This window comes from Babylonia areolata, chromosome 29 (genome assembly GCF_041734735.1).
Source record: "Babylonia areolata isolate BAREFJ2019XMU chromosome 29, ASM4173473v1, whole genome shotgun sequence".
NCBI classification, from domain to species: domain Eukaryota; kingdom Metazoa; phylum Mollusca; class Gastropoda; order Neogastropoda; family Buccinidae; genus Babylonia; species Babylonia areolata.
Genome location: NC_134904.1, coordinates 37,887,495 through 37,959,583, shown reverse-complemented (window position 1 = coordinate 37,959,583; position 72,089 = coordinate 37,887,495). Strand labels below are relative to the sequence as shown.

Sequence of the window (72,089 nt, the reverse complement as noted above, 5' to 3'; positions counted from 1 at the left end):
AGGGGTCGTCGATGGCCTATGCTCCACCAGGAGCGATGGGCAAAATGAATGAAATGAATGCATTGCAGGAGGGAGGTGGCAGAATGGATAAGACGCTCAGCTGCCAATACAGAGTGTCCGTGAGGGTGTGGGTTCGAATCCCGCTCTCACCCTTTCTCCCAAGTGTGACTAGAAAATCAAACTGAGCATTCAGTCTTCAGGATGAGACGATAACCGAGGTCCCGTGTGCAGCACGCGCTTGGCGCACTGAAAAGAAACCATGGCAACGAGAGTGTTGTCCTCTGGCTAAAGTCTGTAGAAGAAATCCACTCTAATAGCTACATAAAATTATATAAGCATGCACTCAAGGCCTGACTAAGCGCGTTGGGTTATGCTGCTGGTCAGGCATTTGCCTAGCAGATGTGATTAGCGTATATGGATTTGTTCAAATGCAGTGACGTCTCCTTGAGAAACTGTGTTGTGTAGGGGTTGTTGTGTTGTATGGTATTGTATTCTTTTGTATGGTATTACTGTTTATTCACAAACAGATTTCTCTGCATGAAATTTGAGCTGCTCTTCCCAAGGAGAAAATGTCGTCACAGTGCAGTGCTCCTCCCTTTTTTCGTTTTTTTTTTTATTCATTTATTTATTTATTTATTTATTTAGATGGCTGCAAGTGTATTTGTTTTTTTTGTCAAGGTAGATTTTTTTTTTTCAAAATTTTGCCAGGAACAAAAATTTTGCCAGGAACAATCTGGTTTGTTGCTATGGGTTCTTTTACATGTGCTAAGTACATGCTGCACATGGGTTAATCGTGTCATCTGAAATACTAGCACCCAGACTACCACTCAAGGTCTACTAATGGGGATGGGGGGGAAGGGGAGGGGGAGAGCAAAAACTCTGGACCGTTTGGGAATCGAACCTGTGGATTACTTCCTTGAACACTGCCTCCTAGTTGAGCACATTACCACAAGGCCACCACTCCACATTGTGTCAGAAAAAAAGTCTTGTTCAAAAACACATTACTCACTGTGACCTAACAGTGCAGGCTTCATTCAGCACGGGGCCAATTCCTGTCTTGTGCAAAATACCAGTCCATCAGAGCGGACAAAAGCGAAAGTAGCTGCAGATTGGGACCTCCTTTAGGTATATTACCTTCCTTCTACTTATGCGTGAAGCACCCCTCCCCCCACCCCACCCCCTTTTCAAGGTAAAGGTGCGTTAAAAGAGGAGAAGGGAGAAGAGGGAGATAGATTCTGAGCTTGAGAAATAGATATGCGCTCTTAGAAAAAAACAACAACATGCAAAACATAAACTCACAGGTTCAGATGCACCAACAGAAACACACACACACACACACACACACACACACACACACACACACACACACACACACACGCACACACACACATATACATGCATACACTCAAGCATATTTGACATAACCAAATACTTAAAAATCAGCTAGAACTGTATAAAGGCAATGTTTCATAATGATAATAATATTGATGATGATGATGATGATAATGATGTTATTGATGAATGATTTTAGCTTCTCCCAGAGGACAGAGCATTTCTGAACACCACCTGCACTGATGCCGTCCTCACATGCGTTGGCCTCCTGTTTCCTCCTGTGAGTGGACACATGCACGCACATGCACACGCATGCACATGTACGCACAGAATGACAGCAATCACACACACATGCACACACTAATATAAATGAATACTCCCATTCTTTGTTTTGAAATTTGTTCTTATCTGTGGGAGAAACAGGAGATTGGAAATATATTATATATATATATATATCTTTGTATATATGTGTGTGGGGTTGGGGGTGGGAGATATGGGCGTGTGTGTGTCTGCTTGTACAAGTAAGCGTTCATCTGTGTGTGTGTGTGTGTGTGTGTGATTGTGTGCGTGTTTGTGTGTGTGTGTGCTGTGGAAGCTGCGATACATAGACTAGAAATGAGTGTGTGGAGGAGGGGGGTGGAGGAGGTGCAGGGTAATGTGGTGGTGGTGTGTGTGTGTGTGTGTGTGTGTGTGTGTTGGAGCTCATGTACGTTTATATGTATTTGACTGTGCTTTCATATCTGTGAAACTGCGTGTTTGGTGCATATCTGTTATGCATGTGTGGGTGTATGTGTGCATGTGTGTCTTCATGTTTTACATTTATTTGCTTATTTATCATCATTGTTATCTTATTTATTTATTTATTTATTATTGGGGTTTTTTTTGTGTGTTTTTTTATAGTTATTATTTACTTATTTATTTATTTATTTACTTATGTAAGCTTATATATATATATATATATATATATATTTTTTTTTTTTTTTCTCAAGGCCTGACTAAGCGCGTTGGGTTATGCTGCTGGTCAGGCATCTGCTTGGCAGATGTGGTGTAGCCTATATGGATATGTCCGAACGCAGTGACGCCTCCTTGAGCTACTGAAACTGAAACTGAAATCTTATCTTAGATCATGTACAGCTGATTGAAGGACACTCACGTAGTGCAGAAAAAAACTACAAGCCTGGATGAATGTCGTTCACTTCCCCTGATCTTGCCTCTTACCTTTGAGCTGGGGCTACCAACTGTAATGTATGAGTATAAATTAATCACAAGCAGGGTATATTTGCATGGCATTACATCAGAACATTAAAGAGACTGGGTCACGTGATTTCTAACTGAAATTTGGCACTGGGACACAAGGGGCAAGGGGGGTAATTGATCGCAGTGAACGGTTGCATTGCTGATTGACGGAGTTAACTCCCATACAGAAAAATTCGTTAATGTTTAATTTTGCCAAATAAAAAAAAAAGATCCAAACAAACTTTAACAATTTTATCTCGAAAATGTTACAATTCATATTTGCATTTGATTTATATAAAATTTTTATCTTTTTATTAACGGTCTCAGCCAAGGTTATTTACAATGTAATAAGAATTTAAAAACACTTGGAGATTATGTTTTGTATCTTTCCAATCCTTCTCTGAAATTTTGCAGTGACTGTACTCTGGTTTCTCTTCAACAAACGAGAAAATCTTTCGCCTTTTACTAAAGATTTCCGTGGAGAGGAACAAATTAATGAGTCTAAGACTAATTTTTCCAACCCTTCTCTGAAGGGTAATATACAAATTTGGAGTATTGCACACACATTTAGCTAATTTTGTTTTGCTCGGCATATACATTTTATTGATATTTCCTGAGATTACTATATAAATCTTGAAGCTCTTTTTAATGAGTGGGTATGGCTGCAAGGCAGCGGAGGTTTGAAATCAGTTTTCCTTATCTTAGATGAGCTGTCTTCCCAGACTGATGAGCTCCATCTACCCAAAACACTGGTCTTAAGGTGCCAGTGTACCTGCCTCCACGGTCCCCGAGGCTGAAAACAGCAACATTTTGGCAACTCCTGCAATGGCACTGGAACCATGTGTATTGGTGCTTGCCTTTCTAATGGACCTTTCCAGTGACGTGGAGAGGGGGAGTCTGTTGCATGGGTATCAGCTTGCCCTCCATACTTACATTCCCAGGCTTTGCGTTCAGGAGAGGTCACTCCAGCTTCGCTTTGCAGTGTTGACAAAACATGGGAAGTAGCAGTCTACCGGTTTTAAGTCTGCATACTCAATTGGTGTAGAGTCAGACAACAGGGGCTGCTTCTGTTGGTGGGAGAGGTCATCGCATCTCACTGGGCAGTCCCCAGCCAGTAAGGTGCTGCCCCGCCACGGTCCGTTAGCCTCACTGGGTGCGTGGGGTTTAGGGTGAAAACCGACAAGCGGATCGACAACTGTGCACCAGGCAACAGAAAAATGAAAACTCCCGCCCTGAAATTGGGCACGCGGAACATAAGGACAATGACACCAGGCTTTTCTGACGACCTGCAGGAAGTAAATGATGCTCGCAAGACAGCCGTCATCGACAGAGAACTGAGCAGACTGCAGATGGACATCGTCGCCCTTCAAGAAACCAGGCTCCCAGAAACAGGATCTGTGAGGGAGAGAGACTTCACCCTGTTCTGGCAGGGCAAACCATCAGACAAGGTCAGAGGACATGGCGTGGGATTCGCAGTTATAAACAGATTATTGGGGTCCATAATCCCACCAACAGAAGGAACAGAGCGAATCCTGTCTCTCTGACTCCAAACATCCTCAGGACCAGTCAGTCTAATCAGTGCCTACGCACCAACTTTGGCATCCACAGCAGAAGCAAAAGACAAGTTTTTTGATGACCTCAGTGCTGCTGTAAGGAGAATTCCTGACAGAGGACTATTGTTCATCGCCGGCAATTTCAGTGCCAGAGTAGGTGTCGATCACAACTCCTGGCCCACCTGCTTGGGTCAGTTCGGCACTGGGAAAATGAACGAGAATGGCCAGCGCCTGCTAGAGCTCTGCTGTCATCATGGGTTGTGCATCAGTAACACCTTCTTCAACACGAAGCCTCAGCATCGAGTCTCCTGGAGACACCCGTGATCCAAACACTGGCATCAGCTCGACCTGATCCTCACCAGATGTGTCAACCTTTCCAGCATCAAGATCACTCGCAGCTACCAGAGCGCCGACTGTGACACTGACCACTCTTTGGTGTGCAGCAGTGTGAAGCTCCGCGCGAAGAGACTGCACCATACGAGAAAGGAGGGCCGACCTCGCATCGACACCAGCAAAACATGCGATCAAAGAAAAGTGGAGGAGTTTGCGCGTGTGTTGGAGTATTCTCTCCCTGGCCCACCCACTGCAAATGCCCAAGACCGATGGGAACACTTCAGAGATGCTGTCTACAACACTGCCATGTCCACCTTTGGCAAAAAGACCAGCAAGTCAGCTGATTGGTTCAAAGCCCACTTAGAAGAAATGACACCAGTCATCGAGGCCAAGAGAAACGCCTTGACGGCCTTGACGCTGTACCAGAATAAACACCTAGAGCGCAACTCCATAGTCTTCCGAGACTGAAGGATGCCTACTACTGTATAAATATTGTGATTTTTGAAATGTTATATTTTTTAAGTGTATTGTGAGAGATAAACCTGCATCATGTGTCTTTCCACCCCCTGTCTCTTTCTCTAGCTCTGCACTTTTAGTTTAAAAACTTATGTAGATGGCAAAAGTGCGTTGGAAAGTTTGTAGCTTGTAAACTAAAATATTTAGCTAATCTGCATAGTTAAAACTACTTTTTAAGAGTATACCTATGTAAGATGTAGTTTTACTCTTAAGCAATTTAAGTTTTTTGTTGAGCTGTATATACACTTCCATTCATCTCTTCTCTTCTTCTTCTTTGTCATTTTTTGTATTCTAATTGTTATCTAATGTCACTTACAGTGAAGAAAAGATATCAAGCTGAAAAAGGAATAAGCGCTCACATAGGTTTGATTGATTGATTGATATGGATACTTATACAGCGCCTATCCTCAGTCAGAGACAAGCTCTAAGCGCTTTATATACACGGGGGACATTTGCACCACAGGCTGCCTACCTGGGTAGAGCTGACTGACGGCTGCCACTGGGCGCTCATCATTCGTTTCCTGTATCGTTCAATCAGATTTCAGACGCACACGCATACACACTCAGACAGATATGTAACATTTTACGTGTATGACCGTTTTTATTTATTTACCCCGCCATGTAGGCAGCCATACTCTGTTTTTGGGGGTGTGCATGCTGGGTATATTCTTGTTTCCATAACCCACCGAACGCTGACATGGATTACAGGATCTTTAACGTGCATATTTGATCTTCTGCGTGCGCATACACACGAAGGGGGTTCAGGCACCAGCAGGTCTGCACATATGTTGACCTGGGAGACCGGAAAAATCTCTACCCTTTACCCACCAGGTGCACCGAGATTCGAACCCAGGACCCTCAGATTGAAAGTCCAGCGCTTTAACCATTCAGCTATTGCACCTGTCAGTGTCAGGTACACAAAGACCACCACACCTGAAGAATGTAGTTCATTTTGAGAGGTGGCAAGCTGAAGAACAAATCAACATTCATGTAGTGCACACACACACACACCAAAAAAAACAAGAGAGGCAAGGCCTTCAAGACTCACTTGTGATACACTTTAAAAAAAAAAATCTAAGTGTTAAAATGTGTTCTTTATTTGTTATTATAAAGCTTCGGGTTAAAAGAAAAAGAAAAAAAAAGTCCTAATGGCAGATTCGAACCACGCGTGTTCGGGTGAGAAGAAACTGTCTTACCCATTGCTTTTTTAAAGGGTGATAAATCTATTGCGGTATTCGCAGTGAGAACGCTGTTTAAATCATATTATTCTGGTGTATCTTGGGCATTCAAAAAAATCTTTAAGGGCAATTAAAAATTCTTTTTAAATCAGCGGTAAAGGAGACGTGGCTATCTCCGCAATCACACTGCAACATTTAGGCGTTTCCTCTGGATCGAGATAGATGTACAAGTTAAGTTACACCTGGCTGACACAGTCGATTCATTTTCTCTTTTATGTTCATTCTAGTTTTATAGTTTTAAAGTTGATATGAAAATTGAGTATTTTGTTAAACTAATAACATGTAGAGCCAAGTACAAGTACTTCTAAACATCGTATGAATGACTTCATTTTGAGAAAAGTCAAGACTGGAAATTTTTACGTTTCATCAATTCAAGGGTATTAACTCTCATGGTTTATTATTTTTAACTGTGAATTCTGACTGATTCTGTGGATATATTTATGGCAGTTTGGGGCATAATCCAGTAAGTGATAAGGTGTTCACAAATCTTTCTCTGAATAAATATTTAATGGTCTCCTTCTCCAACTTTCCATCACATGTTACCGTGTATTGTCGATTGAATATAGGATTGAACGGGCAGGTCAACCACTTCAAACAAAATGGCGTCGTTCGCGTTCACGAAGACTCTGAGCACGTGCTTTGAATATGTATAAATATGTGTATGCACTTGATTTTTGCCCATGACCTTCAGGGCTCAGCCAATAGATCTATAAAGTCCACTCGTCGTATTGATTTTAGTATTTTCTGAAAAAGACCACTTGGGCGAATGAACATAGTGAAAGCCCTGTACACTGAGAGTAAAACACACAAGCTTTTTATGCATTGAGTATAGTTTCAAAATGTAATGTTTAAGATCAGAAGGATCAGTTTAAAGCAAATTAAGCCCCCTAGCATTAATTACAGATTAATTTCCCTTCTTTACTATCTGCACCAAAGATATGCAAAATAAATACAACTTTTATGCATAGCAAAAGAAGTTCCTGTTTGAACAAAAAATGGTAAAAATGACTGCTCTTGTTGTTGTGTCAGAATATCAGATCAAAGTGCCAAGTTTAGAGAAATAAAAAATAAAAACACAGTAAATTCAATTTGCATATAATTTGGCTTCTTTTTTTAATTTTTTTGTGCCCATCCCAGAGGTGCAATATTGTTTTAAAAAAGATGACAGGAAAGAACTGAATTTTTCCTATTTTTATGCCTAATTCGGTGTCAACTGACAAAGTATTTGCAGAGAAAATGTCAATGTTAAAGTTTACCCGGGACACACAGACACACACACACACACACACACACAGACAACCGAACACCGGATTAAAACAGAGACTCACTTTGTTTACACAAGTGAGTCAATAAAACACCCCCCAAAAAACACCCACCATACCTGACTGTAGTTCTCACTGTGCAGGTGGCGGAGAAGTACCCTGGCCTGACGATCACCTTGCACATGAACTCGACCACAGTGCCCCAGGTCAACATGTCTCCTGACGTGCTGCAGGCTCAGATGGAGGGAGACATCGCACTGTATGTCAACACGCCTGTGGGGCCCTCCCCGTACCTCCTGACCATGGGCGTGGTGAGTTGTTGTTGTGTCCGACGGGCGCAATAGCCGAGTGGTTAAAGCATTGGACTGTCAATCTCAGGGTCCCGGGTTCGAATCACGGTGACGGCGCCTGGTGGGTAAAGGGTGGAGATTTTTACGATCTCCCAGGTCAACATATGTGCAGACCTGCTAGTGCCTGAACCCCCTTCGTGTGTATATGCAAGCAGAAGATCAAATACGCACGTTAAAGATCCCATAATCCATGACAGTGTTCGGTGGGTTATGGAACCAAGAACATACCCATCATGCACACCCCCGAAAACGGAGTATGGCTGCCTACATGGCGGGGTAAAAACGGTCATACACATAAAAGCCCACTCGTGTGCATACGACTGAACGCAGAAGAAGAAGAAGTTGTGTCCATGGCAACAGACAACGCTTCCATACAACAAAATGTCATTCGTTGTAAACACCATGGGCGTGGTGAGTTGTTGTTGTGTCCATGGCAACAGACAACGCATCCATACAACAAGATGTCATTCATTGTATTACTCTCTCTTTTGTCACAACAGATTTCTCTGTGTGAAATTCGGGCTGCTCTCCCCAGGGAGAGCGCGTCGCTACACTGAGAGCCACCCCCCCCACACCCCATTTTTCTGGAGTCAGTTAGCAAGGCCGTCAACAGATTGTACTGTTGCTTGTTTTAATGTATTACTAAACACAACTGGCTGTGTTCAGTGACCGTTATTTTTGTGGTATGTATCAGTACAGTTGAAGATTCGCTGTGAGTGTCATTGGGTCAGCAGTCCTTAAAAAAGTTGAAAGGTCCGATAGCCTTTAACAGCCATCTGGGCAGTGAATTCATATCCACTGTTTCTAAAAAGCTCACTCGTGTAAACGAGTGAACGTATTTGTATTTGTATTTCTTTTTATCACAGCAGATTTCTCTGTGTGAAATTCGGGCTGCTCTCCCCAGGGAGAGTGCGTCGCTACACTACAGCGCCACCCATTTTTTTGGTATTTTTTCCTGTGTGCAGTTTTGTTTGTTTTTCCTATAAAAGTGGATTTTTCTACAGAATTTTGCCAGGAACAACCCTTTTGTTGCCGTGGGTTCTTTTACATGCACTAAGTGCATGCTGCACACGGGACCTCGGTTTATCGTCTCATCCGAATGACTAGCGTCCAGACCACCACTCAAGGTCTAGTGGAGGGGGAGAAAATATCGGCGGCTGAGCCGTGATTCGAACCAGCGTGCTCAGATTCTCTCGCTTCCTAGGCGGACGCGTTACCTCTAGGCCATCACTCATAGCCCTCGAATGAAGAAGAAGATTCTAGAATCTGTTTAGGACGTTCCTTGTACCACACATTCATGCGCATGCAGTGTGTCCATTCAGTTTTCAAAGTGTCAGGGATGCATGTTTATGCGTGACGAGAAGTTTTGATGATTGTCTCCTGTCGTTTTTCAGAAAGCTCTGTTCAACATGACAGCCAAGGTCAATGATCAGCTGATCAGAGGGAACATCACTGGATATAGGTGACGTTTCACATTTCATCCGCTTTTTTGGAAATATCAGTGTGGTTGTGTGTGTGTGGTTCTTTTTTTTCTCTTTGTGTGTGTGTGTGTGTGTGTGTGTATGTGTGTGTGTGTGTATGGATATATTTGTGTGCATGTGCGTGTGTCTGTGTCTGTGTGTTTGCATGTGCACGCATCTGCATGGTGCATGATACACATGAACAAATTAGCTAAATAAGGTCAGATATACATGTATAGAGAGCAATTCAACTACAAATTTTGCTTGTGTGTTTTATTCAAAAGGAGAATAATTTATATTCAGATTTTTTGTTGGTTTTTCTTACAGAGAGTAATTCGCAATTAAATTATTTTTTGGTGTGTTTTTTCATATTGAGAATATTTCACAAACAGATTGTGTTTGGCTGTTTTTGTCAAATAGAGAGTAATTCACATTCAGATTTGTTTATTTGGGTTTTCCTTTAAAGAGTAAATCACAATCAAATTTAAGAGAGTAAATCGCAATCAGATTTTTTTTGTTCAGTGTTTTGTACATAAGTAATTCATCACATTCAGATTTTGTTTGGTTGTTGTTGTTTTTGTTTTTTTGTGTGGAGAGTATTTCACATTCAAATTTTGTTTATTTATTGTTGTTTTTTTCAGTTTCAAAGCGAAAGTGGTGGACTCCATTGTTGGCCCAGTTAAGGTCAGTCTGAATCCAGAGAGAAGTGTAACCAACTGTCAGTTGCTTGCTATTTCGATGAAATGAAGTTCACCATTTCTGTTCCGCCTGCCCTGCAGTTTGCAGACCTGTTATTTTAGACATAGCTTTCAAACTGACTGACTGAGATGACTAACCTGTTTAGTAGCTTCAGCGGCATTCTGTTTTGTCACAAATGTGTTTAGATTTACTACTTTTGATATTCCGTTTGATATCAGTGTTTTTTGTTGTTGTTTATTTATTTATTTATTTTTTTTTTTAAATCAAAGAGTAATTGCTTTATATTGTATGTTCTCATGGAACTGGTCAACTGTAATGGCACATGTGGGAGATGATATTCCTCTGTCTCTTTGCTTTTGATTGAATGTAATGTTGATATCATAGCAGACTGCTGTTTTTGCAGCTTTGAGTTCCAATAAATGGTAAAACGATTTCGAGTTCAGTGCAGCAATATCGTCCTGCTGATTGAAGCATACAACAAGCACAAGCTTGTAACATGTACTCTGATGTAAACATATCTATCTGATATTTTGCAGTCACACTAAATGACTATGAAAATGGAATGGAAAAAGATGAACATCGGAAAGAAATAATCAAGGAGCAAAATACAACATGTAACAAAAAGGTAAAGCATCATTTAATAAATAGAGTGAGAAAACCAAATTTTAATTTGTAATATTAGGTCAGTACATGCATATGTTTTTGTGTTTTGTGCGTGTACCGTTTATGTTGGTGCTGTGAGCCATATGTATAGGTGAAAGTGTGTGTGTGTGTGTGTGTGTGTGTGTGTGTGTATGTTGTGCATGCATGCATTTATGCCATGTCATATGTTACAAAAGCATGATGCGTGTGTGCACTTAAAATTTCCAAGAAGCCTGTGTATTTTGAATGTGTGGGATTGAGTTTTGTTACTGGCATGCATAAGCTTTCCAGCTGTGTGGATTACATGATGTGATTGTTGGGTGTTTGGTGATTACAGAGCAAGGTGGTGGAAATCATGGTGAGGTTTGCCATGAGAACGTTCATCATCCCCAAAATAAATGGTAAGTTCTGCATTGGAGAGAGAGGGGGGGGGGGAAATGTTTGCTTTAACCTTCCTCTCTCCTTATCTGGACATTCTGGTGGAAGGCTGTAAAATTAAGTTTGATTTTAACCCTTTAGCTGCCAGGGAAGTATAACTTCTGCCACAGGGTCGGGTCTATCCCTGGGAATATTGTCAATGTAAATATGTATAGATTAACCCTTTGACTGCCGAGCCTTAACGAAATCAGATCAGTGTGGTGCGAGTGTGAAGTGCAGTTACTACTTTTGTGTGCTCAAGGTTTGTGTCATTGACTGAGGTTGCTGTTCAAAAGTAATGCCATCCCAAGAGGAAAAGTCCCAATAAAGACAGGGGATTAACGATCTGACATTAGCTCTGTCTTATATCAGTGAGGTGGCAAGTATATACATGTCTGCAGCAGTCTAGGAGTTAATACAAAACTCTACTATTTTTGTGTGTGTGTTAAAAGTAAGCAAACCATGTGTGTTTTTTTCTGTAAGGAATTTGACTGAGCTTACTATTGAAATCGCTTTTGACATTATGGGGTTACAGATTATGATTGTGAGCTGGTTGAGCAGTAAAGCGTGTTTTAGCTATGTGATTTTTGTGTTTCTTGATTACACAAAACTTTGTGGTTGTGTCATTGTGAATTTTTCAACGAAAGACAAAACAACAAAAAATTCTATCATGTAATTAATGGACATCGTCTCAGTGTTCACAGTATGTGATGGAATATCAGGGTTTCAGAATTCATTTGGTGTGCTTGTGAACAGTACCAAGTTGTATTGTGTCATTAAACAACAATGGTTGTTTTGCATACAGGAGAGTTGTATTGTGTCATTATGCAGCGAGTATTGTTATTGTAGATGGGATTTGCATTATGTTGTTATGTAGCAAGTGTTGCTGTTCATAACATAAGCTTACAGTTTGGACAACAGCAGTGTGAGAGCTGTCTTCTTTTTCTTCTTCTGCGTTCATGGGCTTCAACCCCCACGTTCACTCGTATATACGCGAGTGGGCTTTTTACGTGTATGACCGTTTTTACTCCGCCATGTAGGCAGCCATACTCCGCTTTCGGGGTGTGCATGCTGGGTATGTTCTTGTTTCCATAACCCACCGAACACTGACATGGATTACAGGATCTTTAACGTGCGTATTTGATCTTCTGCTTGCGTATACACATGAAAGGGGTTCAGGCACTGGCAGGTCTGCACATACTTTGACCTGGGAGATCGTAAAAATCTCCACCCTTTACCCACCAGGTGCTGTCACCGTGATTCGAACCCGGGACCCTCAGATCGAAAGTCCAACGCTTTAACCATTCGGCTATCGCGCCCGTCTGTGAGAGCTGTAGAATCAATAGTTTCTCCATTTCAGTGGGAATTCATGACTGCATCTTATGTCTTTTGTGAATGACTATGATTCTGAAACTAGGAGACATGATTGCACTGGCTGCAGCCTTCATTGGGGGCTAGTTGGCATTTGTGGCCCATCCCAAAGCTGGCATTCTCAAACCCTCTTGGCCAAGAGAGAGGACATGTGCCTTGGGCAGGACACTCTGCACAACAATCTTCTTCTTCTTCTGCGTTCGCTCGTATGCACACGAGTGGGCTTTTACGTGTATGACCGTTTTTACCCCGCCATGTAGGCAGCCATACTCCGTTTTCGGGGGTGTGCATGCTGGGTATGTTCTTGTTTCCATAACCCACCGAACGCTGACATGGATTACAGGATCTTTAACGTGCGTATTTGATCTTATGCTTGCGTATACACATGAAGGGGGTTCAGGCACTAGCAGGTCTGCACATATGTTGACCTGGGAGATTGTAAAAATCTCCACCCTTTACCCACCAGGCGCTGTCACCGTGATTCGAACCCGGGACCCTCAGATTGACAGTCCAACGCTTTAACCACTCGGCTGTTGCGCCCGTCTTCACAACAATCAAAATGATAGCCCAGGCAGTTGGAACAGCAGTTGACTCCTCTGCTGTTCTGATGGTCATAGTCGGACATGACTGACTATCATACATGTAGTAATAATAATAATAATAATAGGAATGTACATTTATATAGCGCCCTTTCTCTCTTAGAGCTCAGGGCGCTTTACATGAAAGAAACATTTTACACAACTTCATGACCACTCTTTCTCAAAACCCCTCCTTCCCATACCCCCACCACACTCCCTTTCCCACTCTACACACATCCTACATGAGCTGACATGGGTGGTCTTGGACAAGGAAGCTGAGAGTGCTTATAGATAGGTTTTAAAAAGATGAATTTTTAGTGTGATGAGCGAAAAGCAGAGATAGAATCTGATGCACGGATATGATGAGGAAGGTTGTTCCAGATGTGAGGAGCAGCAAAGAAGAGAGAATGTTCACCAAAGAATTCTTGTATTGACACAAAAGGTAACAATCAGAGGAAGAGCTGGGATTTCTTGAGGGAGTGTAAACACTGATAAGGTCAGAAAGATATGTAGGTCCAGCGGATTGGAAAGCAGAATCGCGCAACTTTGTATTTGATTCTCGCTTCAGTGGGGAGCCAATGTAGACGACTGACGATCATATATGTTGTTGTGCAGAACAAGGGATGCATGGCTACCCTCTGCCCATCACTGATAGCGTCAAGTTCCAAAACACTCAGCTGCAGATTCAGCAGGTAAGGTTTTGTTTCGTTTATTTGCGCTGAGCTTTTTTTTTCCCCAGGACTTAATGAAATCTAAAAAAAAAAAAAAAAAGAAGAAAAAAAAGGGGAGGGGAGAGAAAGGAGAAGGAGAGAAGAAAAGAGCTGTTGGAGGTAGTAAAATGATTCTGACTGCTCTGCATTCTTTACCTGCGAGTATGTATGTGTGTGTCTGTGTGTGTGTGTGTGTCTGTGTAAGTGTACATGCACACCTGTGTCCATATCCATCATTGTTACACGTTGAATACCCATCCCTCTCTGCCTGTTGAAAGTAATATGTGACATGAGTGATAAAAAAAAAGGTGGATTTTGAATTCTTCAACTTTTCAAATTTGCTTTGCTCAGTATCGAATGGACCAAAAAAACCTTCTTCATTTGTTGAGGTTGCATTTGACTGAAAAAATTAACAGATGAATGAATATTTTAAAATAATAAAAATGGACAGTTTTGTAATAAGAAAAAAGTCTAGCTCATGCATATGTATGCATTATCTTGACATAATGTGCTTATGATTGTGTGCATATGTTGACATAATGTGCTGATGATTTTGTCTATGTTGACATTATGCATTTATGATTATGTGAATATGTTGATATGATACATTGATGAATGTGCACATATGTTCATATGATATGCTGACGATTGTGTGCATTATGTTGACATAATGTGATTAGGTGTAAATGTTGACTTGATGCCCTGATGGTTGTGTGTGCATAAGTTGACCGGATGCACTAATGATGATTCTGTACATTATGTTGACATGATGCACTAATGATGATTGTCTGCATTATGTTGACAGGATGCACTGATGATGATTGTGTACATTATGTTGACAGGATGTACTGATGATGATTGTGTGCATTATGTTAACAGGATGCACTAATGATGATTGTGTGCATTATGTTGACATGATGCACTGATGATGATTCTGTACATTATGTTGACAGGATGTACTGATGATGATTCTGTACATTATGTTGACATGATGCACTGATGATGATTCTGTACATTATGTTGACAGGATGTACTGATGATGATTGTGTACATTATGTTGACAGGATGCTCTGATGATGATTCTGTACATTATGTTGACAGGATGCACTGATGATGATTGTGTGCATTATGTTGACATGATGCACTGATGATGATTGTGTGCATTATGTTGACAGGATGTACTGATGATGATTGTGTACATTATGTTGACAGGATGTACTGATGATGATTGTGTGCATTATGTTAACAGGATGCACTAATGATGATTGTGTGCATTATGTTGACAGGATGTACTGATGATGATTGTGTGCATTATGTTGACAGGATGTACTGATGATGATTGTGTGCATTATGTTGACATGATGTACTGATGATGATTCTGTGCATTATGTTGACAGGATGTACTGATGATGATTGTGTGCATTATGTTGACAGGATGCGCTGACGATGATAGTGTGCATAACTTGACGGGGTGTGTGCATAAGTTGACAGGATATTCTGTGCGCATAACTTGACAGGTCAGGATGCACTGATGATGACTGTGTGCATTCTGTTGACAGAATGCCCTGATGATCGGAACGGATCTGCTCTACAACTTCCATCTCTGAGAACAGCAGATGCAGCTGATAGCGCTCCCTCGGATCCAAGGCGTGCGCTTCCTCCTCGCATGTCAACAAAGTTCTGACGACAGAGCCGTGTGACTTTTTTTTCCCCTCTGCTTTGTTTTGTTCTCTTCTCTCTCCATCACTCTTTGGAGCTGACGCTCGTGACTGGCAGTGTCGCTGGTTGTAGGGTCTGTGAATGGTGTATTGATTTTGGCACTGATTTGTGGGTTTGCGAAGTGTTGACCTGACCAGCAAATTGTTAAAGATAATGAGTTTGTTGTTGTTTGTCATTGATTCGGCTGTTCCTTGAAGATTTAGCCAGCATTTTCAGCTGAAATATGTCAGCACACACAAGCACACATGCCCACATGCACACACACATGCACGCATGCACACACGTATGCACACACACACACACACACAAACTTGTGCACACACACGCAAACACACACACACACACACACACGTACACACACATATACACACATACACACACAAACACTCACACATATATACCTGCACACATGATCAGACAATTTTTAGACTTCATTAACTTGCAGTTGAAGTTTGGTCATCTTCGGAATTGTCTGATCTGCAGTATTCTTCTGGTATGTCCAGTGACGTTTTCAGGACCAAATACTAAATGAACATTTATGAATACATACTGTACATTTGCAAACAAATAAAAAAGAAAAGAAAAAAAAGAAAAAAGGTTTACTGGGATGACACTCCACTTGTGCTTTTGCATGCAACTTTTTGTGTAACATTCCACTTTACTTGATTATTTAGTTGACTTTTGGTTTCTGTATTTATGTGTATTTTTACTTGATTGGTGACATCTTGTGTGTGTGTATCTTTAAAATACTTTATGGGTCACCAGGTGTAGGTTGTACACCTAGCTAGGTTTATGTTCATGTCACTTCTGAATTTTAAATTTTAGCCTGTAATAGGTCATGGTAAAAATGCCGTAGACAGCTAACTGAAAATAAAGATCTGATGGGATGGTGTATGACCATGATATGGGATCAAGATGCAAATGCAACTAAATGCAAACTGTAAAAAAATAATTTTTTTAATGTATGTATGTAAAAATTAGCTAAAAACCCATTGGGATTGAAAAAAACACACCCAAACTTGTATTTGTATTTCTTTTTATCACATCAGATTTCTCTGTGTGAAATTCGGGCTGCTCTCCGCAGAGAGAGCGCATCGCTACACTACAGCGCCACCCTTTTTTTTTTGTATTTTTTCCTGCGTGTAGTTTTATTTGTTTTTCCTATCGAAGTGGATTTTTTTACAGAATTTTGCCAGGAACAACCCTTTTGTTGCCATGGGTTCTTTTACATGAGTCAAATGCATACTGCACATGGGACCTCGGTTTATCGTCTCATCCGAATGACTAGCGTCCAGACCACCACTCAAGGTCTAGTGGAGGGGGAGAAAATATCAGCGGCTGAGCCGTGATTTGAACCAGCGCACTCAGATTCTCTCGCTCCCTAGGCGGACGCATTACCTGTAGGCCATCACTCCACTTGTGACCCATTTTGATGTTTCATGTGTAACACACTTTTTCTTGGGTCAAGTGGTCGAGAATTAAAGACGGCTGTAGGGAAGGTGATGAGCTAATAAGAAGAACAGATCTGTGTGGAAAATGTGTGTATTTTTTCCTGCGTGCAGTTTTATTTGTTTTCTCCTATCAAAGTGGATTTTTCTTCAGAATTTTGCCAGGAACAACCCTTTTGTTGCCGTGGGTTTTTTTACGTGCGCGAAGTGCATGCTGCACACGGGACCTCGGTTTATCGTCTCATCCGAATGACTAGCGCCCAGACCACCACTCAAGGTCTAATGGAGGGGGAGAAAATATCGGCGGCTGAGCCGTGATCCGAACCAGCGCACTCAGATTCTCTCACTTCCTAGTCGGACATGTTACCTCTAGGCCATCACTCCACCACTATTGATTGTTGGTATGTGTGACCTGCGCTGAAGTCATTGTGATACGCTCGGCGGTGAAGAAGGAGAAGAAAGCCCTGCCTCACAATCCCAGAATATTTTGATGAAGAGCATTGCAGAGACAGACCTCAGTGATGGGCGGTCGGTCTCCACTCTGGAGGGGACACACACTCAGTCTCGCACAGCGACAACGCAATTATTGTGGAGATGTTGGTGTCCTGTGTATGTTGTTAAGTCAGAACAGTCACTACTGAACACCGCTGAAGTGATTCAGCAGCGGTGCAGGGTCTCCTCTGGTGTGTGGCCTTATGATGATCTAACATCGATAGCTCTCTGCGGACTGCTGGTGCTAGGACGTGGGCGTGTGGCTGTGTAGAGGACAGGGGGATGGGGGGTGGGGGGGTCCGGAATGAGTGGTGTTGGAATAATGCCATTGAAACAGGTGTAGATAATGGGGCAGCCAAAAAAAAAAAGAAAAGAGAGAGGTAGCCCTTGTGTTATAACATAGTCCTGCTGTCTTCTGTGGCTTTCATGAAACTGAGTTCAAGTGAGCTTGTCTGGTTGAAATCATCATCTTGTTCCAATGTCAAAGAGTGCCTTACCCGTGTTGCAGCTGTTCACATCATTATGCAGACATGTTGATGACACTCCTGTGCAATTCTACATCAATTTAGATCTCTAAGAAGTTGGGATTAGGGAGCATCGCATCAGATCTGTGATCTTTTGCCTATTTTCTCCATGATAGTTAACTTATTGGCTGTTTTCTTCAGTTCGGATGTTAAAAAAAATCTATTTGGTTTGATATAATTCCACTGAGCTATGCAAGATAACGTTAGTATAAGTAGTTTAATGTATTACATTGAGCCACTTTGAGCTGGCTATATAGTAGAAATCAGACTTGACACTGGTAAAAGTTATGTAATCTTTATTTATGATATGTTATATCATTTTTTTATGAGATGTTTGCCCTCATCATGTTGTACTTTTTTCTTTCTTTTTTTTTTTTTAAAGATGTTTTATGATAATAAATGTTTTGTTTTGGTGTGTACATTAGTACATTTCTAGCTTTTTAAGCAGTTTGCAATTTTGTTTCATCAGAATTCTTCACTCTAAAGCTTTCATGTTCTGCTTTTATACTTTTTTTTCCTTCAAATAAAGAGTGTATAAAAATTAATGTTCTGCTTTTATACTTTTTTTTCTTCAAATAAAAAGTGTTTAAAAATCATATTAAAAAAAAGATTGAAAGAAAACATGATGAGAGTAGAGAATGTTTGAAAGCATGTGTGACGGGCGCAATAGCCGAGTGGTTAAAGCGTTGGACTGTCAATCTGAGGGTCCCGGGTTCGAATCACGGTGACGGCGCCTGGTGGGTAAAGGGTGGAGATTTTTACGATCTCCCAGGACAACATATGTGCAGACCTGCTAGTGCCTGAACCCCCTTCGTGTGTATATGCAAGCAGAAGATCAAATACGCACGTTAAAGATCCTGTAATCCATGTCAGCGATTGGTGGGTTATGGAAACGAGAACATACCCAGCATGCACACCCCCGAAAGCGGAGTATGGCTGCCTACATGGCGGGGTAAAAACGGTCATACACGTAAAAGCCCACTCGTGTGCATACGAGTGAACGCAGAAGAAGAAGAAGAAAGCGTGTGTGTGTGTGTGTGTGCGATCACCTACAGTCAAGTGGAGCAATGGCCCAGTGGTGGGTTACTAGACCAGGAAGCCAGTGTCTACAGGTTCGATTCTCATGTTATTTTTCCCCCTTTCCACTAGACCTTGGGGTGATGGTATGGGTGCTAGTCTTTCAGGTTAGACAATAAACTGAGGTTCATGCATTTATCGCATGTAAAAGATCCCATGGCAATAAAAGGGTTGTCCCTGGCAACATGTTTTAGAAAACCTCACTATGATTGTAAAACAAACTTGCTGACAGAAAAAAAACAAGAGAGGCAAGGCCTTCAAGACTCACTTGTGATAAATTAAGTCCCTTAGCATTAATTACAGAGTAATTTCCCTTTTTTACTATCTGCACCAAAACGTTTGCAAAATAAATAAAAATTCCATGCTTGGCAAAAGAAGTTCCTGTTTGAACAAAAAATGATAATAATGACTCCTCTTGTTGTTGTGTCAGAATAAGAGGTCAAAGTGCCAAGTTTAGAGAATACAAAAAATATAAATATAACAGTAAATGCTGTTTGCATATAATTAGGCTTCTTCTTCTTTTTTCTTTTTTTTGTGCCCATCCCAGAGGTGCAATATTGTTTTAAACAAGATGACTGGAAAGAACTGAATTTTTCCTATTTTTATGCCAAATTTGGTGTCAACTGACAAAGTATTTGCAGAGAAAATGTCAATGTTAAAGTTTACCACGGACACACAGACACACACACACACAGACAACTGAACACTTTGTTTACACAAGTGAGTCAAAAAGGATGACCCAGCACTGTGGCTACATATGCTTACCTTGGGTACAGCTGCCTCAATTTCATACAGAGAAATCTGTTGTGACAAAAAGTAATTCAATAACAATGCAATTGTAAAAGGGTGGAAAGATAATGGGAGAGGAGCAAGGGTAGGGTGATAGTAGTAGAAGGGTAGGATCACAGGTAGAGGACTGATGCAAACTCCACTCTCTCCTCATAATACAAGCAGGGTCTTTATAATAAGTGTATCGAGGTGTTCATTCGCCCTGAACTGAGCAGCACACCTGGAAACCCCAGGTCAGAAACAATAATAAATCATACACTGGATATCATTACTGTTACAGGCTTTATAGTATAGTTTAATCAAGTAAACCGTGGGTGCGGGTGAGTGCTGATTATGTGGTTGTGGTTTTCCGCAGTTTGTCTTTATTCTTATCTGCCTATTATAATCAGGTTGTGGTTTTCCGCAATTTATCTTTATTCTTATCTTATCTGTCTATTATAATCAATGTGCAATACAGTAGGCTATGCTTATAATTATATTCACAATAATTTTTCTTAATTCTTTCTGTTTTTACATTAAGAATACAGTCCACACAAAGCCTTCAATCCTTGTATATGTCAGATCTTTATGCAACATCATTTCTTCTTCCTCCCCCCCCCCCCCCCCCCCAGAAATCGGATTATTGATGTGTCTATGATTAATGAATCGGCCAGTCTGTACAAGCTCCACCAATGATCACAATTTGAAGATCAACTTCATTTTAGTCTCTCAGCAGCCATTCAGAATACGACTCTACTGAGTGTCGCTGAGAAAGAATAAACGCCCATGACACTTTGGATTGTTGTTGGGTATGTGGTTTCTGTACTATAGAAGCATGCATCACTCTATTGGCTTACAAACTTTACAAACCTCTGAACAATGTGGTCACACGATTGGATGACTGGGTGTGTGATGGGCATGTGCAGTGATGAGTTGATGTTCCTTGTGGTCATGGTACACACACGGTACACGGCAGTAGTTCTTAACGTGGTGATAGCCTTGAGATGGCCTCAGTGGTCGGCGAGGCTCTAAGCACCATAATTTCATTTCATTTCTTTTGTGGTCACGGTGGTCAAAGTACGTTACACCCTATCCACATAAACAGCATCCTGGCTCACATACACATACACACACACACGCACACACAGACACACACATGCACACACATACATCATTATTAGTACTTGCACTCTCCGTTTTTTTTTTCTCACAGCGCACGCGCGCGCGCACACACACGCGCACACACACACCGACACACACACACATGCACACACATACACACAAACTTGTACTCTCATTTTCTCTCGGCACAGTCACACACCTCAAACACACACACACGCGCGCGCGCAAGCGCGCTCCAATCGAGAAATGCAGGGGAAAACCCTGTCATAGGCCTACTCAAGTACCTTACAAGCATTAATCTGCACATACGCACCAGATCAAATCTGGATTTACAGTATCAGTATCAGTACCTCAAGGAGGCGTCACAGTGCGTTCGGACAAATCCATATACGCTACACCACATCTGCCAAGCAGATGCCTGACCAGCAGCGTAACCCAACGCGCTTAGTCAGGCCTTGAGAAAAAAAACAACAAAAAAAACAACAACTAAAAAATAAAATAAAATAAAAAAGTGTGAAAGTTTGCAAGTCTAACCACGAACGGCCATGGAAAGCATTAATGACCATACAGATTATACCACTCCATCACAGTTTCAGTAAGGATTGGTGCATAATTTACCTTTATCCTTTATAAAATCTTCTTTTCCTAATTATTGTCTACATACGCACACACTACCGCAAAGTACCCCATATACATTCGCCCACGTTCCATTAATTTAAACGCCGACCAGCTCCAACTTTGGAGCAACTTCGTTCACATGGTAACCTATTCCCAGTAACCACGCCCATACCCCTACTTCGTTTTAGGATGGGAAAAATCTGTAATGTAAAAGCATGATATGAGACATAATAATTAAAAAAAACAAACACCAACTCTTCTTATAGATCTGCATTCAAAATTTTTCTGCAATGATTTTCAAGGACATGACTTTGTGCTGTGTGATTGTTATTTTCCATAGAAAAAAAAAGACTAAGTCTGAAACGTGTTTCCAGCTTATTCTTATTCTTAAAGACTGATGCGATGGATTCGTGTGTGCAGCCGGATGGTAAAACGCGCCCTGACAATTGCTGAAACAGAACTGCTTTAAAAAAATTTTTTATTTATTTATTTTTAAAGTCTCCCAAAGAATACAAAGAGGCATCTTCGTGAAATAGAAACTAAATCCATCTTTCAAAACAAAAGAATGGCTTCCTTCTTTCAGATCGAAAGTGTGTTTAGAAAAGTGTCACTCTTCGAATGAAATCAAACAAAACACCACTAAAAAACAAAACTGATAGGAAAATCAGACAGAGCCACGGTATGCTCGTACTAAGAAGTGGCCACGACAGCTTAAACAGAGCAGCCAAAGTTGTTGTAGACACTCTGTTTTAACATTTCCCGAAATTAATGTCATAATCTCCCAGCCACCTTCACCCAAACCTCTTTTCTCTATCCCCACCAGTACAGGCACTAGTCTGCTCCCCGGCGCAGCAAACCGTGGCCCAAACCGACTTTTGCTGCCTCTGCCTACTACCCTAACCCTCTACTCTACTCCCAGCTATTTCCCTTCAGATGGCTACCTCGTCAAAACGCTTTCTCTAATCCCCTCTCAGTCTTCACTCCACACCCGCCCACAGTTGCAAAACCCCTTCACCCCCCCAAATCACCTTCCCCAACCCAGTCTGTCTTCGGCTCTGTCTCCTCCCTTCAACATTTCCATGGGGGACTGTCTTAGCAAAGTCACCGGATCTGCCGGTTACGTGGCCATTCCAGAGAAAAGATTTGGGCGAAGACAGTGGGCGGTGTAGGGGCCGGGCCGGGGGTATTCTCTGCCTGATATCCCTGTCGGTCAGTTGTGCTCAGTTGTGCTTTAGAAACAAGCAATACATCTTTACAAGATACATCTTACTACTAAAAGCGTATAGTGCTTTTGTTTATAGATGCCTGTGGGTTTTCTTTATTCTTTGTCAGGCTCACTCTCCACCAAGACGCTTCAGTTTTTGTATTCTCCGCAAACTGAAAAAAAGAAAAAAAACAACAAAACAACAACAAAAAACACGCTGCAAAGTATACCTTGTATACGTCCACTCTCTGTTTGCAGAAAGTTGTTCTTGTATGGGGTGGCTGGGGTTGGGGGTTAGTGTAGGGTGTGCTTTCAGTTACTGGGTATGTCAAAAGTCAAATTAATAGTGGACTGTGGGCTTTACAAGGACATTATATTATATCGTGGGCGAACTAAACACGAACGTGCGTGCCTAAATATATACCGACGGTGGGTGCACGGCCGAAGTGGGAATCAGTTGGGAGTGTTATGTGTTTAAAGTGTGGGTACTAGTGTTTTTTGAACGAATATCAATTATTTGCTTTTTTTTTTTTTTATTTATCGGGGGCCTTATTGTCAGTCACGGTGAATGACCGGAGGGACTCTGACCTGGAGAGGAGGCGGGGTGGTGGATGTGGGGGCGGGGGGTAGGGTGGGGGGTGACCGTGGCTTTGTGACTTGTAACTTACTCAGCTTTTTTCTCATTCACACTTTAAATCTATTTTTTGCACATGTCGGATAATCACAATGAACCACTGAGGTCTATTCTGCCTGCTCACCCCCCCCCCCCCCCCCCCAACCCCTCCCCCTCCTCGTCTCGAGTCGAGTTCTTCCTCCACTGAATCTTCAGATCTCCCGAATGCATCGCTTGGTGAAAGACCGTCTATCTTAATCTCACGCCTTCAGCCGGTAGATTTCAGCTTGTCAACAAGAAGATTGAGACATAATCCAATTTGTTTCTGGAATCAGTATTTGAGATCACAAGAACTTGACGTCAGTTCAAGTTAATTCGTCAGTGCGACCGTGCATGTGCAGTGAAAGTTTGTCAAGGGCAAAATTAAGGTAACCGGTATCCAAGAAGCAGAACAAACAATCAATCTTTCATTTCATATCTTAAAAGCGACCTGTTGCACAGCTCACGGGTATTTTCTTTTTCTTTCGAAACTTGTTTATCTGTGTATTGATTTTATGTCTCCGAAGACCTGTGGTTGAATGGAATGCGAAGGCGGAACTAAAAAAGGAAACGCGCATGCGCGATCATTCTGCTTATTTTGCAGGACACTGTGGTGGTTGTGTTGTTTGTGTGGGAGAGACAGAGACGAGGCTTCCTCATGTCGGCTGCTACACGCTGTTGCATGTTGCGCTTGTGCAGTGACGTTGCTTGAGCAACAGTGTACACGCGCTGACAATGAGTTGACACCGAAGCTCATTGAGAGTCTGCTGTTCTCTTGTTAATTGTTGTTGATATCATCCATTTACAATCGAGGAGAACATGTGACATAAGTGAAGTCGACTTCTCAATGGCCACCATCGTGAACGGAGAAGGAGATGGTGAGATCGCCACCACCGAATTTTGCGAAAGACATGCTTCGAGTTCAGCTCAAACTTTTGTTCGACATTTCCTGGCCTTCGATCGGAACACTCCTTCTGTCGGGAGGTCACGGGATCCGAACGATTATGCCAAGAAATTCACTGAATTTTTCCTTCGACATTTCGACTACGAATTGAAACGATCATCGTTCGTGGGTGAATCACTCGCGGAAGTAAATAACACCAACCACCGTGAACCGACGACCAACTTGACCGGTTCTGAGGTCACACGACTTCGCAGAGGGGCTCACAATGGAGAAACCGACGACTACGCTGACCAAGAGAGCAACTCCGATAGAGGGGTCAGCCCAGGTCGCAAGAATCAGAAAGGAATTTTACGCCGGCTTTCTTTCAAGAACATACGCAAATCAAGACTGTTCAAGCAGACGTCAGACGAGGTGGAGAGCGGGGGTGGCTGTGCGGAGGCCCCGCACCCACATCATCACAATAATAATCACCACAGAAAGTCATCGAAATACAAGGAGAAGAAACACAAGGGGAAGCTTATGAACAGTCGGAATGAGGGGGGCGTCAAAAGAGAAGGCATTGTCCACGTTTTGCAGCCAGGGGAGGATTCCAAAGGGAGATCCAAGTGGGAGAAGACACGGCTGGTGCTTGTGAAAGCCACTGGAGGGTATCTTTTGGAATTTTACTCACCTCCAAAGGTAAATGGATGAATGAAATTACCACTGGTGTGGATAAATGTATGTTTTTTTCATTTTCAGTTTAATCATTATCACTGATGAATTTTAGACACAAGCTGCGAATTCTTTTCTTGTCCATTATAACCCATAGAGGAACCAAGTGGTAAATTATACATGGCCAAGCTTGTTCCAAAAGCTGATTTTATGTTTATATCCCCATTATCATTATGGTACTTGGTAGCATTCTGTCTCATTATGATAATGTAATTTATGATGCACTAATTCCAGCTGCAGTATCCAATGCATTTTTTTATTTTTTATTTTATTTTTTACTGTGTTAGTGTACATATAGGAGAGCTAGAAGTTTTGCTGGATGACTTGCTAAAAATAAGTCACATTGTTTTATACATTGTCTTGATTGTGCATGTCAGCTGAGTAAGAATAACACAGTTATTGTGTGTGCATGGCATACATGACTACAGTACATTATATTGGACACATGTCCACACACACACACACACACATGTGCACACTCATAGCCATACACATACATGTGTGCATGCACACATTCACAACTGCACACATGCATGCATACACTGACAACCATACACACGTGTGGTGAATGCAAACACTAACAATTATATATATGTATACGTACATGTGCATGCACATACAGCTGTACACACATACATAGAATGATACGTAGACATTGACAGCCATGCACACAGATGTACTTGCACACACAGCCATGTAGACACACATACATGTACACACACACAGACATGCACACGGAGATGCACACATAAAATATTTTAAAAATTACAAGCATGCACAACTTATACTAACAGTAACAGGCAGCAGACAAACCTGTTACAGCAGACACACAGACATGTTTTACAAACAGCATATAAAGGCAACGCCACATTACAGAGATGTGTCCCACCAACACACCATTTAATGTTATGTTCTCACCGTATAAGGTATGATAAAGCAACACAACACAGTGCAATATGCGTACTTACAACACACCTTAACTCATCACAACAAAAAGTTTTATCTGATAGTACTGTTCACACTGTCAAAGGGAGAGAATCAGTGTGAACTAAAAACAACTAGGTGTACACTTTATTTTTTTTTGGTCACAATGATGTTGAGTGTGGGAAGTGTGTTGACATTCCTTTTAATCAGCCACTTGTAGTATTTAACTCTAAACATGTGAATACCAGGCAAGCTTTACAAGGGTTCACTGGATTTGGAACTGTCAGGACAGAATCCCATATATATATATATATATATATATATATGTGTGTGTGTGTGTGTGTGTGTGTGTGTGTGTGTGTATACTTACATAGATATCCTCCACTAATCTCCGCCCCTTCTGTGTACACACATTTTGGAAGAATATTGATAAAGAAAGGAAATCTAGAGCTCTCTGTAATACTAATACTGTAATATTCATCGTGTATCTTTCTAGACTGCTTGACTTCTGTTCTGACTACACAGAATGTCACTGTTACTTTTACTTTTTGCAGTTAATGTTGAATTTTAGATTTTCATTGGAACAAGCTGAAAGCAAATCATTTTACTTACGAGCTTGAAAACACACACACACACACACACACACACACACACACACACACACACACACACACACACACTTATATAATTTGCACTGTAAGCATTGAAACAGGAGAGAAACTGAGAAAAAGTAATAAGTGAATCATACTGATTGGAAAAAAAAAAGAGTGAAACCATAAGTGTCAAGCATACTGTATCAGTGAGTGTGTTACTTTGTTTGACAAGGGAAAGGGGTGGCTGTTATTCTGTAAGCAATAACTTAAATATAAAAAAAAAATAAAAAAAATAAAAAAGGGCATTCATGAACTAAACTGTTATAAGATGAATGTAATAACATTTTGACTAATTCATTGATGTTTTCCCATCTTTTCCTATTTTGCCAACTTTCCTTCCTTCGAGTTCTTTTCCTTCTTTTCTGTCTTTATATCTTTTCTTTCTTTCTCTTTTCTTTTAATTTAATCTTTCTTTTTTCCTTCTTTCCTTTCTCTCTGTCTTATCAAGTAATTTTTCTTGTTTGTCTTTTGTCTAAATTCTCTTAGTGTTACTCATTGCACTTGTCTACTGATGATAACACGCGTGCGCACACAAACGACTCTATCTCTCCCTCTCTTTCTTCCCTTCTCTCTCTCCCCCCCTCCCCGTGCACTCTCTCTCTATTTTTCTTTTCACCTTCCCGCTCACTCTTTCAGTTACACAAAGTTAAATATATGCACAGCCAAAGAATGTTTTGATATATAAGTTATGAATTCATCTTACATAACTTTCTTGAAGCTTGAATACAAATTGTTCATTTACAAGTGTGTTTCATGTTTGTAATTTTAAGCAATTGCAGTGCTTGTTGGATAATATGGAAGGATATATGATATGATAGTGACACACAATGAATATATTTATGGAGTGTTTTTTCTTTACTATCTCCCTAACAGTAACAGCGCCAAACAGTGGATGATTTGGAACTTCCTCTCAGAATGAAGGATAGAACAATCTGGAAAGACAGATCATAATTCATATGTACAATGTACACATTTAAGTGGAGGTACTTACTGTACATAACATTTGGTGTGTGTCAAGTGTTAGAGACTTAGACATGTGTCAGCGTTCTCTTTGTTTCTGAGCTACATCCAGGCGGAAAAGTGACATCCTTGTGTGTAATCTTCACTCACTGGGAACATTGATGTTTTTGACTTGTAACGTTTGTTATGTAAATCATTTGTTTCCCTTGTTACATTACTTATATTTGTTATTTTAAAATGTAACATTACAATGTGAAAATAGGTTTTATAAATTCGGGATGTCTACAATCACCAGTATACATGACGAGACACTAAAGTGTTAAACATAATTCCTACAATACAATGCAATCCAATGCAGTAGAATGTAGTACAATTAAGTACAACAGAGTACAATGCAGTACAACACAACATAATAGAATACAATGCAATACATCTTTATTAATTGGATTGGAAATTGTGGGTGCATCCAAAGGCACATCACTTAGACCACACAGTCTCTTAGCCAGCAGCTGAGTCTGACACAATTTGTACTATGAAGAAGATAAAGGTGAAAAGAAATATATATATATATATATATATATATATATATATATAAAAGAAGATAAAGAAACAAACGGAAAACTAAAACAACAACAACAATAAAAAGACTACACAAAAAACTAGCTGAATTAAATCATGAAAGTAATAAAACATAGCAGCTTGATTTATCACACAGATAATCACTAAACAGAATTATAGCCTACATCTAAGAAACAGTTTCCGAATAAGAGACACTATCATTATGATACAATTTGTTAATTATTCAATGACAGTTTCTGTATTAGAAACAATTGAGATACATTCTTACGTGCCATAAAAGAGGTACATGTTCTAATTTTAATTCTTACATTATGAAACATTGAATTCAAACTAAATAAACCCTGTTCCAAATTATCATTAATCTTAAATTCTTCATTCAAATCATCGTGTGTCTTACCGTTGGATGAGTTATTACCAGTCCATATGTTTTGTATGCTTTTGTAGTTTTGTGAGTGGGTGTGGGGATTTTTTGGGTGTAGCCTTCTGGTCTAATTATCATGATGAATGCTTTAGTAGAAAACTGAAAAGTCACTTCCTCAACACTTCAGATGTCCCAATTGTCTGTTGTCAACAAATGGGTAGTGTGTTGGCCAAGTGGTAACGCCTAGGAAGTGAGAGAATCGGAGCGCACTGCATCAAATCCTACAGTCGCCAGTATTTTCTCCCCCTCCGTTAGACCTTGAGTGGTGGTCTGGATGCTATTTATTTGGATGAGACGATAAACCCAGGTCCTGTGTGCAGCACGCACAAATATATATATAAAAGAACCCACAGCAACAAAAGTGTCGGTCCCTGGCAACATTTTGTAGAAAAATCCACTTTGATAGGGGGAAAAAAAAAAATTTGCAGGCAGAAAAAAGTACAAAAAAAGAAAAAGAAAAAAGAGGGTGGCACTCTCAGTGTACCAATGCGCTCTCCCTGGGGAGAGCAGCCCAAATTTCACTCAGAGAAATCTGTTGTGGCAAAGAAAAATAGTAAAATGATACAATACAGTATATTTTTGATTGGACATTGATTAATAACTGAAACAGGATGTATGTTCATGACAAGCTTGCATCTGTTTAGTTTGATTAATAACTGAAGCAGGATGTATGTTCATGACAAGCTTGCATCTGTTCAGTCATGGTAGCCGTGATGGCTTGAGGTGTGATACTGCTATCTCAAATCTATCAGACTAAGTTACAGTTTATTCTGTTGAGCTATTTACATGCCTGCTTGTATTAGTTGTACAATATACTGCTATACACAAAGACACAGACACATGTATACACTCACACTCAAGTACACACATACACACACAAGTACACACACAAGTACACACACACACACACACACACACAAGTACACACACAGACACATGTAAACACACATGTATACACACACACACACGTACACACACAAGTACACAAGTACACACACAGACACATGTAAACACACACACACACACACACACACACACACACACACACACACCGAAATCATGCACACTATGACTATGCACACACACACACACACGCACACACACATACACACACAGTGACACACACACACACACACACACACACACACACACACACAGAGCACATAATAACAGTAACCCCCAAAATCGACAACAACAGAAAAACCAACAACGGCAAACAAACAAAAAAGACAACCATGCTTCACTGTCAGCCTTTCAGAAAGACTGAGGTTTAATCAGTGACTGATTCAGTCAGGTTCCTGCACACTGGCAGCTAGACTAACAGCCAAGCAGTTATTTATTGTCAACAAGAAAACAATTTAGAATATGCGTTTTCCCTCAGCCCTGTCAGTCGAGCCTTTTGCACTATAGATTGATATGGAGCAGGATGTTTGGTGTCTGGCCAGGAGATCCGTAAGGCATTCTGTAGCGGATCTGTATGGTATCATATTGTATTGTATTGTGTCACACACTATGTTGTTTCATGTTGTACAGTTTAAGCCTTTCGCCGCCAAGTTTGTTTTTCAGAGACACTCCCCAGCATCAAATATTCTAGTCTTGACGCTCTCCTCGGTCACACCATTTGGTTCATTTCAGAACAACACAGTGACTTGTTCACATCAAACTCGGTTAAGGGGGAGGGGTCAGTCAATTTCCTTTCGCATGAGAACATTGGCTGCAGCTGTCAAGCTTTGTCACAATGTGAAAAACAGTCCTTTAAACATGAACCCTTGATGTTGACTTAACTCACTCAGTACGGCCAGTCCTCTCTTCTCCTCTACACAGACCCCTCGGATGTCCAGTGGGTGTCTGAATGACCCAAGCTTTAGCTTCCGTCATCAGAATTGTGGTATTCTTTGTCAACATTCACCTCTGAAGTATAAGAGCCTTCCGCTTGCAATATTTTGATGATGGTAATTGGGGTGAAATGCTGTTAACATCGTCTCTTTCACCGTTCGTATGGAGAGAGTTAAGTTGCATGGTGGTGAACTCAGAACTGTCCAGATGACTGAAGTTTAAGTTATTGAATAAACCGGTACTGACAGTATGTCAGTTATTATACAACATAAAACTATTAAAAGTAAAATCTTGTGTCTTTTTTTTCTTCTTCTGTTTATATAAGTCAGTCAAAGCCTTTCACATAGACCTGCAGCTCCAGCCCATAACCGATATTATTAGCCAAGCAGTTGTTGTCAACAGGAAAATGATAAAGACAGAGTGTATGCTGCACTCAATTGATCACCTCACCTGTAAGACAAGCACCCAGACCACCACTCAAGTGTCATGGAGGGGGAAGAGGGAGGGGGAGGGGGGATGAGGGGGGTGGGGCAAGGGGTAGGGGGGTAATAGTTAACCATATCACTGTCAATGTATGAGACATGAACCTGTGGACACTGGCTTCTTTGTGGGGTACATTACCATGAGTCCATCCATCCACTTTGAATATATATATAATATATGTAAAATGTTTTTTTTTGTGTGTGTACATGTAATACAGACCTATATAGACCTAGATATTTGCACATATTGCGTTTACTGGTTTAGACCAGTTCATTTCCTGGCACGGGAACTTTAAAAAAAAAAATCTAAGGAGGAAGGTGGCAGAATGGTTAAGATACTTTATCTGCCAGTACAGTGTTATTGTGAGTCTGGGTTTGATTCCTGCTCTGACGGGTGCAATAGCCGAGTGGTTAAAGCGTTGGACTGTCAGTCTGAGGGTCCCGGGTTCGAATCACGGTGACGGCGCCTGGTGGGTAAAGGGTGGAGATTTTTACGATCTCCCAGGTCAACATATGTGCAGACCTGCTAGTGCCTGAACCCCCTTCGTGTGTATATGCAAGCAGAAGATCAGATACGCACGTTAAAGATCCTGTAATCCATGTCAGCGTTCGGTGGGTTATGGAAACAAGAACATACCCAGCATGCACACCCCTGAAATCGGAGTATGGCTGCCTACATGGCGGGGTAAAAACGGTCATACACGTAAAAGCCCACTCATGTGCATACGAGTGAACGCAGCAGGAGCAGCAGATTCCTGCTCTCACCTCTTCTCCTAAGTTTGACTGGAAAATCATCAAACTGAGCATCTAGTCTTTTGGACGAGAGGATAAACTGAGGTCCCGTGTGCAGCGCACAACTTGGCACACTGAAAAAAAAAAAGAACCCATGACAACAAAAGTGTTGTCCTCAAAAAACAGCATCTAGTCTTTTGGACGAGAGGATAAACTGAGGTCCCGTGTGCAGCGCACAACTTGGCACACTGAAAAAAAAAAAGAACCCATGACAACAAAAGTGTTGTCCTCAAACAAAAATCTGTTGAAGAAATCCACTCTGTTAGATGCACAAGATAGTATTCTCTCAAGGTCTGATGAGTGTGTTGGGTTATAATGCGGTTTTTAGGCATCTGTCTTGCAGGTATGGTGTACACATAGCATATATATAATGATTTGTCTGTATTCATTGCGGCCTTCTTGAGAAACTAAAACTGGGAAACTGAAAACAAGAAAATCAGTCATTAATGACACAAAAGATGATTCTATATGATATTAAAATCTTGTTTGTTATTAATTGTTGCTATTATTATTATTAATTTTATTATCATTATTATCGGTGTTGTGCTTGACCTTATATAATAGTAGTTGCTGTTATTTTTCTTGTTGTCATTATTTATTAATATTATTATTATTATTATTATCATTATTTATTATTTAAAAAAAAAAAAAAATTAGTTTTTTTTCTCAAGGCCTGACTAAGCGCGTTGGGTTACGCTGGTGGTCAGGCATCTGTTTGACAGATGTGGTGTAGCGTATATGGATTTGTCTGAACGCAGTGACGCCTGCTTGAGCTACTGTTACTGATACAACATTACATTGCATCTGTCTATCTATTTATCTGTCTATCTATCTACGATGTATCTGTCTATCTAATCTATAGATCTCAGTATCTGTAGATCTCTCAATCTATCTGTATGTCTGTACAACTGTCCAAGACCAGGGGGAAAACAGCAAAATCATTCATTTTCTTTCTGTCCGCCAGTCTGTCAAGCCCCGAACCGGACTGCTGTGCATGCTGATCACAGAGGTGCGGGAGACAACGGCTTTGGAGATGCCAGACCGGGAAAACACGCTGGTTCTGAAGGGTAACGGCCCTTTGGAGTACGTCATCGAAGCGTCAGACAGCACAGAGCTTCGCATGTGGATCCAAGCCATCCACCATTGCATTGATCCTGTCCCTGAATCCCTGTCGTCAGAAGAAGGGGCAGTGTAAGTGGATTTGGGTCACAAAGCGTATGTATACATGTGTGACATGTATGTATTTGTATTTGTATTTGTATTTGTATTTCTCTTCATCACAACAGATTTCTCTGTGTGAAATTCGGGCTGCTCTCCCCAGGGAGAGCGCGTCGCTATACTACAGCGCCACCCATTTTTTTGTATTTTTTCCTGCGTGCAGTTTTATTTGTTTTTCCTATGGAAGTGGATTTTTCTACATAATTTTGCCAGGAACAACCCTTTTGTTGCCGAGGGTTCTTTTACGTGCGCTAAGTGTATGCTGCACACGGGACCTCGGTTTATCGTCTCATCCGAATGACTAGTGTCCAGACCACCACACAAGGTCTAGTGGAGGGGGAAAAAATATCGGCGGCTGAGCTGTGATTCGAACCAGCGCGCTCAGATTCTCTCTCGCTTCCTAGGCGGACGCGTTACCTCTAGGCCATCACTCCACTGTCCAACTGTAACCATCACAACAGCAGAGGAGGTGGCTGCTGTCCCAGCTACATGGGCTAGAATTAATTTTGATAACAGCGGAGAGTGATTTTCGCAGGTCAGCTTCCCACTGTCTCGGCCAGGAGGGTTTTAGGACAGTTGGCGTTGGGATGGTCACCGAAGGCCAGCTAGCCCCCAAGGCTGATTTACTGGTGTGATCTGTATAATCTGAAATTTGAATTTTTTTTTATATGATATATATTTACTTGTTTTGTTATTTATGTTTATGTGCATTGCTGGCCTAAAGGACTGGAATAAGCTGCAACTAAATGACAATAAGACTGAATTTATGATAGCCTGTCCAGAGAAGTTTCGTCAACATCCTTCCTTTCCTGACTCAGTTCTGATCACTTTCTCCTCCTGTTCGCAGTCTTGATGTAATCCAAGACCAGTCTCTTTCCTTCCAGCAGAACATTTCAAATATCTGTAAAGTTGCCTGTTTGGAACTGCATAGAATCAGTTCTGTCCGCCACCATCTCTCAACTGATGCAACCAGCACTTGTATGCGCTCTGGTTCTCTCAAGATTGGATTACTGCAATTCTCTTTTGGTTGGTCTTCCCAAATATCTGTTAGACAGACTCCAACGAGTTCAGAATAACGCTGCCAGACTCATTTGCAGATCTTCTAAATTTGATCATGTTTCTGCTCTCCTTCAGTCTCTCCACTGGTTGCCTGTTTCTGATCGGATAGACTGTAAGCTATCCACTCTGACCTTTTCTGCAGTCAGTGGATCTGGCCCCAAGTATCTTTCTGAACTCCTCCATATCTATACTCTGTCTCACCAGCTCCGTTCTTCCTCTGATACTCAACTTCTCAGGATACCTCACATCAGAAGTAAGATCTATTGACACAGATCGTTTTCTTTTCAATCGCTAAACAAGCTCCCTGATAACCTCCGTCATTCTGATTCCCTTGCATCTTTTAAATCTCGTCTCAAAACTCACCTTTTCCCTCAGCAGTAAGTTCAGTTGTGGCAGGTCCACTTCCTTTGTGTTAGCTGTACTTGACTGTGTGTGTGTATACATATGTATGTGTACATAACTACATGCATGTATATGAATGTGTGTGTGTGTGTGTGTGTGTGTGTGTGCGCGCGTGCACATGTCTGTTGATGTATGTTTGTGCGTGCCTATGTGTGCATATGTGTTGACGGTAGCTGTTAGGTACATATGTATCTTAAAATGTGTGTGTGTGTGTGTGTGTGTGTGTGTGTGTGTGTGTGTAGTCAGTGTGTATGTAACAACTAACATTGATGTAATGTCTTATGTAAACATAAGTGTTTTTGTAAAACACCCAGAGCAGATTTCTGGATAGTGTGCTATGTAACTTATAAGTGTCCATTATTATTAGTTATTGTTATTATTGTTACTACTATTGTTATTGTTATTACTTCTTCTTCTTCGTATTTTTTATCATCATCATTATTTTATATTCTTTTACAAACAAGCAGGGTAGTTTCAGTCTTTTTTCAACCTCTTTGCCCTTGCTTGTGAAATGATTCATCTTTCACTATGCTGTTAGTATTAATTTGATGCTCAAGTTTGTTAGTAAAGTTACATTTAATGAATTAATCTAGAAATTCATATAAAAAAAAAAAAAAAATTGCCATCATCCAGCAACTTCTCATTGACACCTGCACCTAATTTTTTAAGACTTTTTTATTTTCATGGACAGCAGATATCTTATCCCCCCACCCCCCTCACACACCCCCTCAGAGACAACTGTTCAAGACAACTATTCAAATAACATAAAACAAAATAAAAGGATTTGGCATGGCACAGCGCAGCTCAGCATGCCACAATACAGCATATCACAGCACAGCACAGCAATACATCATGAGATAGCACAGCACAGCATACCAAAACACAGTACAGCACATCACAACACAGCACAGCACACCACAGCACAGCACAGCACAACACTACATCATAAGATAGCACAGCACAGCACACCACAACACAGCACAGCACACCACAACACAGCACAGCACAACACTACATCATAAGATAGCACAGCACAGCACAGCACAACACAGCACACCACAGCACAACATTACATCATAAGATAGCACAGCACAGCACAACACAGCACAGCACACCACAACACAGCACAACACAACACAGCACAACACTACATCATAAGATAGCACAGCACAGCACAACACAGCACAGCACAGCACACCACAGCACAACATTACATCATAAGATAGCACAGCACAGCACAGCACAACACAGCACAGCACAGCACAGCACAGCACAACACAGCACAACACTACATCATAAGATAGCACATCACAGCACACCACATCACAGCACAGCACACCACAGCACAGCACACCACAGCACAACACTACATCATCAGATAGTACAGCACAGCACACCACAACACAGCACATCACAACACAGCACAGCACAACACTACATCATAAGATAGCACATCATAGCACACCACATCACAGCACAGCACACCACAACACAGCACAACACAACACAGCACAACACTACATCATAAGATAGCACATCATAGCACACCACATCACAGCACAGCACACCACAGCACAGCACACCACAGCACAACACTACATCATCAGATAGTACAGCACAGCACACCACAACACAGCACATCACAACACAGCACAGCACACCACAGCACAATATTACATCATAAAATAGCACAGCACACCATACCACAGCACAACACTTCATCATAGGATGGCACAACACAGCATTGCAGCACAGCACAGCACAGCGGAGCACAACACAGTACAGTGCAAAGATCTACAGCAACACATTACACTCACTTCGTATCAAAGAAGGTACTACTGCTACTACAAACTATGAACTGTTTTTGTTTCTGTCTTGCAGTCGACCAAGGCTACCCACCGCTCCGTCAGGATCCATTGAAAGAAAAGGTTCGTTGTTTGCACCTTCACAGTTGACACAGAAACTAGAACTCTTGTGATGAAAATGTTTCTGTGACTAAGTCATCGCTGTCTGAAAACAGGCAGTTGTGTGATGAAATGATTAGAACATCACTGTTTTGTTACTGTGTTAGAAACTAGAAAACTAATATGTTGTGTCTTTTACAGTATAGTGTTACCCATGTTGGCTTTGATTCTTTTTCGTGGTGGAATTAAAATAGCCTCCCCATTCCTCATGCTTGTCTTTCTAGTTTTCTTTTTATGTGATGTGTGTTCTCATAAGTTTTATCTTTCTGAGTTGGAGTCTGTTATGCATGTATGTGAATGCATGGTGTGTAAGCACTTTGATGTGTCTCTGCACAAGATTCAGCACTATATATATATATATATATATATATATATATATATATATATATATATATATATATATATATATATATATATATGTTGTTATCATCATCATCATCATCATCAACATCAGGTGCTGCTTTAACAAAGCATTTCCTTATCGTACCATTGGTTCAGCCAGTTTCAATGCAAGGCACTTAGCTTTGTTTTGATTGGAAGAAGAACCTTGACTTTATAACGCACGTTAATTAGCTTTGTTTAAATCTGAAGGAGTATGCTGAATTCAGTTTCATAGTGAGTTCTATTGCCATGAACTATTCTAATACTGGCATTTTTATTTTTTTTTTATTGCACTCTTAATGTTTACTGGCAGTGGAATGAATCAGAGTATGTTTGTATTTGTATTTGTATTTTTTTTTTATCACAACAGATTTCTCTGTGTGAAATTCGGGCTGCTCTCCCCCCGGGAGAGCGCGTCGCTACACTACAGCGCCACCCATTTTTTTGTATTTTTTCCTGTGTGCAGTTTTATTTGTTTTTCCTATCGAAGTGGATTTTTCTACAGAATTTTGCCAGGAACAACCATTTTGTTGCCGTGGGTTCTTTTACATGCGCTAAGTGCATGCTGCACACGGGACCTCGGTTTATCATCTCATCCGAATGACTAGTGTCCAGACCACCACTCAAGGTCTAGTGGAGGGGGAGGAAATATCAGCGGCTGAGCCGTGATTCGAACAAGCGCGCTCAGATTTTCTCGCTTCCTAGGCGGACGCGTTACCTCTAGGCCATCACTATATATATATATATATATATATATATATAGAGAGAGAGAGAGAGAGAGATCTAAGTTGAGGACAGAGAAAAACTTGGCAGATTTGTGTGTGTGTCTGTGTGTGTGTGTGTGAGAGAGCGGTGCGTAGCAGTAAAACTGTTGTATTGAGTGTTCAGGTACTGTTTTGTTCTGATAATGTGGAAGATAAAATGGATCCCTTTTCACACTGTGAGACTGGGTAATTCCCACAGCTCCTAAGACATCCATCTCAGTACAGCCGGAGGAAGTGAAGGAGACGGTATCAAGGGGTATTGATTTTTTTTTCACATTGTTGAGAATCCTAGGCTTGGTTTGGTTCATTGCCCAGCTCACTCTAAACTGCTGAAAGAAGTTGACTTTGTGTGTACTTTGCTTGGGTAGAAACATAGGTTATTTGAGAAAACCACTTTACAAGCACACCTTGAGTCAGTTTGTGGTTGTTGAATTGGCTGCTGTTTTCTTGAGTACAGGGGATAGCTATGGTTTGTGTTGTCTCAGCCGGATGTGTTGTATTTCAGTTTTGTCTCAACAGGTTACTTTGTGTGAAATTTGGGCTGTTCTCCCCAGGAAGAGCGCCCTGCCTCAGCGCAGCACCACCCATGCTTTATTGACTCACTTGTGTAAACAAAGTGAGTCTATGTTTTAACCCGGTGTTCGGTTGTCTGTGTGTGTGTGTGTGTGTCTGTGTGTCCCGGGTAAACTTTAACATTGACATTTTCTCAGCAAATACTTTGTCAGTTGACACCGAATTAGGCATAAAAATAGGAAAAATTCAGTTCTTTCCTGTCATCTTTTTTAAAACAATATTGCACCTCTGGGATGGGCACAAAAAAATTAAAAAAAGAAGCCAAATTATATGCAAATTGAATTTACTGTTATATTTATATTTTTTGTATTCTCTAAACTTGGCACTTTGATCTCTTATTCTGACACAACAACAAGAGGAGTCATTATTATCATTTTTTGTTCAAACAGGAACTTCTTTTGCTAAGCATGGAATTTTTATTTATTTTGCAAACGTTTTGGTGCAGATAGTAAAAAAGGGAAATTACTCTGTAATTAATGCTAGGGGACTTAATTTATCACAAGTGAGTCTTGAAGGCCTTGCCTCTCTTGTTTCTTCCTGTCTGCAAGTGTATTTGTTTTACTATCAGAGTGGGATTGATCTACAGAATTTCGCCAGGGACAACCCTTTTGTTGCCGTGGGTTCTTTTAAGTGTGCTAAGTGCATGCTGCACACAGGATCTCATTTCATTGCCTCATCTGAAAGACTGGCAACCAGCCCATTGTATCTTATTTCATTTTTGTCTCAACAGGTTACTTTGTGTGAAATTCAGGCTGTTCTCCCCAGGGAGAGCGTCTCGCCACAGTGCAGCACCACCTGTACTGTTTTTTTCCTGTCGGCAAGTGCAACTGCAAGTGTATTCATTTTACTATCAAAGTGCAATTTTTTTTTTACAGAGTTTAGCCAGCGGCACCCTTTTTGTTGCCACAGGTTCTTTTTCCTGTGCTAACTGCATGCTGCACAGGGGATCTAGTTTGATTGCCTCTTCTGAAAGACTAGCAACCTATGCACTTGAGACCTGACTAGGGAGTTGGGTTTTGCTACTTTTCAGGCATCTGCCTAGCTGACAGATGTGGTTCAGTGTGTAAGATAGGTTCATCTGAAGGCAGTGATGCCTCCTTGAGAAACTGAAACTGAAACTTGCTCAGCAGACTCCAGCCAGCTCACCCCGGCACGGCGCAGCTCGTCGCAGGGCAGCCTGGGAAGCAACACCCCCGACATCCCCCCCCGCCCCACCCCTCGACCCTGGAGCATGGGACACTCGCAGGATCTGTTGACGTCGCACAACCACAGCAACCCTGACGTTGCGGCACGCTTGGACAGCAGCTTTGGTGAGTGGAGGCTGGTGCAATAGCCGAGTGGTTAAAGCGTTGAACTTTTAATCTGAGGGTCCCAGGTTTGAATCGCGGCTTGCTTGAAATGTTATTGAATGACACAGGAAACGAATGATGAGTGCCCAATGGTAGCTGTCAGTTGGCTCTACCCAGGTAGGCAGCCTGCTGTGTAAATGACCCTGAGCTTGTAAAGCGCTTAGGACTTGGTCTCCGACTGAGGATAGGTGCTATATATAAGTATCCATATCATTCATTCATTCAAAGGTGGTGTTTGAATTGTTTGTTTGTTTGTTTGTTTTCCCTTGTGTAAACAAAATGAGTCTATGTTTTAACCCGGTGTTCGGTTGTCTGTGTGTGTGTGTCTGTGTGTGTCTGTGTGTCCGTGGAAAACTTTAACATTGTCATTTTCTCTGGAAACACTTTGTCTGTCAATATCAAACTTGGCTTAAACATGGTATGAAAAAAAATCTTCACAGTCATACCATTAACAGGTTGTAAGTCTTTCGAGTTAAGCCGTATTTACGAATCATTAACGGTTTATTTCATTTACTTTCCGAAATCCAAAAATTCTGAAAACCTCTTCCCACTGAGTTAGGCCTACCAGAAGGTAGGTTGTGTTTGAAGACAACGACCTCATTTTTCTTGTTCACAATTAAAAGGAAAGAAACACAAATTCTGGACAGGACACATACAGTGATACTAACTACATCATCAGCGTGTTTACTACATATGAATATTCTAAAGTGGACACTGAATTAATTGGAATGAACATAAAAGAAAAATTGACTCGATCGTTTCTTTCCGCCCATTGTAGACTGGTTCATCAGTGCAGATCCAGAGGTAGATCTGCAATGTGTTGCGGTGGACTTGAAGCGATGGCAACGTCTCATTTACTGCCGAAATAAAAGAATAATCGAGATATAATAACAGACACAAAAAACATGATTTAAAAACGGCGTTATTTCGTCCACTACAATCATATCTATTTGTCACACGAAGAAGAAAACGTCAATTTTGCTTTTAACTATTAAATTCAATCAAATGATGTCAGATGAGCTGTAGCAGTGGGGATTAGTCTGCTTGCTTTGGAACTGAACATGCATGGTTCGATCGCACTCGCATGCATTTGTTTGTTTGTGTGTGTGTGTGTGTGTGTGTGTGAATTTTTTTTCCAAGCTTTTTAAAAAAATTTTTTATATATATTTAATACAGAGCACTTTTCAGTGATATTTTTAATCTCTTCTTTTTTTTTTTCTCCTCATGATTCCTTTACTGGATAAAGCGCGAAGCACAAGTGAGTCTTGAAGGCTTTGCCTCGTGTTTACTCTGGTCTCATGTTGAAATGTTTTGTATTATTGTTGTTTCTTTTTTGTTTCATTTTTGTTGTTTTTTGTTGTTGTTGTTGCTTACCTGTGTCTTTACTCACAATGTGAGTCCATGTTATAACCCTGGGTTTCAGTTATGTGTGTGTCCTTTTCTCATACATGTATGTCTGTGGTAAACTTTAATGAATTAATTTTCATTGGAAATACTTTGTTGACACAGAACCTGGCTTAGAAATAGGGAAAAAAAAAGTTCTTTCCATATATTCTAATTGAAATGAAAGTGCGCCTCAGGGAAGGGCACTTAGATTTTTTTTATTATTTTTTTTTTAAAGAAGTCAAAATTGTGTCCATAGTTAGGTTACTGTTACATTTTTATTTTTTTCCACGAAATTTAGTGGGTTTTTTTTTTAACTGACATAATGATTAATGGCAGTCAGTTTATCATTTTCAGTTCAGGTAGGAACTTTTTTTGCTTGATACGGAAGTTATATTGATGCATACATCTGCCAGGAGCAGTAAAATTCTACGTTATAATGGGACATTAGCCTGAATATACTGTGGGAAGTATATTTTTAAAGTAAACGGATCACACTTAACTGAAACAATAGATTTTGAAATGCGACTCACAGCATAGAAAGGCTGTTGTGTTTTGTGCTTAGTGTGAAGATCTTGCAGTATCTACATTTGCCTGAACGGACTTTTTTCCCCCCAGTAAACATAGTATTGCTGTGTCTTGTCTTCCTTTTATGCATATATTCAATAGTAGCATGTGCATTGCATGGATAGTTTGCGATAAACTTATTAATCAAAGGAGATGAAGGAGGTTGCTAAATCTGATTCGGGGAATTATTTTTGTATGTTCATGGGACATTTCATAGATCTGTTGTCTTCACACCAGTAAAGTGACCTAGGTATTACTTTGTATGGACAAACACTGACATTCATGAAAAAAGAATAAATAAAAAAGGCCAAGCAAAATGACGTTGGAAAGACCTTTTATGTACAAATAAGCCCACATTCAGACAAAAATTGCAAGTAAAGTGACCTAGGAATGACCGTATGTGGACATACTCAGACTCTGTTTATGCATACCAAGATTCAAACACTCGACTGTTCGCCGCCGTTCTTTCTCTGTCTCTGGACCTTGCAATTGGAATGAACTTCCTCTTTCGCTTTGTCAAGTCTCCACACTCAGCTCTTTGAAGTCTGGCCTTACAACCCACCTCTTCCCAAAATAGCCTCCCTTCCCTGCCTCTTCCTTGTCTTTAGTTTCTCCAGTTTTAGAGTTATGCATGCATGTGAATGACTGGTGCGAAAGCGCTTTGATTTGTCTCTGCACAAGATTCAGCGCTATATAAATACCATTATTATTATTATTATTATGAAAAGGCCAGGCAAAATAACATTGGAATGACCTTTTATGGAAAAATAAGCCTACATTCAGAAAGAAAAATGGAATGTTAAGCAACCTAGGAATAAACGTCTATATGGACAAACACTCACATGAAAAAAGTAAACAAAAAACGCCAAGCAAAATGACATTGGAATGACCTTTTACGAACAAACAAGCTCATATTCAGACAAAAATGGCAAGTGACCAAGTGTGTGTGTGTGTGTGTGCATACATGTGTGTGTGTGTGTGCATGTGCGCGCATATTTTAGTTATACATACCTTTTATTTGTTGGATGTTTTTATTTGTAAATATTGTTGTCCAGTACCCTGTTGTCTCAAAGTGTGTAGTTGTGTTTGTGGTGGAGGGAGGGGGGGGGGAAGTCTATCGTCAGCTATTGGGAATTCTTATTTGACTAGTTTTAATCTCTTTTTATGTTACGCATGTTCATTTTATGTTGGTGTTTACAACGAAGCCTGTGATTGTACAAGTTAATTTCCATGTGGATTGATAAAGTGTTTTTGATTGATCGATTGTTAGAAATTGCCTTCTATGGACGAACACTCACATGAAAAAATGGTAAGTAAAATAACATTGGAATTAATTTTTATGCACAAACCTGCTCATATAAACAAAGAAAAGTCAAGCAATACTCTGTCGCCGCCGTGGCGAAGTGGTTAGCGTCATGGACTGAAGGCTGGGAGGACGCGGGTTCGAATCCCAGTGTAGGTGGAGTTTTCAGCCCGTGGCCGGCTCCTACCCAGACTTGAGTGTGCTGTGGGCTTAAATGGGGAGACTGGGACCACACAGTCGAGCGCCATCCACTTAAAGGATGCATATTTGGGTGTGTTGCTCTAATTACCTGACCAACACTGCAAGTGTCTGTATCTCTCGGGCCTGGTTAATGCTGGGATATCATTATGACAGGAAGCGTTGAGTACAGCCTTGTCCTAAACCAAAATGGACCTCCATAGCATCATCGTCATCGTCCTCCTCCTCCTCCTTCATCATCATCAGTATAAACAAAACAGTCTCAAAGTCTGTGGCCTTTCATGCCCTGCTCTCATGGTGACCTTAGTTTCGATAACCCTCCACTTCCGTGCTTGGGGTGAGTCCTGTCAGTGTCTTCAGTGTCGGCAGATTCATGGGGGACTGTTGTTTGAGGGATGTGTGGCGGTCTCCACACTGGGAGGGACGCTCATTCAGTCTGGCTCCGCGACTAAGCCATTATTGTCGTTAGTAGGGGGCTTAGTAGGTGGTGTCCTAAGTACGTTGAATCAGAACAGGCATCACTGAACACCACCGAAGTGACTCAGCAGCAGTGCAGGGTCTCCTCTGGTGTGTGGCCTCCTGGCGACCTAACATCGATGGTTCCCTGTGGACTGCCGATGCTGGAATTGTGATGGATGAACCTGGATGTGGCCGTGTATGGGGGAATCTAAATGAGCAGAGTGGGAGTGATGCCACTGAAATGGTGCAGATGATGGGGCAGCAGAAAAAAAAAAGAACCTCTGTCGTACTGTTCCGGAAGGCATCGGCGCTCGTCTTGTATCAGAGACTGACATGAGCTTACAGTTTAGCCAACCTCAAAGTGAGCTGTATTATCAACAGTTTCTCCACTGTTAACAGGGAATTCATATACAGCCTAATGTTTTGTGAAGGACTATGACTCTCAGACTAGGAGGCATGATTGCACTGCCTTTTATGACTGCAGCCTTGGGAGTTAGCTGGCATTTGGGGACCATCAAACGCCAACTTGTCTTTAAAGCCCTCATGGCTGAGAGAGTGGGGGTGTGACTTGGGCAAGATGTTCTCCACTGAAATCAGATTCTAGCCCAGATAGTCAGGACAGCAAATGCTTCCTCTGCTATTCTGATGGTTGTAGTTGGACCTGAATGACTATCATCCCCCCATGGGATGCTGGGTTCTCTCAGTATAAACAGCATTCCCGCCTTCTGGAAATTCTGTGCTAGAAATTTCCTCTTTTCTATATCACTCTTTATTTCTGCTGTTTTTTCCTTCCTTCACTGTTGTCTCCTTTTTCTGCCTTCCCAGTCCATTCCCTTTCTTTTTTCGAGCAAGCCTTGACACTTTTTTTTTTCTTTTTTCCACAGTCTATGATGTACTGTCTGTGCTGTTTTGCTCTGGCAACTAATTAGTGAAATTGTAAACACTAGGATGGCCTGCCATTGTGCACTGTTATTTGCCTGTGTGGCCTTTTTTTAATGTATTTTTTGTTTGGCTTTAAGTATTTTTCAATCCCTTTTTATGATTTTTTTGTAAACTGAGGATGATAAATTAAGCAGAAGGGCTGAAGTGCTTAGCGCAGTCAAGTCATATTTGCATCAAGGAGATAAATGGTTAGGATAATGTGTCATGAACTGTGTTTTGTGAGTTTGTCTTGATGGGTTTTTTTTGTGTGTGTAGGTAGATGTGACACTTGTGTTGATGTAGTTGAGCATTTGTGCCATTTGGCAGTCCTGATAAGGCCATGTGTGGTTGGCCGGACTATAAGCAACAATATACGACTGTTTATCATACAACTGTTCCAGAGCAAGACCCAGGTGAAGAGGGCTCCATTGACACACGTCTGAGGGAGTACCCATGGTTCCACGGCACGCTGTCCAGGGCCGATGCCGCCCAGCTAGTGCTTCAGCAGGGCCCCTCTGGTCACGGCGTCTTCCTGGTGCGCAAGAGCGAAACTCGCACAGGCGAATACGTCCTGACCTTCAACTTTCAAGGTCGTGCAAAGGTCAGTTGGAAAAATTGTTGTTGTGGTGGTGTTCCTTTCGTGGAGGGTGAGGTGAAATCTTGAAACTAGAGAACTAAGACTTGGAGGTGGGGTTGAGTGATGCAGTGGGGAATAAGCTTAGAATATGTCTTGACCTTCAACTTTCAAGGTCATGCAAAGGTCATTTGGAATGGTGAAGGTGTTCCTTTTGTACATTGTAAGCATCTTGACCTTTCAAACTTTCAAGGTCATGCTAAGTTCATCGGAAACGTGTGGTGTTGTTCCTTTGTGGAGAGTAAGGTGAAAGCTTGAAACGGAAAGGTAGAGAACTAAGACTTGGAGGTGGGATCAAGTGGGATGTTTGAGGGCTGGGGGTTGGGGGCTGGGAGTTGGGGGCTTGGGGTTGGGGGTTGGGGAGGTTAACAAACACAGAATATTACTTGACCTTCAGATTTCAAGGTCGCACAAAGGTCAGAAGGAATGTGTGGTGTGTTAGTTTGTGGAGGGTGAGGTGAAGCTTGATACTAGACGACTTCGACTTGGGAGGTGGGGTTGAGTGAGCAGGAAGGTGGCAGAGGTAAGAGGCTGAACGCCAGTACAGACATCTATGAAGGTGTGGGTTCAAAAACCCATGGCAGGGCCGAGAAAACGCGGATCGTGCTGAGTGCGTTCGCGGATCAATAAAAATGACATTAAAGGCAACACTGACCTGAGTGTGTGGCAGCAAACCTCTAGAAGTCACCAGAGGAGGTGTAGGAGGTGGTGGAGGTCTGGAGTCGACCGGAGGGAGCGGAGGAAGTGGAGGAGGTGGCGGGTTGGCGTTGTTGAGAGGGCCAGGAGTAGAGGGCCCAGAGTGTCAGCGAATCGATTGTGATCGTGCCTTAATTTTAGCACGATTCCCCAATTGAGCTACATAATTATATGACCTGGTTGGAGACATAATTTGACAACAAACAAGAATGCCAGAGAATCGACAGACAGGCAGAAAATAGGAAAAAATTAGCCGTATGAAGAGCACAGGAACAGGAATCATGATGGCTGCTGGAAAAAGAGGGCGCTAGCTAGCGGGACAAATGGGAGGTTACCTACTTCCGGGAGGTTATCGGCTGTAGTTGCTTTCATTTTCTCCGCATAGGCGGATAGTAGTTTGCACAGGACAGGAATGTCAGACCCCTGCCGGAGTCTGCACTAGTTGGGTCACGGTACGTATATTATTTAAACGTAATTTTAGATAGAAAATTTCCTTTTCACATTTCTCCCAAGTTTGACTGGAAAATGAAAACAAGCGTCTAGTCGTTCGGATAATATGACAAACCGAGGTCTGGCGCACAGAAGAAGAACCTTTGGCAGCATAAGTGCTTTCCTTTGGCAAAATTCTGCAGAGGAAATCCACTCTGATAGGTACACAAATGACGGGCGCAATAGCCGAGTGGTTAAAGCGTTGGACTGTCAATCTGAGGGTCCCGGGTTCGAATCACGGTGATGGCGCCTGGTGGGTGAAGGGTGGAGATTTTTACGATCTCCCAGGTCAACATATGTGCAGACCTGCCAGTGCCTGAACCCCCTTTGTGTGTATATGCAAGCAGAAGATCAAATACGCACGTTAAAGATCCTGTAATCCATGTCAGCAGTCGGTGGGTTATGGAAACAAGAACATACCCAGCATGCACACCCCCGAAAATGGAGTATGGCTGCCTACATGGCGGGGTAAAAACGGTCATACACGTAAAAGCCCACTCGTGTGCATACGAGTGAACGTGGGAGTTGCAGCCCACGAACGCAGAAGAAGAAGAAGAAGACGGTACACAAATATATATATGCATGCACTCAAGGCCTGACTGACCACGATGCGTCATGTTGCTGGTCAGGCATCTGCCAGGCAGTTGTGGTGTAGTGTGTATGAATTTGTTCAGACGTAGTGATGCCATCTTGAGAAACTGGAACTGAGGCAGGGGGAAAGAAAAAATTGTTGCTGGCAGAACTTACCCCGCTATCTGTTTCAAAATGACTTAATCCCTTGACTGCTGCTGACGACTATGCTTGTCAGTGAAGGGCTGTCACCTTACCAAGGTATGACTGAGCTCACAGGTCAGGATGTCAGTGAAGGGCTGTCACCTTACTGAGGTATGACTGAGCTCACAGGTCAGGATGTCAGTGAAGGGCTGTCACCTCACTGAGGTATGACTGAGCTCACAGGTCAGGATGTCAGTGAAGGGCTGTCACCTCACTGAGGTATGACTGAGCTCACAGGGCAGGATGTCAGTGAAGGGCTGTCACCTCACTGAGGTATGACTGAGCTCACAGGTCAGGATGTCAGTGAAGGGCTGTCACCTCACTGAGGTATGATTGAGCTCACGGGTCAGGATGTCAGTGAAGGGCTGTCACCTCACTGAGGTATGATTGAGCTTTCAGGTCACCGTTCTTTTTCTGGACTTCTTCATCTTGGGGATTGCATTACTTTTGTGCAGCAAAATTGCTGCTTTTCAGACTGTGCAACACTACCTCCAACCCAGAATGAATTTAAAATCTTTCTGAAGGCATGGTTATTTTTGCCAAGCATTCCATTGGGTATGTTGAAAGCTGTGTGAGGTTGAGGATGGCAGTTTATGTGAGTGTGTGTTATGTAATTTCACGCATTGTGTGCTTACACCACATCAAGTTGCATTATTGAAGATCATGTGTTATTAGAATGGTTCATTCTTCTTCTTATTATTATTATTATAAAGAAAAAATGTTCTTTGGATGGTTTTACTCAGTTTGTTTCTTTTCCAGCATAGAGATTGAAGAATATTTGTTATCGCAAGATGTCTTAATAAATAGATAAAATGATCGATTTCCAGATGAACAATTGCAGTTATTTTGCCCATGGATGGTTTTTCATCACAACTTGTTTCTTTTTTTTTTCCCTTTCTTTTTTTTTCCCTCCCACAGCACTTGCGGATGAACATCAACAGCGACCGAAAGTGCCGGGTCCAGCACCTGTGGTTCGAAACCATCTTCGACATGCTGGAGCATTTCCGCACCCACCCCATCCCCCTGGAGTCAGGAGGCACGTCAGACGTCACGCTCACGGACTACATCGTCGCCATTGAGGCTCCTCACACACCGTCCTCGCTGCCCCGGAACCTGTCCCGAGGGGCCGGCGGAGGGATACGCGGCTCCTTCTCCGCTCACCACGGGATGGAGAATCGTGACGTTGTGGTGGTGAGCGGGTCGGTGAGGTCGAGAACATCCTCGATAGAGAACGTGGTTCGGGAGCAGTCGTCAGGGGCACAGCAGCATGGGACCCGAGCCGTCGACAACCACTACTCCTTTGTTTGAGAGAAACGTTGGTTCCTGTCGAACAAACAAAACAAACGAGGAGCCGCTTTTCATTGTGTTTGCAGAACAGCAAGCTTGCCAGAAGAACACGAGTTGTCGTTTCTTTGTTTGAAGACATGAGCTGTTGACAGCTTTGGCAACTTTTGTTTTTTTGGAAGATGAGCTGTCAACAATCGCTGCTTCTTTTGTTGGAGAGAACATATTCTCCTTCAAACAACAGTCACTTCTTTGTTTGGGTAACACAAACTGTCAACAATTGTATCATCTGTGTTTGAAGTTGCGAGCTGTCAACGACTGCTACTCCTTTGTTTGAGAGAACATGAACTTTCAACAATCAGACCTGAAGTGGCCGCGTTGCGGTTGGATGTGGCTGTAAGCAACATGATTTGATTTGATCCATCAGCTTCTTTTTTGAAGAGCACAGGCTTTCAGCTATTATTTCTTCTTTGTTTGAAAGACGCGGGCTGTCGACAGCGACGTCTTCTTTGTTTTGGAACGTTAGCCATTGACAGCCACCTCTTTCTTTGTTTGATGGAGTTGACAACAAACAAATCACTTCTTGAGTTCTTTGTTTAAAGACACAAGCAGTTTGACAGCGGCTTCTTTGTTTTGGAATTTGAGCTGTCGTCGACAGCCGTTTCACCTTTGTTTGATTGACACAAATTGTTGACAGCTTTGAAGACTGCAAGCTGCCAGCAACCGCTTGTTGCTTTATTTGAAGGTGACTGCACGGAACAGGACAAAGGCAGCTTCATCTCATCACTCAGAAGAAAAAAAAACTGATTTCGTGTGTGGAGGGGAAATAACTCAGCGTCCCAGAAGGAGATTAAAAAACAACAGAACACTTTCAGAAAAAAAAGAAAGAAAAAGAAAAAAGAAAAGCAAAATTTCACTTGTGAAAGAAAAAAAAAATCCTTAAACTAAGGTTTTGGATGTGGAGGTGGTTTTGTTTTGAATTTTGTTGGAAGAAGCTGCTGTTATGAGGGGAGAGTTTGTTTTAACTCTTGACTTGACCCAGAAGTCCTGTGTACAGAATGAACATTTTAGTGACGTGATGTGCGGCGACTATTGTACTAATTCATGTGATGAGAGGGTTGCAGTCAGTGTTTGCTGTAGACATTTCTTGGTTTACTGTTTGTGCTTGTGTGTGTGTGTGTGTGTGTGTGTGTGTGTGTGTGTGTGTGTTCAACTTACTTCAAGCATGTGGGTTGGTGTGGTTGTGTGTGTGTCTGTGTGTGTAAATGTGTTGACATAACAGAACCATGCATGCATGTGTTTGTATGTGTGTCTGTGTTTCTGTGCGTGTGTGTGTGTGTGTGTGTGTGTGTGTGTGACGTTCTTGCATACTCAGGTGTGTTTGCATTTGCTTTTGTGCATGTGCTTTTTGTATGTGCTTGTGTACATCATGTGTTTGTGTGTGTGTGTGTGTGTGTGTGTGTGTGTGTGTGTGAGTGTGTGTGTGTGTGTGTGTGTGTGTGTGTGTGTGTGCGCGCGTGCCCAGTTTGTATATTAATCTAGCAATCCTTGGGTTAGTATTTATAGTGTGATATGTATGCACAAAGAGAGGTAGAAAAAAAAATCATTGAGAAGACTGACAAGAGCCTTTTCTGACTTGCTTTTTATACAGGCATGAAAGTAGTCAAAATAGAAATTGTGAAATAAAAATGTTCAAACCAAAGAATGGTTTGGATATGAATAGAATTCAATTTGGAATTGAAGTGAACTCAAAGTGTTTGTGTTGTCTATTCACAACAGACAGTTTATTTGGAATATGATGGTTATTTGGAAGAAATAGAACTTTGGTTGTTGTTGGCATTCAGTTTAAGGGCACTCTGATGTAACTTGAGTGTGTGTTATCATAATCACTGGTATTCTCTTTTCTGTATGTGTTTGGGGGTGTGTGGGTGGAGTTGGGTTTGGGGTGGGGTGGGGTGGGGCTATGTGTGTGAACAATCAGAAAAAAAGGAATACCACCTTCAGTCTGAATTTTTGGTACTAGATAAGTACTACTTATTCCAACGCAGAATAGCTTTCATTTGTAGATAGGTGGTCTAAGAACGTGCCCCGGTTCATGGGAAATAAAATTATTCGTGTCAAGACAAACATTGCTAAAGTTTCTTTAATATGCTGTTTATGTCTCTGACAGTTTTAAGGAAACTTTGTTATTATTTTATTTTCAATAAAGAAAAACAGAATTTTCAGGAAATCCAGATGTTTGTGCACTTGTTCTTGAAGACAGACTTTAGGCAAGACTTAAAAAAGAGATCTTCATCTGAATGATATGATGGATGCTTTGATCAATTTGATGCTGTGGAGAACTGTCATGTAAATTGAAAAATGTGTGTGTGTGTGTGTGTGTGTGTGTGTGTGTGTGTGAAACAGGATACAAACAGGTGGAAATGGTCGTTTCCCAGGTGACTGAGGAACATATATAGATGGATATTTGAACAAAAGAGTGTTTATGTATGACTTATATCATAATGTGTGTTTTTGTGTGTGTTAGTGTGTGTATGCATGCATCTGTGTGTGTGTGTGTGTGTGTGTGTGTGTGTTTCTCTCTCTCTATATATATATATGTGTGTGTGTGTATAAAGAGAGAGGGAGAGAGAGGGGGGGGGGGCTCAGCTAGGTGCAAAAACACAAATGTTCAAGATTTTTGCTTTAAAAGTTAGAATGAAAAAAACAACTGGCTTCATGTGTTCTTGGGTTTTTTTCTGATGATATAGATTTTTTTTCTTTTACATGATTCTCATGTCTTTTCAGTAAGTTAGAATGATAATAATGCTTTTATTCGTCAAACATTGAAACTTTGAGGGTTTGTTTTTTGTTGTTCTTTTAAGGTGATGGAAGAATGAACGCTGCCTTTAGGTTTTTTATTTTCATTGTGCTTTTTTTCTTTTTTCTTTTTAAACAGCATGTTTATATTAGCCAGGGGGAAAAAGGGGAGGTTACCTACTTCCGGGAGATTATCGGCCGTAGTACTTTCGTTTTCTCCGCATAGGCGGATAGTAGTTTGCACAGGACAGGAGATGGTATGTAGAAACATGCTCTGGACATATATATATATATATAAAAAATTTCTCGAATGATAAAAGAATCTGCTCTGGAAATGGAGTTCAGCTGCCTTAGATAGTGGGTCAAAGAAAGGACTGAATTCTTTTTCCGCTGTTTCTATCCTGTGATTATCAGGCACTGTTCCTGTGTGTGCGAGATATGCAGAGGGTGCTTCTTTTCTTCAGACGGTATTAACTCACTCAGTACGGCCAGTCCTCTCTTCTCCTCTACACACACCCCTCGGATGTCCAGCGGGTGTCTGAATGACCCAACCTTTAGCTTCCGTCGTCAGAATTGTGGTATTCTTTGTCAGCATTCACCTCTTAAGTATAAGAGCCTTCCGCTTGCAATATTTTGATGATGGTAATTGGGGTGAAACGCTGTTGACGTCGTCTTTTTCGCCGTTCGTATGGAGAGAGTTAAGCTATGCCATGCAGTCAGCACGGCCAGTTTTCTTTTTTCTTCTTCTTACATTGCGTGTAGATGCGTGTTTGTGTGTGTGTGTGTGTGTGTATGTGCGCATGTGTGTGTGTGTGCATACATCTGTGTATGTACATGTCTTAGTGTGTGTGTGACAGTGTGCGCGCGCGCGCGCGCGCGCGTGTGTGTGTGTGTGTGTGTGTGTTTACCTCTATCTCTGGTTCTTCTCACTGCAGCCTCTCCAGACTCGTAATTTTTGATATTTCAAGAACTCGGGTAGGATCCATTCAGACTATCAGGCAACATTTCTTCATCAAACAGGTAGAGCAGGACATGTTTATAACAGCAAAGTTATCAGAATATTCTTACATGTACTTAATATACACATCTACTTTTACTGAAGAATTTTGTTTGTTTAATGTTCATTGGAGATGCTTTGTTCTCTCTCTCTCTCTCTCTCTCTCTCTCTCTCTCTCTCTCTCTCTTCTCATTCACTTGTATTTTTCCTTTCAATTGAGGTTTAGTTTGGTATGATTATTATCTTTGTTACAGAAATAGATGACAGAACTACTGCCTGATATAAACTGATAACACTTTCGTTTGTATTAGATATCATTATTGCCAGAGAAACGGCTGTCAACTGAAAAGAAATGTTCAGTTAAGATGATGGAAAGCAGATATTAAAGAAAAAAGAAAAGAAAAAAAGAGGAGCTAGTGGTTTGTGAGGGGTGATTGATCATACACATGAATACCTCAGTTTGATTAGAGCGATGAAAACAGTACCAAATCACAAGATGTGTTAGAGCCCCGAAAAGAAAAAAAAAGGTAGGATTTCCACCAATCATTGCAACTAATAGTTGTGCGCCAGCCAGCGGGACAAAGGGGAGGTTACCTACTTCCAGGAGGATATCGGCCGTAGTTTCGTTTTCTCCACGTGGGCGGATAGTAGTTTGCACAGGACAGGAATGTCAGACCCCTGCCGGAGTCTGCACTAGTTGGGTCACGGTAAGTATGTTGTTTAAACGTAATTTTGGATAGAAAATTTCCTATTGCTTTCGAAACTAAATGCTTTGCTTACGAAACTACACTGTGTGACTGGTGACTGTTTGATCATCAGCCCTGAAATAGCCCCTCTGTGGCAGGTTGAGCTAAAGGCAACATCATTTTAGGCTGGACTAAACTTTTACAACAGATAATTGTTCACAAAGACACAAGCGTATTCTTGTTCTGGGCGTGTGCATGCTGGTACATAACGTGATTCCATGATGCCGTGAATGCTGACATGGATTACTGGATCTATACTCAGTGTATTTGATCTTCTGCATGGGTATACCTGTCAACCTGAGTGATGACAGATGAAATTTCCACCCTTAATTAACCCACCAGGTGGCATGACTGTGATTCGAGCCCAGGTGCCAGTTGCATAGCTTCGTTCTAACTTTTTGACAGTTACACATGACAAAATGCCTACGTTGACCGAACTATGCCACTGGTCAGTTCCATACTACACACAGTTAGTAGCGGGTTATGACCATACTAGGCTCTTCCGTCCGAACAATGCACCTGGCTCCAGGACCCTCAGATTGAAAGTTCAATGCTTTAACTACTCAGTTGATGGGCGCAATAGCCGAGTGGTTAAAGCGTTGGACTGTCAATCTGAGGGTCCCGGGTTCGAATCACGGTGACGGCGCCTGATGGGTAAAGGGTGGAGATTTCTACGATCTCCCAGGTCAACAATTGTGCAGACCTGCTAGTGCCTGAACCCCCTTTGTGTGTATATGCAAGCAGAAGATCAAATACGCACGTTAAAGATCCTGTAATCCATGTCAGCGTTCGGTGGGTTATGGAAACAAGAACATACCCAGCATGCACACCCCCGAAAACGGATTATGGCTGCCTACATGGTGGGGTAAAAACGGTTATACATGTAAAAGCCCACTCATGTGCATACGAGTGAACGCAGAAGAAGAAGAAGAAGAAGAACTACTCAGTTGATGTACCTGTCATGTCTGACGACAAACGGGCAGGATTATGCTGGAATATTCATAGGGCCATTTGACATTAGCGTCATGTTTATGTATCCACAGACATGAGCAGCATTTTGTTACTTTGTTGTGTCTCATGAAAAACGCTGCAGTTGTTGTATGGGCGGATAGAAATATTTTGTTCAGGTTTGAACAACAGAAATGAGCAGAGCTGTTCATGTGTTCTTCATATGGAAACTTTTTTTTTAATTTGTGGAAACATTTTTATTTGTATATATATGGCAAAGTAGTCTTTTTGTGATTGACGTTTCAACACTGAAGTGATGATAGACTTGTTTTACATTGTGTTATTTTTTTGTTATGCTGACTGAATCATGCTTGATATTGTTTTACATTGTGTTAATTGTTTATGCTGACTGAATCATGCTTGATATTGTTTTACATTGTGTTATTGTTGTTTGTGCTGATAGAATTTTAATCATGCTTGATATTTAATTGAAAAAACAACAACTGATAAATGCTTTATTTTTATTATGATGCTGCAATATGGGGCAGTTACTTTAAGGTTGTTGTTTTTTTTAACTTGTTTGTAGACACATTATGTCATTGTGATATTCTTTCTATCTATTTGCTAACATTGTTGATATGATCAATATTGTTTGTTGTTGCGTGGTGTTTGTAAATTATATTTCATTTGAGCAAAATGATGCAGCCGTCACAGAAATGTTCTCACTATTTGAAATTGTCCGGGTATTCAAATAGTTTCTTGTAAGTTCTTGTCTTGGTTTTTTCAGTTTAGTTTGTTTTTGTTTCAGTTATTTTGATTTTGGATTTTTGTTGTTTGTTTGTTTGTTTGTTTTCCTGTTCTTTTTGTTACTCATTATTGTACCATCTGACACTCTCTGTTTCTATTTTTATGTGAGGTTGCATATTGTATATTTTTAGGCAGTGAGATAATAGATCAGAGGGAACTATTGGTTTTTTTTTTTGGTTTTTTTTTGAGAACACCAGTAACAACAGTACAACGGAGGTTTCCAGATTTGATTTGCTGTCGTTTGTTTTTATCGTGACATATTGTGCCTTTCTCAGTGTTCGTTGTGGTTTGTGTCCAGTTCATGAAGCGGAGGGCACCGTCTTGTGACGTATTCCAGAAATTGGTACATTTATCAGATGAGTTCAGTTCAGTACAGTTTGAGATCAGTGGAATTATTGAACATCTCTTCATCATCGATGCATACAGTGCATTGAATTCAGTTGATTTGTCTCCGTTATTCTCATGGATATGATTGATATATTTATGCTTGATCTTTTCTCTTTGTTTTTCTCTGTCTCTCTCTCTCTCTCTCTCTCTCTCTCTCTCTCACATGTACATACACTCAAACATCTATGCTCTGACACGCATACACTCATCCACACCTACACCCACACACTCATCACCACAACACACTTGAACACATCACAGAGAGAGAGAGAGAGAGAGAGAGAGAGTACTTTGAGTTTCATTTCAGACAAATGCATCATATCATTGCCACAAAGGTAATTGAATCCCAGTCTTCAAATACGTATCACAGAGGAATTAGACAAGAGAGAGCGAGAGTGTGAGAGAGAGGACAACACATTTATCATGATTCCAGTTTGTCTACCACTCAGAAGAGTGAAGAGAGAGAGAGAGCGAGAGTGTGAGAGAGAGGACAACACATTTATCATGATTCCAGTTTGTCTACCACTCAGAAGAGTGAAGAGAGAGAGAGAGTGAGAGGAGAGACAGACAGAAAGGAACAGAAGATAGCCAGTTGCATTGCCATCTTTTTATGTTATGATATTGACTGCTATATGTTTTATTGTGTGCATTTTTTTTTCAACTGGTCTCAACTGGCCGTTTGTATGTAACATATCTAGGTGTCTGGGAACAAGTCAAAAACTGTTTGACACAGGTTTTTATTTGTGATGCTGTAAATATTGAACTTTTTTTTTATGGACGGTGAGATACAGTTGGAAGGAATGGGTGAAGAAAATAAGAAGAAAGAAGAAGGATTCACTGATTTAAACGAAGCTTGATTGGTGAAGAGAGGCAATGTTTTTTTCTCGCGCATATACGAGTGAACGTGGGAGTTGCAGCCCACGAACACAGAAGAAGAAGAAGATTGTCTTGTGTTCTTAACAATATATGGCAATAGCTTCAGATTTTTCCCCTACCCCCCTTTTTTTTGCTGTCTTTCTTTCTTTCTTAAGAGAGGTAGCTGAATGTGTGTGTGTGTGTGTGTGTGTGTGTGTGTGTGTGTGTGTGTGTGTGTGTGTGTGTGGGGGGGGGTGGGGGGGGTTGGGGGGGGGGGGGGCTTGTATTTAACCAAAACAGAAAGGATCTCCATTGATTAACCGACTACTTATTATTTGTTGTTGATGTTTCAAAGTTTGAGAGTACGAAAAGTAAGTATGCTGTCAGAAACTGAACTTGTGACCTTTTCCACTCTCATCTTTCTGTGCTTACATTATTCATGGAGAAGGTCAGAGGGGAGTGAGAAAGAACGGTGCACTTGCTTGCTTTCTGCTTCAAGTTCATTCATGATTGCATTTATCAAACAAGGCTGCATGACAATGTATGTATCTCTTATATTGATTATCAAGCATGTGCAGTAGAGTGATCAGATGTGGGGATGAGGTGATGGACTTTTCTTTTTTTTTTGCTTTGCTTTGAAGTGTGTTTACATCATTCCAATGTATGCTTGTACCACCGACAGACTGTATACCACCGTATCTATGCTGTGTTTCAAAAAGGGAAAAACCTGGTTTCCACCAGCCAAATAACTGGTATATCATGACTGTAATTGCATACAGTATTAACTCAGGTTGGCTCTCATTCATTTGAAAAACAGAGTTTTTTTTTGTTTTTTTTTAATTGCAATTTTATATTCTTATACTCACTACATTTTATTTTCCATTTTTTGCATTCACATAAGATTGGAAAGTCAGAGAGTGAGTGTGCAAAGAGAGATTTTCAAATAAAATGGAATGCTTGAAATTGTAATATACACACACATACATACACACACACACGTGCATGCATGCACATATGAGCACATATATGCATTTGCCCACTCACCAATATGAAATTGAATGCACTTGGATGCTCATATGTGTGCAGACACATAAATATACATGATCAAGCGTGCGCACGCACACACACACACACACATGCACATATACACACACATTTACACACACAGACACATACACACACACACACACAGAGTGAGAAAGGGAATGACAAGAAAAAAAACAACACATATCAAAGTGAGAGCGCAAAGACCAAACTAATAGCACAGTGATGTGGACTGAGCACAATGATATTTGATATAAATACAGTATACTGGTTTGTGCTTTAACCTGTTCAGTCAACTACATGAAAAGACCACACAAAAACAATATCGCTTGATACTGCTCCATGAAAAGCCCACGCACAAAAACAGCATCACTTTATTTTGCTGTGTACATAGTAGTGCTGATGAAGGAGCGTGAATGTTTCTGGAAAGCTTTGTAGGATAGTGACAAGTTTTAATTTCATGTCAGAACAACAAATACAAAGATTCTCAAGCTGTCAGTCACACTGTGCTTTCACTATCCCATTACAAGTCAAGTGTAAAACTTTGCAGTTGATTATTTGGATGCTTCCAGTTTTATACCCCCAAGCTTTAACTCTGAACTTAATCAGCATTTTCTTTTTGTTTGTTTGTTAACTATCCCGTCATCAGTATAAAAGCCTACAGTGGTTTATTTTCATGCTTCCAGTTTCATGCCCAAGCTTGAAGCTTTAACTCTGAAGTAACCAGCATTTTTGTTGTTGTTGTTGTTGTTGTTGTTAACTTTCTCGTTACAAGTGAAGTATAAAACTTCACTGTGGAAGCCCATCACGAACGATGTGGATGTCAGTGACTTGGCAGAAGAGAACACAGCCCAAAGGTAGACGCACAAATGTGGCCGCACTGCGGGCAGGCAGTATAGCAGATGGTGGGTCTCACCTCCTCTCTTTGTGGGACTGATGCTTCTGGTCAAGGTCCGTGAAGACACCTCTCCTAAAACACCAGAACTTTCTTGTAGACAGGTCAGGCGCTTGGGTCAGTGGAGAGGGTTTCCCACCTGAGGATTGCAATGCTGCAGGCTCCAAAGAGAGCTTTTAGACAGCCCTTTAAAGGTTTCAGTACGAAACTTGGCTGTTCATTGTGTTGTTGCATCCAGTTTTCCATGCCTAAGCTTCAAACTTGAACTCCAAACTTTTCAGCATTAGTTAACTCTTGCCTGTCTGTGTGTAGAACAGTTTTGAATATCTTGGATGCAGCTATTTATGTCTGAATGAAGGTTTGTAAAAGGGGGAAAAAGTGCTGCTTTACTATTGCTAGGCATAGATACGGTTTCCTTTTTTTTGTTTTTTCTTTGTTGTTGCCTTCATTTATGTAGTTGGGTGCTTTATCATGTGGCCACTTCTGTACCACATACAGATTTTAAGTTTTGTCTGTGTATCTGTCCATCTCTGTTTTTGTCCATCTCTGTATTTGTACACCTGTCCATCCCTGTATCCATTTGTTTGTCCATCTTTTTTTTTTTTTTTTATCTATCCGGCCATATCTGTATTTATCTATCAGTCCATCCCTGTTTCAATCTGTCATCTTTGTCTCCATCTGTTTGTCCAATTCTGTATCAATCTGTCTGTCCATCTCTGTATCCGTCTGTCTGTCCGTCTCTGTATCTGTCCATTCCTGTTTCAATCTGTCATCTATGTACGTACCAGTCTATCTGTCCATCTGTGAATCTTTCTGTCTGTGTGTCTTTGTATTGATCACTCTGTTTCTGGCTACTCATTCACTTTCTGTCATCTCTCCCATTCTTATTTCCTGCTTTGTTGGTCTGGTCTGGCATTTGCCTTTTATTTCTGGACAGTCTTTAATATTTTCTTTTTCTGAACTTAATAATTGGGAGATTCTCGTTGTGTCGTTTTGTTTTGTTTTTTCGATGAGTGTTTGTAAGTTACATGCTGGCATGTTTTGGTTTTGTGTATTGTATGTTCATTTTGTTTTTTGTTCGTATTACTGGTTCTCACTTGGTTTATTTATTTTATTTGTTTTGTTTTGTTTTTTATCCACTGGGGAAAGTTGATGGAATGGACGATGTCAGAGGCAAGATCTAGGTTTATGTACGTGAATGTGATAGCTGGTGGGCATTGTTTTTTTTTTCTTCTTTTTTTTTTCTTCATTTTCCATCTGTCTGTCTCTTCAGGTTTTATGGGATTGATATTTGCTGTGTTTTCTGCCCTGATATGGCCACGTGCAAGTCAGCTTGGCTAGCCATAAGCAACACTGACAATAATTAACAATCAGTTTGTCTATCTGTGTGTTTGTCTATCTATGTATCTATCTGTCTTGTGTGTATATATGTGCGTGTAAGTCATTCTGTGTATCTGACGTATCTGTCACAGCCAAGAAATGGACAGAAATTGTCATGCTCTGAAAGTTTATTTTATTTTGTCATTTATTTTATATTTCATTTCATGTTTTAATTTGTTTTGTTTAAAGATTCTGAGATGTCTTTCCAAAGAGTAGTGCATGTGTATATATACACCCAAATGACAGTTTGATGAAGCATAAAAAAAAAGAAACATAGATAACATCTGTCAGACTGAAGAAAATTAAGAAATGCCCCCAACTTGTCATGCTAATTTTATGAAACGTTTGTGTTAACAAAAGAACATCATGGAGCGGAAACGGTTATGCATTGGACTTCTGATAACAGTGTTCACCAGTGATCGGGGATCGAATCCCTCTTTCAGCATGGTGCTCGTTCTTTGGGAAAGGCATTTCATTCTGTTTTTTCTCATGCCTCCCAGGTTTGAATATGGGTACCTGACTTTGGTCAGGGATGGCTTTTTTTTTCTTCTCACATTGGAAGGAGAGAATTGGGTGCTGCCTTCCTTTGTTGAGTCCAAATCAAAGTGAATTTGAGTTCACCGCCTCTAAGGACCGTTAACCTTAACCTTTTTTAACATATGAAGAAGCAAAATCCAGCAAGAAGTTTGTCCTGGTATTTTTTAAAATTTTATTTATAACATTGAATATGCATTTAATGTTTTTAATATTACTTTTTAGGACATTGAATATGCATTTGGTGTTATTAATATTACTTTCTAGGCAGATTGGAGTGGAACCTTTTCACCCTTCTTCAATCTTGTGGTCATGCATTGTTAAATGTACACCTAAAACGAAAGCTCAAGTGCATTCGTGCACGCAACTTTGGTGTGATAAACAATGCCGGAACTAAACTGTGATGCTATGTTGAATGAGTTGAGATAGGAATTGTACCACTGAGTACGAAGAGAAAAGCCAGCAATTTTTGTACTCTTAAATGAGTTTATGATGGCTCAGTGATGTTTTGGATGAGTTTCTTGAAATCGTGTTTGTTTTTTTTATTTTATTTTATTTTTTTTTAAAGTCCAATGAAGCAAGAAGAGAAAACAGTGAAGAAAGACATTTCTGTGTTAAGGAGGGCAGATATGGAGTACCTTCTTTTTGCTGTTGTTCATGATTTTTGTCTGTCACTTTTTCTTTGTTCGCTTGTTTATTTCTATGAATATGGAATGAGGTCATTTTGATGTACATGAAATCGAAAAAAAATAAAAAGGAAATAAGTATGAAATGCTTCAGTGTTTACTTATTTATGGTATGTTTTGTTTCTCTCTCTCTCTCTCTCTCTGTCTCTCTCTCTCTCTCTCTCTCTCTCTCTCTGTGTGTGTGTGTGTGTGTGTGTTTAATTTATCAGATGGTAAAATTGGTGTCTGGCAAGAATGGGAGAAGAAGTTATTGGTGTCTTTTATATTATTTAATTTTGCGACTCGTCATAAGTGTGTTTGATCTTTACTTTTCAATCTGTTGCGTGTGTGTGCAGATGCATAAATGCGTTTGCGTTTGTACATGCATTTCTGCTCAAACTGATGTGTATCCTTTTAAATTGGAACCATTTTATTTTGTCTTCAGCAATTAGAAAAGAAGAGACAACTTTAAAGAAAAAAAAAGTTTGCAATCAAATACAAAAAAAACAACAAACAAACAAAAAAACAAAACAAAAAAAAAACCAACAACAAACAAACCCCAAACCAAAAAGGATGAAATATATGCATTGACTTTGTCCATCACACACCATCCTGTCAGGGTCTTCAGTGTCAGCACATTCATGGTGGACTGTCATCACAGGGACGTACGTGGTGGCAGTCTCCACTCCGGGCGGGGACTATAGTCCCCACCCAGTCTGGCTCCGTGTCAAAGCGATTATTGTCATCAGTATGGGGCTTAGTAAGAGATGACCTTAGTACCTTAAATCAGAACAGGCACTACCGAACGCTACCAACGTGACTCGGCAGCAGCGCAGGGTCTCCTCTGGTGAGTGGCCTCCTGGTGACCTAACATCAATGGTTCCCTGTGGCCTGCCGATGCTGGGACTGCTACAGACTTAACCCAGGTGTACGTGGCTGTTTAACTATGGGAGACTTGGAATGAGCGGCCTGGGAGGAATGCCGTTTAAATTGTGCAGATGATAGGGCAGCAAACAAGAAAAGAAAAAAGAAAAGAGAGAGGGAGAGAGAGAGAGAGAGAGAAAGCAACAACAAAACACGCGCACGCCACCCCCCTCTGCCCTCCCCACACACACATCAGTAGATTTTATAACCCTTTTTCGGTGATTTTCAACATTTTTGGGGGTGGGGTGGGGGTGTTATTGCACTTAATTTCGATACGAATTGAGTCACTACACTTATGAATGCAGCAAAAAAAAAAAAAAAAAAAAAAAAAAAAAATCATCCGCGCAGTGATTCGTTCATCCAGTGTGTATCTTTTAGACAGTGGTTCTTCCTCAAAAGTGGTCCTCAATAACTTTTTTTAATTTTTTTTATCAGCAAAGCATGGATTCTCAGATATTATGTGATATATATTATTCATAGATATATATATGTGAACATACGCAGTGAACAAATAACGCACAGCTAAAAAAAATTAAATAAAGAAAAAAAAAGTGGTGCGTGAGGGGTTGACAGGTTTCGTCCTTGCTCGGAGGGGAGGTTCTTTACCCTGTAATGGACTGGAGTGGCCGCCGCTATCAGGGAAGTTTGGACAAGGGGAAGGTCATGATCAGAGATAGAAGCTTTGTTTTTGCAGTCAACAGGACTAACAGCTGACCCTCGACCGTTCCTCTTATCAATGTCGTTCACGCCACCGCGAAACGTCCGGTTAAGGTTTTTGGTTAGTGTTGGGTCCCGTCATGACGTACGTGGGTTAAACCCCGCTGATCTGGCGTCCACACCCCGCCCCCAACCCCCCCCCCCCCCCACCCCCCAAACCCCCCTTCACCCCAAAAAAAGGACAAACGGTTATACTCGTTTCAGGGAGAAAGGGTTAAGCAGGGAGGGAGGTAGAGGCGGTATGTGTGAAGGTAGAGAGAGAGATAGAGGTGGAGGGGCGGGGTGGGGGGAGAGGGGGTTGCGGGGGGTGGGGGTGGGTGAGGGGGCGTGGGGGAGTATGGATGATTTATTCAAGGATAGGTCATTGCCCTTCATGAAGAGGTGCAAGCATAATATGATCATTTAACCGGAGAAAAAAAACAAACAAAAAAGAAAAACCCACACTAAAACAACAACAAACAAACGAAAAACAAAAAAAGAGAGCAATAAAGACACAGTTATACCAGCCACAAACTTAGTTCCACGTGTTTTATAAGTAGATGAGAGAGAGAGAGAGAGAGAGAGAGAGAGAGAGATGGCCTTTCGCAAATATTTCACGATCGTTTTCTGAGTGATTTTCATTAATTTTTGTCAGCAAAGCATAGAGCTAGGCAAATTTTCTGTACCTTGCAAGATATTTTCATTTTGAGGTTTTGACTTTTTCGGGTAATAATAATAATGATAATAACAATAAGAAGAAGAAGAAGAAGAATACACCTCCACTTTGTGTGGATTTACGTTTTCTTCTTATTAGAGCGCATCAATAATTTACTGTTAGAGTTGTTGCACATGTATCAGGAGGGAATTGGTTGCCAGACCACCACATGTGGCCCAATATGGTCTTGAGACTACGGGACAGAAGAAGAAAAAGCTGTTAATTCTATCACGGACTTAGAAACCTGTTCAATTTTCTTTAAACAGGACAGAAGAAGAAGAAGAAGCTGTTAATTCTATCATGGACTTAAAAACCTGTTCAATTTTCTTTAAACGCGACAGAAGAAGAAGAAGGTGTTAATTCTATCATGGACTTAGAGACCTGTTCAATTTTCTTTAACTCACTCAGTACGGCCAGTTCTCTCTTCTCTTCTACACAGACCCCTCGGATGTCCAGTGGGTGTCTGAATGACCCAACCTTTAGCTTCCGTCGTCATAATTGTGGTATTCTTTGTCAACATTCACGTCTTCAGTATAAGAGCCTTCCGCTTGCAATATTTTGATGATGGTAATTGGTGTGAAACGCTGTTAACGTCGTCTCTTTCGCCGTTCGTATTTCGTACCAGCCATCGGGTCACTCTACAGCAAGGTGTGCCGCAAGGAGGAGTCATTTCCCCTACACTTTTCCTCATCTTCAACGACGACATCGCTGAGAAGATCTCCAAGCATGTCTCCAGAGCCCTCCACGCTGATGACTTTGCTGCCTGGAGTGCTGCGGAATACCTCACGTCCGCCAGCCACAGAATGCAGGAAGCACTCAACCACGTGGGAACATGGGCCTCTGCCTGGGGAGTAGACATCAACACCACCAAGACAGTCTCAGCAATCTTCTCGCTGTCACCGATGTCAGAAACCTCCCACCTCAAACTGAACGGAATGCAGTTGAAACAGGATGACACGCCAATGTACCTGGGTGTGAAGCTCGACAAGCGATTGACATGGAACCCCCATCTCAAGGACATCGAGAGACGAGCAACCAGAAAACTGGCCATCCTGAAAAACTCGCCGGGACCTCTTGGGGTGCCAACAGCAGCATACTGCAGAGGGTGTACACTGGAACTGTCAGGCCAACCCTGGAGTATGGCAGCACTGCCTGGGCCACGGCATCAGCAACCAACACAAGCCGCCTGAGCAAAGTTCAGAACGCAGGGCTACGGCTGATCACTGGCGGGATAAAGACGACTCCAGTTCAGGCGATGGAGAAACACACAGGCCTCCACCCACTCAAAGATAGACGAGAGGAAAAAGTCTTCATCCACAGCGAGAAGCTCCTGCGCATGCCAACTCACCCAATGCACGAAAAACTGAAGCACCCAACAAAGAACAGACTGAAGCGGACCAGCTTCAACCACCTCTCCAAGGCCCTGCACCGCCAACATGAAGACCTGCTGCCCTCATCCCCTGCCGAGATGGAAACACTCCCCGACTTCGAGGAACCGGCCGACCAACTGGAAGGAGTCTCAATCATCACAAAAGTCCCTGGCATCGACCAAAAGGACTGCTAAGCCCCTCCCCTGCTGGAAGCTCTGACAATGGAGATGATTGAGACTCGGTACAACCCCAGCGAATGGACGCACGTCTTCACAGATGGATCCTCGGAGGGAGCGGTGAAGAATGGAGGAGCAGGCATCTTCATCAGGCACACAGATGGAAGACTGACCCCTGGAGCCTTCCCCACAGGAAGAATCTCCTCGAACTACAGAGCGGAGACAGCAGCACTACTCCATGCTGCACAAGGCCTCAGGACGTCAGTCAACCCACCACCAAAGATAGCCTTCTTCACTGACTGCAGATCTCTCCTGCAGGGACTCCAGTCAACCAGAAACGAACAGCAGCTGACAAACATCAAAGCAGCCCTTCATGACCTTTCAAAACGGTCGACTGTCACTGTTCAGTGGGTTCCTTCTCACTGTGGGGTCATGGGGAACGAAAAGGCCGATGCTCTCTCCAAGGCAGGCAGCAAAATGAAGCAGTTCAGCCACCCCGTGACCTACAGAGAGGCCAGGACCATCATCCACAACCGTTACCAGAACCAGTGGAAGAGAAGGCTGGGTGCAAACAGTGGTGTCGATCCAATCCACCAGCTCCAGAGACACCAGCAGACAGTCCTCTTCAGACTGAGAACCGGCCACTGCCGACTACTGAGTCACCTTCACCGTATGAAGATCGCCCACACTGATGAGTGTCCATGTGGCACTGGACCCCAGACCCCTGAACACATCCTCCAACACTGCCCAACCCATGAAGCTCTACGGCGTCAAACCTGGCCAGGGGACACGGAGCTACAGGCGCAGCTTTGGGGAGACCGCCACGACCTGGAGAAGACCGTGGGCTACATCGTGGCGACGGGGGTGACAGTCTGACGCAGCCAAAACATCGAACGCAGAAGAAGAAGAAGAAGTATGGAGAGAGTTAAACGGGACAGAAGAAGAAGCTGTTAATTCTATCATAGACTTAGAAACCTGTTCAATCTTCTTTAAACAGGACAGAAGAAGAAGAAGGTGTTAATTCTCTCATGGACTTAGAAACCTGTTCAATCTTCTTTAAACGGGACAGAAGAAGAAGAAGAAGGTGTTAATTCTATCATGGACTTAGAAACCTGTTCAGTTTTCTTTAAAAGGACAGAAGAAGAAGAAGGTGTTAATTCTATCATGGACTTAGAAACCTGTTCAATTTTCTTTAAACGCGACAGAAGAAGAAGAAGGTGTTAATTCTATCATGGACTTAGAAACCTGTTCAATTTTCTTTAAACGCGACAGAAGAAGAAGAAGCCGTCAATTCTATCATGGACTTAGAAACCTGTTCAATTTTCTTTAAACGCGACAGAAGAAGAAGCTGTTAATTCTATCATAGACTTAGAAACCTGTTCAGTTTTCTTTAAAAGGACAGAAGAAGAAGAAGAAGGTGTTAATTCTATCATAGACTTAGAAACCTGTTCAATTTTCTTTAAACGGGACAGAAGAAGAAGGTGTTAATTCTATCATGGACTTAGAAACCTGTTCAGTTTTCTTTAAAAGGACAGAAGAAGAAGAACCTGTTAATTCTATCATGGACTTAGAAACCTGTTCAATTTTCTTTAAATGTTAATACAAGACTTGTACATAGTGTGGATTTACCTTCGGAAGGGTTAACTAGCCACCGGACGTTACGTTAAGTACAGAGCGGGAATATCTATTGCAGTGAGTGACTGATAATAACTGGTTTATCACTGAATTAGAAATCGGTTTACGTATAACAGTGGGTTTTTCTGTCAGAGTGGTTTAGTTAGCAGAACAAGTTAACGTACTGGATGGGGTATAACCGTTCGAGTGGGAATGCTCATTATGGATGGTTTGCCGAAAAGAATATGGAAATCTAAATGCAGCAAAGAGGGATGGGTGTGAAAACAACAGACAAGTACAGTAACTGTTGTTCTTTGTAAGACAAGAGCAGACAACTTGTGTAGCATTTCCCATGGATTTGCATTCAGCTAGATAAAGGGTGCATGGAAATAAACCTGGAAACTTCCGTCACACAGACACACACACAGACACACACAGACACACACACACACACACACAACAACAACAACAACAACAACAACACACACACACAGCAACACACACACACACACACACACACACCAACACACACACACTCTCTCTCTCTCACAGCAACACACACACACACACACACACACACACACACACACACACACACACACACAATCTCACGCGCGCGCGCGCGCACACACACACACACACACACACAATCTAAGTTCGTTCAAACACCCTTCGTTTGACATGTACACACACACACACACACACACACACACACACACACACACACACACACACACACACACAGAGAGTAACCGCGGGAGTTGAAATGTGCAAACACAGATTAATTAATTAGCGTTCATTCAGAGCTAGACAAAACCCTGTCTGTCGACCCCAACATGCATCACAAAACAGACAGTGGAAACTAAACAAATACACACACTTCAATTCCAGTGTGTTTGGAATGTGAGACTGTGTGTGTGTGTGTGTGTGTGTGTGTGTGTGTGTGTGTGTGTGTGTGTGTGTGTGTGTGTGAGAGAGAGAGAGAGAGAGAGAGAAAGAGAGAGAGTCAGTGCGCATTCTGAACAAACAGAGGTACGCAGACATCACCTTTGTGTTGCGATGCGCTGTTTTACTACTACTACTTCTTCTGCTACTACTGCTACAACCACTACTACTATGTATGTATGTATGAATGATAGTCGTGTCCGACTATGACTATCAAGAGCAGGGGAGGCAACTGCTGTCCCAACTATCTAGGCAAGAGTTTGATTATGGCTAGGGGGCCTAGTAGGTGGTGTCCTGAGTCCTCACTCAGTACGGCCAGTCCTCTCTTCTCCTCTACACAGACCCCTCGGGTGTCCAGTGGCCGATGTGAGTTGCCATATTACAATGCTGTGGAGACGAAACCATTATCCGACAGAGCAGGAGTTTGACAGAGAGACGCGTCCATTTGACGATGTACAAGAAAGCCAATATTTGACCATGACGTCAGTGTGCTAAAGCCCTATGACTTCATAAGTACTCGAGACTCTAATAAAGAGGTCAATACCGGATAGGTTTAACTTTACCAGAGTGAGAACTTGAATTTTCTTGAGGGGGAAAAAATGGTGGTAGGTTATACAGGCATGTTTGCTAACAGGTACCGCAGGTTTGGGATTGGGCAATTAGGCAGCTAACGGTGAAGAAGAACCTTATGTGTGTGTGTGTGTGTGTGTGTGTGTTGAGAGCAGATGGTCGAAAACGTGTGTGTGTGTGTGTGTGTGTGTGTGTGTGTGTGTGTGTGTGTGTGTGTGTGTATGTGTGTGTGTGTGTGTGTGTGTGTGTGTGTGTGTGTGTGTGTGTGTGTGCGCGCGCCTCTGTGTGTGTTTGAAGGTGTGCATGTATGAGTATGAGTGTACGTGTGTGTGTGTGTGTGCATGTGAGTGTGTGTTTGCAGGAGTGAATGTATGCGTATGTGTGTACTTGTGTGTGTGAGAGAGAGGACGCGTATTTCCATTGAAGTATGCAATATGCGAGCACATTTTGCATGCTTGTATACGCATTATTTATCCTGTGGAAGAAAAATGACGTTGTGCAAGAAGTCAGCACTTATCAAGTGTAACTGTCAGTGAGCGTTTGAGGTTTTGATAAAAGAACTCGGCTATGGCGTGTTTCAAGGTCAAGATATTTCCAGTTCGCATTTCGAAACCTAGATTTGATAAAAGGAATGCACATAACTGTATTGTCAAGATACAGGATCAATGTTTAAAACTTATGTTTTGACAAACTGTTGACACACTTGTACTATCAAAATACCTGTCCACACACACTCACACATACACACACATGCGCGCGCGCGCGCACGCACACATACACACGCACATACACGCACATCACCACACAGACACACATACTGAAACATAAATATCAGGACACACAAGTATAAACATACACACCCATACACTCATCCTTCAAACACACACGCGCGCACGCACGCACGCACGCACGCACACACACACACACACACACACGCACACACGCACACACACACACACACAAGTTTCAAGTTTTAATTATCCTTTCACTCCTATTGGAGTATGGAGGATTACTGCAAAATGATCTTTTCATTCCCAGAACAAACATTTCCAAATACACAACAATGTCATATTTAAGTTGAGAACACACACACACACACACACACACACACACACACACACACACACACACACACTACAAGATACAATAAGGACAAAAGCTTGTGTCCTAATTGAAGTTAAGTGGTGTTACCCATCCCCATGGTAACTAATGTTTACTCAGTTATATAACTTGTACATGAACACTTGTGGCTGGTGAGAGACTGACTCTGGTACCTCGATCATTACTGAAGCAGTTGTGAAAATCTTATTCTCTGACATTTGGTTTTGCAATTTGCCTAGGTTGTTAATCAACCAACGTGTGCTAAATATAAAAAAAGGATAGAGCACCACGGTAGAGAAGGCGAGGCATTAGGTTTGAACTTTATATCCAGTGTACATCAATGACCTTTTTTTTAATATCATAATTATTATTTATTTATTTATTTAAGCTTATCTATCTATCTATATATTATTTTTTTTCTCAAGGCCTGACTAAGCGCGTTGGGTTACGCTGCTGGTCAGGCATCTGCTTGGCAGATGGGGTGTAGCGTATATGGATTTGTCCGAACGCAGTGACGCCTCCTTGAGCTACTGATACTGATACTGGTACTGAGTCTTCCGGCGAGAAAGGCACACACACTCTTCTCCGATTTTCCTCACTCCACTCATGTGTGAATGAGGGCCAGACTTCAGTCGGGGAAGGTTAACTCACTCAGTACGGCCAGTCCTCTCTTCTCCTCTACACAGACCCCTCGGATGTCCAGTGGCTGTCTGAATGACCCAACCTTTAGCTTCCGTCGTAAGAATTGTGGTATTCTTTGTCAACATTCACCTCTTCAGTATAAGAGCCTTCCGCTTGCAATATTTTGATGATGGTAATTGGTGTGAAACGCTGTTAACGTCGTCTCTTTCGCCGTCGTATGGAGGGAGTTAATCTTTCAGTTAAACGATATTATTACAACCGCTGCTGTGTCTCGTTCTGCTTCTGCTGCTGCTGTTGTTGTTGTTGCTGCACATTACTGTATTGTAAGTGGTGGCTACGTCTCCATTAAAAAAGAACACTCCGAATTTCACATACGACTAAACAGCACTACCACCACCACCACCACTAATACTACAATAACGATACCAGCAACACAACACCACCACCACCAACAACATATACGTCTACTACTACTATTACTTCTACTTCTACTGCAATAGCATGATCAGTAGCATCGGGCGCAATAGCTGAACAGACTATCAATCTGAGGGTCCCGGGTTCGAATCTCGGCAACGGCGTCTGGTGGGTAAAGGGTGGAATTTTTTTCCGATCTCCCAGGTCAACACATGTGCAGACCTGAACCCCCTTCGTGTGTACAGGCTGGCAGAAGATCAAATACGTACGTTAAAGATCCTGTAATCCATGTCAGCGTTCTGTGGGTCAGTGTCCATGTGTGGGTTATGGAAACAAGAGCATACCCAGCATGCACCACCCCAAAAACGGAGTATGGCTGCCTACATGGCGGGGTAAATAAACAAACCGGTTATACACGTAAAATGTTAATGTCAGTCTGAGTGTGTATGTGTGCGTGCCTGAAATCTGATTGAATGACATAGGAAACGAATGAAGAATGCCCAATGGCAGCCGTCAGTCGGCGCTACCCAGGTAGGCAGCCTGTTGTGGAAATGACCCCGTGTTTGAAAAGTGCTTAGAGTTTGGTCTCCGACAGAGCATAGGCGCTATATAAGTATCCGTGTCATTCGCTCGCCACCACCAAACCTGAAGCACAAACAAAACAAAACAAACAAGACAAAGCCAAAACAACAACAACAACAACAGCAAAACCAATCACGGGCTGTTGGGTAGGGGTTGACAGGGTTGGGCGAAACATTTCAAACTCTCTCGTGTGAAAAAAAAAAAAAGAAGAAAAGAAAAAACAGAAGAGAGGGGTTCGACTGGGAGAGTTTAGCTTGTCGTCTGCTGCATAACTGGTTATTACGAAGCCTGCATTCGACTTTGTGATAGGCTGTGTTCGCGATAAGAAGACGTGTATGTGAGCTCTACGATATTTCCTGTGCGCGCATGTGCTCCTTTGTTTATTTATTCATTATTTGTTTGTTTATTTCTTTTGTGCGATGGACTAATGATAAGGAAAGAGTGCATGGTCTGTGATATTCCTTATGTTCATTGATTTAATCTTTTATTTTATTTTATTATTATTATTATTATTATTATTTTTTTTATCTCTCTGAGATTTAGAATAATAATTGTGCTTAGGCCTAATCTTTTTTTTCTTCTATTTCTTTTTTTTCGTTTAAAGATCACTTGAATAGGCTACCTCTTCTCAAGTTCTTTTGGAAAATTCATTCAACTGTTGGAAATTGTGTGTACAAATATTTAAAAAAAGAAAGAAAAGAAAACAAGAGAGGCAAGGCCTTCAAGACTCACTTGTGATACACTTAAAAAAAAATCTAATCGTTAAAATGTGGTCTGTATTTGTTATTATAAAGCTTCTGGTAAAAAAAAAAGAAAAAAAAAAAAGTCCTAAGCGGACTCGAACCCCGCGTGTTCGGGTGAGAAGAAACCGTCTTACCCATTACACTGTCGTGGCTCCTTAACTGACGTTCTAAAATTTAATATTTGAACATACTTTTTTAAAGGGCGATAAATCAATTGCGGTATTCGCAGTGAGAACGCTGTTTAAATCATAATATTCTGGTGTATCTTGGGCATTCAAAAAATCTTTAAGGGCAATAAAATATTCTTTTTAAGAGCGCGGTAAAGGAGACGTGGCTATCGCCGCAATCACACTGCAACATTTTGCCGTTTTCTCTAGATCTAGACAAGTTTAGTTACACCCGTCGGGACTGTAGTACGACACGGTCGATTCAATTTCTCTTTTATGTTCATTCTAGTTTTATAGTTTTAAACTTGATATGAAAATTTAGTATTTTGTTAAACTAATAACATGTAGAGCCAAGTACTTCTAAACGTCGTATGAAATGAAAAGCACTTCATTTTGAGAAAAGTCAAGACTGGAAATTTTTTCGTTTCATCAATTCAAGGGTATTAACTCGCATGGTTTACAATTTTTAACTGTGAATTCCGACTGATTCTGTGGATATTTTTATGGCAGTTTGGGGCATAATCCAGTAAGTGATGAGGCGTTCACAAATCTTTCTCTGAATAAATATTTAACGGTCTTCTCCTCCAACTTTCCATCACATGTTATCGTGCATTGTCCATTGAATATAGGATTGAATGGGCAGGGCAACAACTTGAAACAAAATGGCGTCGTTTGCGTTCGCGAAGAATATGAGCACGCGCTTTGAATGTGTATAAATATGTGTAGCAATTGATTTTTGCCCATGACATTCAGGGCTCATCCAATAGATCTATAAAGCCCACTCGTCGTATTGATTTTAGTATTTTCCGAAAAAGACCACTTGGGTGAATGAACATAGTGAAAGCCCTGTACACTGAGAGTAAAACATACACGCTTTTTATATATTGAGTATAATTTCAAAATGTAATGTTTAAGATGAGAAAGATCAGTTTAAAGCAAATTAAGTCCCCTAGCATTAATTACAGATTAATTTCCCTTTTTTACTATCTGCACCAAAACGTTTGCAAAATAAATAAAACTTCCATGCTTAGCAAAAGAAGTTCCTGTTTGAACAAAAAATGATAATAATGACTCCTCTTGTTGTTGTGTCAGAATATCAGATCAAAGTGCCAAGTTTAGAGAATAAAAAAAATATAGATATAACAGTAAATGCAGTTTGCATATAATTTGGCTTCTTTTTTTAATTTTTTTGTGCCCATCCCATAGGTGCAATATTGTTTTAAACAAGATGACTGGAAAGAACTGAATTTTTCCTATTTTTATGCCAAATTTGGTGTCAACTGACAAAGTATTTGCAGAGAAAATGTCAATGTTAAAGTTTACCACGGACACACAGACACACACACACACACACACACACACACACACACAC

General features: G+C 41.4%; 3 protein-coding genes and 1 non-coding gene across 8 annotated transcripts in view; all 4 read left to right on the top strand.

Moving 5' to 3' along the window:
* LOC143275015 (bactericidal permeability-increasing protein-like) overlaps positions 1-18,425 on the top strand; it is a 30,521-nt gene extending 12,096 nt beyond the window's left edge. Inside the window, exons 8-14 of the mRNA XM_076579076.1 lie at positions 1,532-1,612; positions 7,614-7,781; positions 9,215-9,282; positions 9,922-9,964; positions 10,959-11,022; positions 13,603-13,679; positions 15,257-18,425. Of these exons, the coding sequence (XP_076435191.1) occupies positions 1,532-1,612; positions 7,614-7,781; positions 9,215-9,282; positions 9,922-9,964; positions 10,959-11,022; positions 13,603-13,679; positions 15,257-15,304 (549 nt within the window). The 3' untranslated portion in view covers positions 15,305-18,425. The remainder of the gene's footprint in view (positions 1-1,531; positions 1,613-7,613; positions 7,782-9,214; positions 9,283-9,921; positions 9,965-10,958; positions 11,023-13,602; positions 13,680-15,256) is intronic.
* Positions 2,988-3,104, top strand: LOC143275091 (U5 spliceosomal RNA). Its single transcript, XR_013053345.1, has one exon. It is a non-coding gene; the product is annotated as a U5 spliceosomal RNA (small nuclear RNA).
* Positions 18,426-23,951: 5,526 nt separating the features above from the next.
* Positions 23,952-51,590, top strand: LOC143302309 (SH2B adapter protein 1-like). The gene is made up of 6 exons (XM_076616919.1): positions 23,952-24,903; positions 32,548-32,774; positions 36,144-36,190; positions 39,075-39,254; positions 44,526-44,725; positions 47,636-51,590. The coding sequence occupies exons 1-6, from the start codon at positions 24,169-24,171 to the stop codon at positions 48,023-48,025; spliced, it is 1,779 nt and encodes a 592-aa protein (XP_076473034.1). The 5' UTR covers positions 23,952-24,168; the 3' UTR covers positions 48,026-51,590.
* Positions 51,591-70,071: 18,481 nt separating this feature from the next.
* Positions 70,072-72,089, top strand: part of LOC143274686 (protein unc-93 homolog A-like) — a 21,588-nt gene continuing 19,570 nt past the window's right edge. Inside the window, exon 1 of one of the 5 annotated variants that reach the window (XM_076578573.1) lies at positions 70,072-70,140. The gene's annotated coding sequence lies outside the window, so the exon portion shown is untranslated. Of the gene's footprint in view, positions 70,256-70,648; positions 71,244-72,089 lie in introns of those variants that run through there. The other 4 variants (XM_076578571.1, XM_076578572.1, XM_076578570.1 and 1 more) reach the window with 4 other exon arrangements.

Excerpts from the sequence above, each read along its gene's own strand:
- LOC143302309 (XM_076616919.1), top strand. The coding sequence starts at position 24,169 with ATGGCCACCATCGTGAACGGAGAAGGAGATGGTGAGATCGCCACCACC. Across the intron at positions 39,255-44,525 it reads ACGCTTGGACAGCAGCTTTG|AGCAAGACCCAGGTGAAGAG; the intron begins GTGAGTGGAGGC and ends CAACTGTTCCAG. Across the intron at positions 44,726-47,635 it reads ACTTTCAAGGTCGTGCAAAG|CACTTGCGGATGAACATCAA; the intron begins GTCAGTTGGAAA and ends TCCCTCCCACAG.